The following is a 72,089-nucleotide window of genomic DNA, read 5'->3' on the forward strand; positions in this document are numbered from 1 at the left end:
GCTGGAAAGACTAACACTAACATTGGCTCCAATGGGGATGGTAGCTCCTTGGAGGTGCCAAGAACCGCAGATCTCTGTAAGAGCTAGACAGTGCCTTCATCCATCGGGCAATGGAGTCATTATTTTGAACGGAAAACACAAAACCTTTGACACATTTATTGAATGAAACTTGACTAAAAACTGACTGAAACTTAACTGAAATTTGACTCAAACCGACTCGATGACAAATTGAAATGATGGAAAAAACTTGATTCTAACAAATTAACTCAAGACCTAAACTTAAAACTTAAAACTTGATGGCAGTACATAACCGCCTAGGTTACAAGACAACATATCATCAAACTATATCATAATGCCAATGTAACCAATCAAGCAGATGCCTTCTTGACTGATTCTCCCAATCAGATCTCATGATCAACAATAGATACTGGTAACTGGGCATCCAAAAACATAGCTGACCATGATCTCCTTCATCACTGAACACAACAATAATTACTTTCACTGCTGACTGTAACAAATCTGCCATTGGATCCTGGAAAACATGAAGACTTGACATTGCCACCTCCTGCTGAAAGAACAAGGTATCCTTTGTTTCAAATTCTGATCTGCCTTCATCATGTGCTTCAGAAAGAGTATGTTCCTGCTCCTCAAAAAATTCTGAACAAGTAGATGAGCAGATCTCCTCTTGAAAAAACATTTCAAAACATGAGACATATGAGGAAGAATCTGAAATGGAATCCTGAATGGTCTGATCTTTTGCAGCTTGAATATATGGTAGGTCATTCTCATATGATATGACAGCCAGATTCTCATTACATTCATCAATCATGAGAAAAGAAATTTCAGGTGTTTCGTGAAACCCAACACTAACATTTCTATCAGCTATCATAGATTCATCCAGAGAAACCTTTTCACTTACTTGAACGAAGATCTTGTCTTGTTTTTCACAGAGGCAATGAACTACCTCCTCATGAAGATCTAGTGTTGGTGAAATGAGAGCATTTAGTTCTGCTACTCCATTTTCTTCATTTGAGGCAGCCGTGACAATACAACTCTCTTTTATGAGATCCGGAACAACATGTTTTGCCTCATCACAATTTATCTCCCGATCTGATTTATCATCATCACTTTCTGAGATTGGAACATCTGAAACAGCATTTGATCTTTCCTCATTTTCAACCATATGGAAATCTTCAGCCTGCTGATCTTGACAAGTATCCTCTAAGATTTCTGTGTACTGCTGAAATGGATTCTCATACAGAGCTTCCATAATCTCAACGTCCATAAAATTATCATCTTCGTAATATTTCTCAAGGCTTTCAATAAAAGTTGAAGCATGTTTGCAACAGTCATGAACTAAATCTAATGATGGATAAGATGCTTGATAAATTTCAATAAACAAGGCATGAAAATCCTTTAAACAGTAAATACAGGCCTGCGGCAAATTTTCATACCAGGATTGGGCTTCATCTTCCAGAGTGGCCAGGAATATCTTCATCAAGCAATCTTCAAGAAAATCAACCTTCAACTTGCGAATATGCATGTGAAATCTAACCAGATGTAGAGCAGCGTCCTTCCTACCATCATCTTTAAATGTAGGCAAATTCCTTGACCAATCTACCTTCGGAATTTTATTTGGAAAACCAGGGATGTGCTCTCGGCTCATGGGAGCATATCTTCTTGCAATCCGATCCATCTTGAAAAGCTCAAAGCTACTGATCTCTCTGCAGTGAAGTCACCATGAAGCACAGGTGGCTGGATTCTTCAGTGAAAAGAGTCGCCAGGTGAATGATTTCAGCCTTGTCAGTGTCTGATCGTTTTCCACTATCAACATTCAGATCTGAACTTGATACATGTACTGGGGTAAAATGAAAATGAAGTGCTGTATTCACAAGCTCACGGAGATAGACTGAAGCAGCGTTTATCTACTTCCGCTTATGCAAGGCAAAAGCGTTTCGAAGGCTACCTGGCATAACTTCAGGCTCCGTCTAAGACTTATGAAACAAACACATCAATCAACAGACAAGTTTGTTCTCCCCAGTATGGTCGCCAATATGTTAGCGCTTGAAATTTCACCTCAGGCTGAGAAAGGTAAACTCCAAGGTAACATCAAACCACTTAGCCTCGTAGCTAGCCCTATGGGGCAGGAGAGGGCTCTCTCCGGTCTATCTCGGTAAAGATCTTCAATGAGCGAGATAACCAAATAAGGAAACACTGATTTTAGGCTAGTAAGCTGATAAACATGTTTGAATTGGGAAGTTTTAAGATTTTGGTGGGAAATCGGGGAAAGGCAATTTTGGGTGCGGGGATTGGACACAGTTTTTGCAGGGGGTTCTTTGGGGCAAGGTAGGAGACTGTATTGATGCCTTTGAATTAAATGAATGGATAGAAATGACCGGTGAGGAGCTAAAGAGAGCAAGAAACCTTCAAGAGTTCTCTTTAGACAGATGAAAACATAAATATTAAGCAAACTTAAAAGCAGAGCATGGCAATCATGAATTCTACTTTAACACTTCATTTGCCTAATTTGCAGAAGGAAAGTAAGGAGATGATTCACATAACAAACTTACAAGTACAAAGAGAAACACACCATCAATACATGTAACCACAGGAATCCCAAAAAGGACTGCAAAACCCTGGTCTTTCTTCCTTTGCCAAAACTACAGAGATACAATGAATAATACAATAGTAGCTTCTCCCTCAAGAGTCCAACCCTTCCAACCTCTGAAAATGACTAAGAAAATACATAATATAGGCAAGATAACACCTTTCCTTGCCTCTATGGGTTGAGCTCATCCTTCTAGGAGCTGTTTCAACCAATTCTAAACTGAGCACTAAAATCTAGGCAGTCAAAACAACTTGCCTCTATAAGCTAAGAAACCAATTCATTCATTAAATGTTTGCTATTTCATGAATGAATCTTCTAGAATAGGTAAATAAGTGTCATGTCAACATGAAAATACATTAATTACATCAAAGAAGGTGAAAAAAATCCCATCACAAGTCAAAACTGGTCAAAGCTGGGCGAATTCCTGAGCTGTAGATGAAAAATTGGCAAACTTTCCCAACAGGTCGCGCTACTTTGGAGCTGCTTTTGAGGCACTTCCAGGTGTCCAAATGAGGCAAAAGTGGGCTTGTTGGAAAGGTCTGGATGTATACTTTCCACCCAAGTGGAATTTCTAAATTTGGTGGCCATTTGCCCCACCAAAATTGCAATCTCCCAAGATTGCTTCCTGTGTGTCAAAAAGGTGGCAGAAAGTCATTTTTTGCTTGTTTTTTGACCTTCTGGAGGCTCAAAACTTGATGAAATCTCTTGGTAATTGCTGAGAAGGTGTATCTTTGCATGAAAAATCCAAAGATGCTGAGTTTTCCGAAATGGAGTTGCCCATCGAATAGGTCGCGCGCGGCGCGCGACCTGTTGAGGAGGAAAACCTGTTTTTTGCCCAAAAAATTCACAATTGACAAAATTTTCTCCAAATTTCTTGAAATTTGGGCTGGGAGTCCCCAATCAAGTACCATGCTCAATCAAAGAGGCTTTGGCCAAAATTTGGAGTGGATCGGGCCTTTTCCGTCATTTTAGTGCCTTGGCCAACCTCCTTGGATTTGGCGATTGTAATTTTGACATTTCTCTAAAACCATGAAACCTGTGAAAAAAGTGAAGGAGGTTTTTCTTCTTTGGCATGTTATAGACAAAAACCTCTCTCAGTTTTCCAAAATTCATCTTTGATTGCTCTGAAACGGCTTTTGAGTGAAACTTATCCCGATGTGTGGAACAAGGGATTTTGTCGAAATGAAGCGAAATGAAGGGGATAAGAGGCTTCTAAATTCTTGGGGAAATTTTTGGAAGTAGGGAGGGATGTTAGGAAGTAGGGGAAAGTGGAATCTCAGAGATTGAGTGAGGGGAAGGGGTCCAAAAGGGCAAAACACAAGCCTAACCTAGAAAATTGCCAAGTTGTAGCTAGAAACTAGGGTTTGTGGGAAAATGAGGAATTTGGGGGATCTCAGTGATGGGAAGTGTTTGATAAGGTACATGAAAGATAGGGGAAGGTGTATGAACATTTGGATACAAGTTTTGCTAGTGATTTGACCATCCAAGAGAAATTAGCTTTCAAAACCCTAGAAGAGGAAAATGACCTTACCTAGGCGCAACTGAAGCATGGACAAGGTGTAAAAAGACTCATTAGACACTGAGATGATAATGAAAACCCTATGAATGATGATAGACTCAGCTGAATAGTGACATGGACCGACAATTGGACAACTTTAGAAGGAGTGAAAGCAAACCCTAGACCTAATGCCTAGTGACCAAATTTTGCTTGAAAACTCTTTGAAATGACAAAATTTGACCTTGACACTCTGAGACCACTTTGTAAGAGCATATTTGATCACTGGAGGAAGGCTGGAAAGACTGACACTAACAGAATCCACATAATAACAAGTACAAGTGCTCATAGATCGTAATAGGAAAATAGCTCTTATTAACACATGAAAAAGCCAACCAAGTTAGGGACTTCCATGATCACCTGACCATAGATTGAGCTAAACCAAATATTTCTTTCATCCAATCACCCTTGTGCAATATTCCAAGCACGTATGTGGGATCTCATGGGATAAACGAAGACATAATCAACTAGAGAATCCAGAGGCTAAACCACCTCCAACTTCAAGCTACTATGATCTCATCTAAATCAACCCCGAGCTCACAAAACCAAACCAAGCTTGGATGCCTCATAATTTCTTCACCATACCTTGAGGAATTTTCCTGTCTCCACCCACCTTTTGAGGGCTTCCCGTAGAAAACCATCTCCAACCCCATCCCTTGGGAATTTTCTTGAGACCACCTCACCTAGTTCCAAAACCTTATGGAAGTCCAAAGCTCAACTGAGAATGAATCCCATCACACCATGGTTATTTAGGAAATGCAAAGGAAAGGTTGAAACCACTGTCAAACTAGGACAAACACATGCCAATGACAACAAATAAACTAGATAAACAAATGCATGTACCATGCATTCACACCTAGGAAATCACACATGCAACCTATTACCTACAAAATCCTGTTGTTTAATTTGTTGATTCAACCTTCTCCTTGCTTTCCTTCGCTTTCATTTTCCTTCCTTTTCTTTCCTTTGCTTTCATGTTTCCAAATCCAAGTGAATGCCAAAAAGCTCCAAGAATACTCTAAGTGTGCAAGAGTGTATGAGAGAGAGAATGAAAGGAGAGAGCCAAACTGAACTGACAAAATCTCAACTGAAAAAAGTTGTGAATTGATCCTCTGTTCCTTTTTATCATCGTTGCCTCATTTTCCTTCATTTTTTCTCTAATTTCCTTAGCATGAAAATCTGTATCCCTTCACCTTCCTTTTCTCCTATTTTCCTTTATTTTCATAATTAAATTTCAATTATTGCCTCTTTGCCTTTTCCATGTAGGTTTTAACCATGTTTAGAAATTACTTGGAAATTAATTCTTAAAAACAAAAAATAAACAATGGTGAGAGCAACATAAAACATATATACACAAAGATTTTTCCCTAGATCCCAAAACCAGGACTACCAGATTGATTTTTTATTATATTCCTTTCAATGTTACAATACATATATATATATACATGTCGAAGCATCCATAAACCCCAATCCATTAACCTTGGATTAGAACATAACCATAGTTCCCTTGACCAGATCTACAAGATACCATGGGTAGAAAACCATCATGCCCAAAACCATGTGCAAAACCCATGCACAAAACCATAAGTAGGTCCACCCACCTAATATAGGGTCCGAAATAAAATTATGCACATATATTTTAAGCAATGAAATATGGAAAACATCATGGAATTTCGTTGTTGGCAGCAGTTCAATTATGTAGGCCACTAGTCTAATCCTCTCAAGGATCTCGAAAGGCCCACAATACCAAGATGCCAGCTTGGCACATGATCCAATCCTCAGGGAGCTCCTCTTACACTTGATGTGCAAGTACACATGCTCCAAAACCTAAAACTCCTTAAATGACATGAGCTGATCTACATAACTCTTCTTCATGTCCTGTATTTTCTTCAAATTCCTTTAATAACCTGCATTTCCTTCAAATTCCTTTTAATAACCTGCATTTCCTGTTCCATCTCTACCAACATATCCGGTCCAATCAACACCCTGTTCACTAAATCACTCCAATTGATAGGAGTATTACAACCCCACCCGTAAAGAGCCTCAAATGGACTCATCCCCAAGGATTCATGATACCTATTATTATAATAAAACTCCACCAGTGGAAGATATTCCTCCCACTTCCGTTATTGATGCATGACATACATCCTCAATAAGTCCTCAAGAATCCTGTTGACCCTCTCTGTCTGTCCATCTATCTGTAGATCATAAGTTGTAATGAAATCCAAATCTGTCCCCAAACCTCCAAACAATACCTTCCAAAACCTAGAAGTAAACTTGTCGTGTCTATCTAATATAATATTCTTTGGAACACCATGCAATCTCACTTTCCCTAATGAAACTCTGAGTTACCTCACTAGCTGAATTAGTAGAATTGATTGTAATGAAGTGAGCTACCTTACTCAACCTGTCAACCACAACCATTATGGAATCATGTTTTCTATTTGTCCTCGACAAACCTGTAATGAAGTCCATAGAAATGACCTCCAATTTCCACTCTGGAATCAGAATAGGCTACAATAAACCAAGTGGATGCTTACACTCTACTTTTACCTGTTGACAGTCCAAACATCTCGCAACAAACTCAACCACCTTTTTCTTCAAGTTCGGCTAATGGTAGAACTTCTTAATTGTTGTTAATGTCTTCTAATGTCCCGGGTGACCTGAATACAACTTAACATGAAACTCCCTCAAGATAAGCTTCTTGAGCTCACTATTATCTAACACATAAATATTGTTCCTGAATCTGACCAAGCCATCTGTTGTGAGGTGATACTCCTCATCCTTATCATCTTCACCCTATTGATGCAACCTGTGCTTCAATGTATGGTACTTGTCATCATGTTATCCTTCTTTCAAGATCAATTCTTATAAATATATCTCATAAGAACTCACAACTAAAATATGATTCACCTGCACTCTCCTACTAAGAGCATATGAAACCCTAGTCTCCTTTCCCTTGATGTATCTAATATCGAAGTCAAACTCACTGAGGGTAGCCAACCATCTAGCTTTCCTGATATTTAGATTAGGTTGTTCAATCAAATACCTTAGTCCGCTATGATCACTCATAAGAACAAACCTCCTGCCAATAAGATAATTCCTCCACGTCTTCAAGGTATGAATGATAGCTTCCAACTTAAGATCATGAGTCATATATTTCTACTCATTCTCATTCAACTTCCTTGTCACATATCATACCATATGGTGTTCCTACATTAGGACCCCACCAAGTCCTCTCTTGCAAGCATCTGTACATACCACAAACTCCTTATCGAGATCTGTAATCTTCAAGGCTAAATAATTTGTACGAAAATGTTTTAACTCCTCAAAACTAGTTGCACTCCTTTGTCCATTCAAATTTATTTCTTGTTAATAAACCAACTCACAAAAAGATAGAAAAGATAGATCAATGACTTCAGAATCAGCCTCTTCGAGGGGGCAACCTCCTTTACATTTCACAAATGAACAATTCTTGGATGATAGAAATGACAAAACCTCATTTCTATATATAGGAGTCTAAGGGGTCACAATATAATCAAAGCCGACATAACAATAATAATATAAGGGCACAACAATAACAATAGTGGGATTTTATGGGGCACAATAATAACAATATTGGGACAATAGGGGCACAACAATAACAATAAGGGATACAATGAAAATATTAATGGGGGAATCACTAGTATTATAGGGACCTAACATGCCCCTCTCCTTCGAAAAAGTGTTGTCCTCAACGCTTGAGTAGTTCTGGATGATTTTGTACAAAATTCTCATCCTCCCATGTGGAATTTTCAGTGGGTAAGTTCTTCCACTTTACAAGATACTCTAGAATTGATCGATTTCATAACTGTCGAGTTCTTGTTTCTGTGACTGCTTCAGGTTCCAATATGATTTTTCCTTCCTCGTCAAGTTCTAGCAATATTGTTTGAACTGGGAGCTTGTCACCAATAAACTTCTTTAAGCATGAAACATGGAAAACTGGGTGCACTCGGGAAGTTGTAGGAAGCTCCAATTTGTATGCCATAGTACCAATCTTTTGCAACACCTTGTATGAACCATAATACTTTGATGATAATTTATCCTTATTAGCTTGCTTGAGGGACAATTGTTTATATGGTTATAGCCATAGAAATACTTAGTCACCTACATCAAAACTTCTTTCGTTGCGATGTTGATCTACCTGTTGTTTCATTCTATTATGTGCCAAAGTTAGGTTATCCTTTAAGAGTTGGAGAACTTGTTGTTGATGCTTGATGTGATCTTCCACTTCTTGAACCTTAGAATTTTCTCTTAAATATGATGTGATGGACAATGGGTGATATCCATAAAGTGCCATAAATGGGGTCATTTTTGCTGCAGTATGGAAGGAAGTGTTATACTACCATTCAGCCAGAGGCAACCATTTGACCCATTGTGTTTGTTATCAGATACAAAGCAATGAATATATCTTTCCAAACATTTGTGTAGTATCTCAGTTTTCCCATCAAATTGAGGATGATAAGATGAACTATGAGCTAACTGAGTACCACAACAAGAAAATAATTCTGTCCAAAAATTTCCAGTGAAAATGGGATATCTATTGCTTACAACAATCTTTGGGTATCCATGCAGCTTTTGAATTGTTTCCATAAATGCAGTAGAAATTGTATTGGCTTTAAATGGATGAGGTAATGCACAAAAGTGTGCATACTTGGTTAAAGTATGTCAACTACCATCATGATGACACTCTTTCCTTCAGACTTGGGTAAACATGTGATAAAATCCATTGAAACCTCCTCCCAATGTTGCCTTGGAATGGATAAAGGTTGTAATAGACCCGGGGTCTTAATTGTTTCAACTTTATTTTGTTGGCAAACAAAACATTCCGCCACAAACTTTTGAATATCAGATTTAAGGCCATCCCAAAAAAAATCCTTCTTAACCCTATTGTAAGTTTTTAAAAATCTCGAGTGCCTTCCTAAGGGAGAGGCATGCAATTCCATAAGAATATTTTGTTTGACTTGGGAATTCTGACATAGGTATAAGTGATCTTTGTACCATAATGAATCATTTTTCCAGCTAAATGTATCAGATATATTGGGATCTTGTTGTATCTTTTGAATGAGTACCCACACTTCTTCACCATTCTTCCATTCATCCCTTGCTTCATTTATCCAATCTGGTTGGATAATAGAAATGGCACAAAACAATGCTTCCACATCCTCATCCGTTCTTGAGAGTGCATCTACCATAACATTTTTCTTCCCTTTTTTGTAGATGATTTCAAAGTCACAACCCAACATCTTTGCAACCCATTTTTGCTGCTCTTCTAAAGATAATATTTGTTCTAAGAAGTATTTAAGACTATAATGATCCATTTTTACCTTGAAGTGTCTTCCCATTAGGTAGGGTCGCCATTTCTTAAGTGCATGTAGTATTTCCAACTTTTCCTTCTCATAAATAGCTTTGTGTAAATACTTTCCTTTGATTGGACGACTTTCAAAAGCAATGGGTCTTTCTTCTTGCATTAAAACAACACCAATTCCATTTCCTGAGGCATCACATTCCATAATAAAGGTTTTTGTGAAGTCTGACGTAACCAAGACTGGTGCTTGGAATATTGCCTCTTTAAGATGTTCAAAGGCCTTCGTTGCTTTCAGAGTCCATAAAAATGCATCTTTCTTCAATAATGTTGTTAGAGGTGCTGCTATTCTCCCATAATTCTTAACAAACTCGCGATAATACCCTGTCAACCCGAGAAATCCTCAATGAATGAAAAGATCATGACAACCACGATCAGAAAGTTCAAGATGATGGATAGAGGTACCCTCATGATTTGACAAATCATACAGAGGGGATGATGAAAAATGATAAATTTCACCCTCTATGTTTCTGGAAAGGTAAGATGAAAGATGAGAGGATCAGGGAAGACAGATTTGTCCTCTCCACATTTAAATGAAAAACTAGCATTCCATGTGTTCTGCGAAAGATCGGAAATAGAAACACTCAAAAATGAATTTTCACAAGATGGAACAAAAATGACAGAATCATGGAAGATTTCAAAATAAAGTGGATGAGGTGTGGACAAAATGAGTTCATCCTTCACTACAGATTCTTGTTCAGATTCCCACACATACTCATCAAAAATGATATCGCGGGTTGGTTGTTCAACACCAACTCCATCTAGAACTTGATCGTCTTGAACATCACATGTGAGATTCGAGATGGATGAACACAACACACCAAAACTCATAGGATCAAATGTACCGGAGGACGGAGGGTGAGGAGATAAGACTACATGACAACCATCAGAGTTACAGTCCAAACCTGCGCATAAATCCTGAGTAGGTGGGGTAGGAGGAGATGGTGACATATCCACAGGTGGATTATCAACTTCTCCTGCCTCGACCTGCGAAGCTAGAGTTGTTTGATGGGAATGGGACAGAGGGTCACTTGGGAAAATAATCTTGCCCGTCTCAGATTTAGAAGCTCTAACACTGAGGTATGTTGGGAGAGGTTCGAAATATTCTAACTCATGTGGATTTTCAGAAACGTGAACAAGATATTGAAACATTTCATCCAAGAATTCCCAGTCAAATTCATCTTCATGAAATTCAAAACAGTAGTGAAGAAAACGATCGTGAAAATCTTGAAGGGATTCCTGAGGTGATTTTCACAATTTTAAGATATTTATATTAAGGGATTTACGTCATAAAGAATGAAAGCACAACATGATTCTCTAAAAAAATGATCAAAATAGTGAATAGAGGCTACTAACAATGTGTGAGTACACCATTTCTTTGCATGCCCTTTGAACATGAAGGTAAACAATCCACAAGCAATATCATCAGACGGGACATCATGGCTGTCATAGAAGCCAGAAAAAGAAATTGTGTGTGCGAACAATGTTGTTCTACCCTCGCCATTAAACTTATATTTGGAAAAGTCATCTAGAATGCTTGCCGACACTTCAAAATGAGTAGAGTTAGGAAAACATGTCAGGGTTTTGATTTGGACAGAAGTCATGAAATATGTGCTGAAATTCAAAACAGAATTCAAGGGCTCAACTTGTCATTTGGCCCTCCTTCTAGCGCAAAAAATGTTGACGGTGCTGGACCCACCAACATTCACGGGATATCCCCGATATGAAGTCCCAACTAGACCTCACACCATTTGGAGTAGGAGTCCTAGTAGTGGGTGGTAGTGTAATGTCTTGATCGCAGTAACCCACAAAGGGAAGTATGATAAATTTGGGTGAGAGTAAGTGTGTTACCCTGCAGAGAGTCAAGTGTGATGCATGAAGGTTCTAACACATGGAGGGGAAAACAAAATGTGCCCCTTATAAGCCTGTAATAGTACACAACTTGAAAGGAACACACGAGCGAAATGACATCACAAGCTAAAATGCAGAATAGTCCACAAATTAAAGTGATGAGTTAATCCAACAACACACATTCAACAAGATTCGTACAAATGCATACAAAGTAGTTCATAAGGATATGTGTAAGTTAAATAACATACATTTCTAACGCAACAAGAGTAGTCCTAATACATTAACAACATATGCATGAAAACGTGTTGGCTATGATATTATTATTACAAGTGAAAGTTCTATCCATACATACACCATTTATGACCACTAGCCCCAATAATGGAACATTACAATCAAGAACACTTGCTCCTCCAAAGAAGTATACTCGCTCTACGCTATGGAGAAGCCAAGGGTCTTCACAATACTCCCAAGCCTTTTCTAAGCCTAAGCCTAGCCAAAATCTTGGCTCCCAAAAGCCCCTTCTATGAGTTATGAGGTTCTATTTATAACAAAGGGTGGGGTAACCCTTGACATTCCCCTTTATGACTCATTGGATTCCCTCATGATTCATCAACTTCTTCACTAATTGATAAATCACATTACGTAATGACTTTTCATATTCCAATATTGACACTTGGAATTTCACTTACAATATATTTACAAATAATATTACATTTTCCACATGTACCCATGTAAGACAAAATATGCTAGAGAAAACCTGACAAGACAAAACACTATGATTCTAAAGTTTGGGGAAATACCAACTTGACAACCTCCACTGGGTGCTTCTCGGTCACATATCGATGCCAAGCTTGGTACTTCATGATGGTGTCCCCAAACTATTTGATGGTGTCTTTCTTAAAGCAGACTCTTGCCTCCATGGCATTTGGGTAGGTGGTCTTGGAACCTGTATCCAACTCGTTCTTAAGCATGAGAAACATTGTCTTGACTATGGTAGGACCACTGATGTACTTCCGCATGTTGTGTTCACTCAACTCCAAGTCTTCTTTGGTGGCCTCACATCTTAGCTGCTCTAAGTACTCATCGATCTCCAACCGAACTTAGTTCCTGGGTTTAGCAATGGTGAGGGAACCAATTGATGGGATCCTGTGCATTCTCACCATGACATCCAAACTATTCTACAACTTTACATATGAGGCCTGTATGCTGCCGATGAATGAGGCAAGAACCTCATAGTTATGGATCAACATTCACCTACACTTTCTCTAGCTCTTCATGTTGCTTCAACTTCTTCTCTAAGTCAAGCGAGGCTCCTTTGTACCATATTGTCCACTCTTGTACATGGGCGATGGAAGAATGTATGTTCTTGAGAGTTTGAAAAAACTCTCCGTTGTTGTAAGCCAAACACATAGACAACTTCTCTATGCATGGTGACAAATCCATCGTAGAGCTTCTGCATGGTATCACCAAGTGTTGATACTTCAGCAAGTATCATTGTCTTCATCTCCCCCAATGTGGAAATTTCATTCTTGCTAATACTCAGAGTTGTTCTGCCTCTTTCCTAACAACCTGCAAGTTCTTTGCTAGTTGCTCGTTCTTGGTCGTCAGGTACTTAACATTTGAGCTTTTTTCTCCTTCATAGGCCAAGTTGGCTTCGACAAAGACAATAGGATGCTTCCCGATGTTTGAAACTATCACCCTTTCCTTGATGAATGTAGGTGATGTATGATCATCTAGAAAGTGCTTCCTCCATGCATGTACAATCTTCTTCTGCAACTCGTCAAATGATAGATTGTACACATCCATGACCGGATCATCATCAAGGAGAACAACATCTCCTTGCTTGCTTAGGGATGGTTCTGACACTATAGGTGTTGGATACTGAGAGATGACCTGTGGTGCTCTCGACATCAGGTCAATGTCTTCATTCTCTGGCTCCTATTCCAACTCCATGTTTGCCACTTCTATCAATTTCTCAATCTACTGAGAATGCTCCCGATCCTTTATCTGTTCACCCTCTTCCTCAGCTACTGGATATTCCTACTCATCAACCTATATCGACATTGTTTTCTCTATCATCATGCCTTGCCTTTGTTCTTGTTCTTGCTTCTACTTCTCTTCTCTTTCTCTCGTCGTCAACTCTTGTTCTTCCTTCAACTTCTTCTTTTTCTCCTGTAGCTTTAGTTCAACTTCTTGCAGCCTCTTCTTTTCTCTCTTCCTTCGCTTTGCTCTCTTCATCTACTGCTCCCTCTTTTCTTCCATTGGAAAAGTTTCCTTCGCAATTGATTAAATTGCAACAATAGATTAAACGGAAGGAAAATGAAGCATGTGAAGGGAGTTGTCGCAACAAAAACCGTTGGTGCAAAAACAGGATAACTCATGCGACAATTGGGAAAGGAAATATAAAACTTGAAACAACACTTATACAAGCTAAAATAAGTTAAAACACTAGAATTCATGCAAAGAAACAAGTGAAACAACAATCTCACAAACTAAACAACAAAAAGCAACAAAAAAGCGGCAAAAGACAAGAAAAGAAAAACTCACCCAGAAATGCGACGACAATCGCACCGAAAGTTCCTTGATCTCCTCTTGAATGCTAGAGATCCAATATCGAGTGTGCAAATGAGCTCTAGCAATGTTGGTTAAATATATTTGGTCAAGTTAGGGTTTATGACGCGCATTCCTAAAATCAAGGAAAAAGAAACACTTGGCGGTAGTTTCTAAAAATAACACAAGTGCCTCCGTTGGGTTACTAAAAATAGATCCCTATTTTTTTAGGTATGCTTTTTATTTTTTTATTTTTCAGGAAAACTGCCATGCATTTCTTGGAAATATTGCGCAGTTCTGGGAAGGACTGGGCAACTCTCCGGTTCATGCACTACGTAGTTTCTGAGCACAGTGAGGTCTGCGCAATTTCTGGGCTTAGTGGCTATAGGTTGCCTCTCTTGTTTGCACAATTTCCTAGCTCAAGGATGGTTGCCATTCAACACTGTGCATTTTCTAAACTTAAGGCTCACTGAAAGTTAGGACTGCACAATTCCCAAGAGTAAGGCCAATTTCTCTCAAGAACCAATTGCTCTTAAGAATTGTGCAATTCTCTGAGGCAAGCCCAGAACTATCAAGGGACCAAGTCAGAAGATCAGATTATGGGTTAGAAAATAAACTATATAAGAAAACACAAGACAATATGAAAATGATAAGGCTCAATCGAAGCACAAGTAACTAGATCAATGTAAGATGGGTTGTTGTGGTTTAGAAGGAAGGATCCAAAATCAAAGTATAGGAAAACATTTGGAGGGTGGTTGTAGCCACTACAACAAGTTGTTACACTTACAATGGTGTTTAAATTTTTTTCAATAAATATATAGGTAACCCTACTAAAAAAAGGTAAAAATTCCCTTTGTGTTTAGGGTTTTTCCCATACACTCTATAACAAGTGGTTCCAATGGGATGTGCAGGTGAATTCATGAAGATGGGATACACTTTTGAGCCAAATGTGGCGATAAAATTTCAATTTTCTCCTCTCTTATTGAATTGTAGCCCTCAAAGGTCATATAAGCATTGTGAATTTTGATTCAGAGTAAAAAGATGATATGTGAAGAATTATGTTGTTGTCCTAATGATATTTTTTGGAAAAAAAATAGTGTCATATAATCTATTAATTTTCCATTAAATGCAATATATGTCCTTGCAAATTTTCACAAAACTTAAGAGGTATGCATGTGTTCACGTAGCATAACTTAGTCTAAAATATATGAGCATGATCTACATGGACAAAACTAAGTTTTTCATATTAAAAAACTATTTTTTCATGCAAAATTATATTTTTAATTATTTTTCGAAGTTGGTGAGTAATATTTCAATTGAGTTTTGGAGACACGTGTTCACGTAATATTTTTTTCAATTATTTAAACAAATTGAAAAACCAAGAGTACCCTTTTGAAGAGGACTCGTAAATGAAGATAGTGATATTTTTTGAAAAAACATCGTTATGTATATTTTATGTTATTGATTTTTTATTTAGCCCCTTTGTAATTGTCCAAAACAATTTCAAGCGTTATGTTTAAAATGAATTAGATGTAAAATATAATATGAATTTGAAAATGTCAAATTCATATGCAATTGGATAGAGAATTCTTTCATGAATCGAATATGATCAACTCCACCACTTGAAGACAAATTCTACCCTAAATCTACTAGGGTACAAAATGGGGTTGCAGAGAAATCTACAGAATGGGTGTTGAAAATGTTATTTTTAGGAATTCTAGAGCTCGATATAGCGCTTAAATTCAAAATTTAAATTGATCGATTGAGCATTAAAGAACCCTCAATTGATCCGTATACGTGGTTAACCAACAACTCGATCGAGCCATTTAAAACCTAACCTTCCAACCTCCTACCAACTTTTATTAATTCTATTAATGGTAAATATAGCTCAATCAAGCCATAACTGTTGATCGAGACTTTAACTCAAGTTAGAAAGTGGCTCGATCAAGGGTTTGATTAAAATCTCGATCGAGCTATTTTTAAGCGCCTCAACAACTCGATCAATCGCTTAAAAATTGCTCGATTGAATATCCTTTTTTCACCAAAACACACCCTCATTTCGCCAAAAGTGTAACCCAACTCCATTTTATCACCCGTCACTACAAGAAAAAAGGACATTGGTGAGGGGCTAAAAATGTCACCATAAGGTCATTGGTGATGGTCAAAAGAGCATTCATCACCAAAAACTAAACATCACCAAAGGTGGCATCGCCAAAAGTATAGGTGTTGTAGTGACATACAAAGTCCGTCACCAATAATGATTTATAATGACGGATAGCGACCGTCACCATTTCATATGAGCAATGGTGATGGACCATAGCCTCCGTCACCAAAAACTGAACGTCACCAAAGGTGGCGTCACCAAAAGTATAGGTGTTGTAGTGACATTCAAAGTTCGTCACCAATAATGATTTATAATGACGGATAGCGACCGTCACCATTTCATATGAGCAATGGTGATGGACCATATCCTCTGTGACCAAAAACTGAACGTCACCAAAAGTATAGGTGTTATGGTGACATTCAAGGTCCGTCACGAATATGGATTATAATGATGGATAGTGACCGTCACCATTTCATATGAAAAACAATGTTTTATTGTGATGGATCTTTAATAGCCGTCACTATTGATGCATATATATATATATATATATATATATATATATATATATATATATATATATATATATATATGGTGATATTCATTAACCGTTACCAAAAGTATATATGGTGATGTTCATTAACCGTTACCAAAAGTCGCATTGCCAGAAGTATAGGTGTTGTGGTGACATTCAAGGTCCGTCATGAATAATGACTATAATGACGAACAACGACCATCACCGTTTCATATCAACAACAATGATTTATGGTTACGGACCTTTGAGGGTCATCACTATTGATGTGTATATATGGTGGCATTCGTTGACCATCACCATTTCATATTTTTGGTGAGGGTCGAAAAATGTCACCAAAGCTCATTGGTGATGGTCAAAAGAGCCTCCGCCACCAAAAATTGATCATTGCCATTCCATATGGATGTCAAGGCACGATGGAATTGAACCAACAACCACCTGCTTATAAAGCAGGTGCTCTTCCATTGAGCTAGCACCCTTTAAAGAATTATACTTTTAAAAATTAGACCTTGAAACTTCATAAATTGTAAATTCTACAACTTTCACTAAATTAAAGTCTCGACAATATTTTAATAAACAAGCAAAGCAACATCAAAGCTGCAATTCCCTACCTAATGGTTATTGAAGTTATGAAAAGTGGGTGAGGGAAAAATAGTTATGTATAAGAGAATCAATATTTTCAGTTGAATACTCAATTAGAAGTGAAACTTTGAAGATATTTATAACCTATAAATGACCTATAACTAACAAATTCACCAAATATTGCAAAGGAAATGTCATAAGTGGATAGCATATGGAAGAAGATGAGGCGGGGACTTGGAACCCTTGTACATCTTGGCATGCCTTAGCACTTGGCACATCTTAGCTTGTTTGGCATGTCTTCGTACTATCTAGCACAGGTTAGCATGCCCTAGCATTCCCTAACACACCTTAGCAGTCATGACCTCACAGATAGCATTACGTTTTTCCATGACTTAGGAACCTTACATTCACTAGAACAACTTGGCCCTTTCTCATTGTCATGCCCTCACAAGGGTGACTTAGACTTGGGAATAACTCATGAAGATTCAACATAAAACTCAACAAATGAAAAATACTCACAATGTACTCAAATTTCAAAAATGTAAAACAAATCATTCCATGATAAATCCACTTCATAAACATCAAAATAAATAATAATGTAAATAATTAGTATTAAATAGACAAATGTGGAATTTTAGATTTACTTTAAGGTTTAGATACATTATTGTACAAAGTTTCAAAATTTATATGTAGAGTCCAAACACCATGGACTGTGAACTATAGTATGAATTAAGAAAGAAATGTAAACCAACTAACCAACATATTAACCTTTTAGATCTTCACCAGATTCTTGAAAGTTCTTTGAATATTGATGTAAAAAGGAATTATATTATTATACAACTGTAACTCTGATGAAAAGCCTCCTCCACATGAAATCAGATTTTTGGATGATACTAATGACTTTTTATACTTGGTTCTTATCTCTAGGCTAGCTATCGCATCAAACTTGAAAAGAAGTTTAAGACTCGCCTAGTACTTGCAAGTCTAATAAAATTGATCGAGTATTAGCAAATAATGAAGACAACTTCCTCCAACCATCTGGTATTTTTTCTTTTTCTTGTCTCCCTCTGCAATCATTGGCTTTATGATGTTTGATGAAGAGGTTAATCGAGCTCCAACTCTTCTTTTACTCTTTCCCTGGCCCATCATAATTGATGTTGGTTCTTTATAATCAGCATTCATCTTTTGACTTTATGGTTCTTTGACAACACTCAATCGATGTATTGTATTGTAAAAGATAAACATGGAGCACTGATAAAACTTCCCACATAGACCAAACTATGCCCTTAAAACCTTCCTCCTTACAAGCTCTGCAGCTTTGTGACATACCTCCCAAGAGGTTAGTTCTCTCTCGATATGTTTTACAAAGGTCTTGAAGTCTCCTACATGGAGGCATTCAAACAAGCAGATGCCATTAGCCTTATGAAGAAGGAAAATTTCAAGAACGACAAAGCCTAATGGTCCAGATTCATGAAACCCTCTGAAATCTTAGAAAACATCTCTTACTATGTATCTGTCTCACCTTGCATATCAAAAGCATCTCCCAAAGCATGCAAACATGGAGTCTATTCACAAAATGCACAAGGTCGGTGTATTTACAATGTATAAGCCCTATCTTTTCTGGAAAACATTTGGCATCGATTTTAGGATTTGGGAGTTTCTCTTCATCCTTTTTTCCACTTTAAAATTTAAAATAATGGTTGATCATGGGATCCATCATTAATGATAAAAAGCATTTTGATTTTGCAGAAAATGCCTGCCAAAATCATGAAATGGCCAGAAAATATTTCTGAGGCATTTCTAGCCCGTATTCTAGACTTTCCTCTCCCATAAACATTTCGCAGAAGTTTTTCTTGTACAAATACTGGACTATTAAAATAAACTTGTATCTTTAAATTAGCTTTATTGGATGCCTTAAGATAGGATCTCTGTTTAAAATATCAATGTTTTTTTTTAATGGTTGGTTTCTATTTCAATTTCTTTGTGTGTTTCCTTAATGATAAGCTTCCCATCTGCCTTGCTTCACTTACCAAGTTGTAGATGTGATAGGAATAATATTTTATGCCACTTGTTGTCAATCCAACTACTAATAAAATGGATAATTCTAACACTAAAGAAGGACAGAACACGTTAACTCAAAGACACCATTACCCAAAAAAGAGATAGCACAGACAAAAGAAAGAAGAGTCAGGTGTACCAAAGGAGTCTCTACTGAAGAAGAGGAAGAAGAATAATGTAACTCAAGTTTGACTCAATCCAAGGAGAACCAACATGAAGAATAGATTCCCACAGAGTTGAGTGGAGGTGGGGTATCTCCTCCATCTTCTTCAAGAAATTCTCCAGAGAGTCTAGATTCCAAAATGAAATCCAACGGCAAGGCAAGCACTTTAAGATGTCAATTTGTTGAAGGAGAGACCTATTTTATGCCTACACAAACTAGAGCCTCCATTATCCTCATACAATTGATATCTTTTGGTTCAATTTCTATCAAAGGTCACAATTTTGTTATGGTTTCTCACTCCAAGTAATAGGTTTCTTGTGATGAATCTTGATCACAATTTGGTGTAGTTCTGTCTAGGCCAGCTAGTGTCAAGGGGGTTACAGTTGGAAATGAGCTAGAATGTATGCTTGATGATCCATACTTTGCACAATTTATACTTGAAGATAAAGAGAATTTTAGTGGTAGCATTGTTGAGACTAAAACTAAAAAAGAAGCCGAAGGAGGAGAACCCACTTTAAAGAGATGTGCTTCCTACAATGCAAATAGAAGCTCCAAGTCAGATTTCCATGAGAGATCAAATAAAGAGGAAAGTGGTGGAATTCGAGCCAAATGCATCCCCACAAAGATCAAGCCTTTAAAGAAGCAATGACCCAGGAATAATGCCAAGAAACCTTCATCCAAAGGGTTAAAAGAGACCAGCACACTCAGAAGGTTATACAATGGCATTTCTACTAGCACAGAACATTATATCATGGCATTAATGCCAGTAAAGTCTCAAACACTTGTTGACAGAGGATCTCAAAGATCAAACTCGTTCAAAGAAGAGACAAATATCATTAAGGGAGATGAAAGGCAACCTTTAATAGACACTGTGGTAGTTGAATCACAAGTAACTCGCAAGAATGTGGAGGAGGGCACCCAGCTAAAAATTAATCTAAGGAAACATTTGCAAGAATATAGGACTTCTGAGATCACAACCAAAACTAAGCAAAGGGCCAAGTATTCTAGATAGCCCATGCTATAAGTTCAAATTGCTAAACTCGATGTAGCAGATCTATATTAGGGCAAGGTTAATGCCCAAAACTAACTCAATCCACTTCCTTAGAGTGACTTACAACTGAAATATCCGTACCAAGAGAAAGGTATAGCACTACAGAGAAAAACAGTGTCCAAGTCCAGAGGAAAATATTTCATGTGCATAGAATGATTCAATAAAGTTTCAACTACCAAAATAGAATAACCAGTGGTGACAGGAGGGGTCTAAGATGCAGAATTTGTCGCATGAGGAGGAAATCCTATCTGACTTCTAGGAGAAAATTTGCTCTATTCTCATCCACAGTTTGGCATGAAAAACAGACGAAGAGAAAGGTCATAGGACTCACTCGAACATGAAAATCCAATGTGAACCTTGGGTAAAATGAAAGAGGAGAATAAGAGAGCACATGATTACATGCTCTTCTCATAGTTTCAGGATTTTCCTAGAACAATATGTTAGTAAGGCCATTTACTAGCCACAAGTCCGATATGGGACAGACTTTTTGATGAAATGGAGGACACATACAAGTAGAAGCAGACAATTAGTATGACCATGAACCTTGATGACACATCAATCTGCTTCAGCTAAACATCCAAGAGTTGGCATTCAACTTGGCAACATATCAATAAGCTCAAGCATAGAGCTCTAAAGGCCAGACGACCCATCGGATAAGAGTCTTTGTATCTAACTATGCAATCTTATGACTTATGGACAAGACCATTTTACTAGGACAACATGAAACTATACCACCAAGCTGAGTGGATAATTTTAAGATATAAATGCACTCCCTGACTTAAATCATCGAATAAGATGAGTGTCATACAAGATGACATTATTTTTCTAAGAGTTCAGAATCTCAAACATAAGTCAAAGCTGTGGGAATCTAGTAAGCTGAGATTCTAACTCTAACAACCAAAAATTTGTCTCATTGTCACTAATCCAAGCATCTAATGTAGAGCCAAAGATGTACAAACATGTATGAGCACCATCAATCAAACTCTACTTAGCTGGATTTTCCCAGAACAGTATGTTAGTAAGGCCATTTAGCAGATCTGTATTAGGGAAAGGTTAATGCCCAAAACTAACTCAATCCACTTCCTTAGAGTGACTTACAACTGAAATATCCGTACCAAGAGAAAGGAGTAGCACTACAGAGCAAAACAGTCTCCAAGTCCAGAGGCAAATATTGTGTGTGCATAGAATGATTCAATAAAGTTTCAACTACCAAAATAGAATAACCAGTGGCGACAAGAGGGGTCTAAGATGCATAATTTGTCGCATGAGGAGGAAATCCTATCTGACTTCTAGGAGAAAATTTTCTCTATTCTCATCCACAGTTTGGCATGAAAAACAGAGGAAGAGAAAGGTCATAGGACTCACTTGAACATGAAAATCCAATGTGAACCTTGGGTAAAATGAAAGAGGAGAAGAAGAGAGCACATGATTACATGCTCTTCTCACAGTTTCAGGATTTTCCCAGAACAGTATGTTAGTAAGGCCATTTACTAGCCACAAGTCCAATATGGGACAAACTTTTTGATGAAATGAATCTTTGATGAAATGGAGGACACATACAAGTAGAAGCAGACAATTAGTATGACCATGAACCTTGATGACACATCAATCTGCTTCAGCTAAACATCTAAGAGTTGGCATTCAACTTGGAAACATATCAATAAGCTCAAGCGTAGAGCTCTAAAGGCCAGATGACCCATCGGATAAGAGTCTTTGTATCTAACTATGAAATCTTATGACTTATGGACAAGACCATTTTACTAGGACAACATGAAACTATACCACCAAGCTGAGTGGATATTTTATGATATAAATGCACTCCCTGACTTAAATTCAAATAAGATGAGTGTCATACAAGATGACATTATTTTTCTAAGAGTTCAGAATCTCAAACATAAGTCAAAGCTGTGGGAATCTACTAAGCTGAGATTCTAACTCTAACAACCAAAAAATTGTCTCGTTGTCACTAATCCAAGCATCTAACGTAGAGCCAAAGATGTACAAACATGTTTGAGCACCATTAACCAAACTCTGCTTAGCTGGATTTTCCCAGAACAGTATGTTAGTAAGGCCATTTAGTAGATCTGTATTAGGGCAAGGTTAATTCCCAAAACTAACTCAATCCACTTCCTTAGAGTGACTTACAACTGAAATATCTGTACCAAGAGAAAGGAATAGCACTACAGAGCAAAACAGTGTCCAAGTCTAGAGGAAAATATTGCGTGTGCATAGAATGATTCAATAAAGTTTCAACTACCAAAATAGAATAACCAGTGGTGACAGGAGGGGTCTAAGATGCAGAATTTGTCGCATGAGGAGGAAATCCTATCTGACTTCCAGGAGAAAATTTGCTCTATTCTCATCCACAGTTTGGCATGAAAAACAGAGGAAGAGAAAGGTCATAGGACTCGAACATGAAAATCCAATGTGAACCTTGGGTAAAATGAAAGAGGAGAATAAGAGAGCACATGATTACATGCTCTTCTCATAGTTTCAGGATTTTCCTAGAACAATATGTTAGTAAGGCCATTTACTAGCCACAAGTCCGATATGGGAAAGACTTTTTGATGAAATGGAGGACACATACAAGTAGAAGCAGACAATTAGTATGACCATGAACCTTGATGACACATCAATATTCTTCGGCTAAACATCGAAGAGTTGGCATTCAACTTGCCAACATATCAATAAGCTTAAGTATAGAGCTCTAAATGCTAGATGACCCATCGGATAAGAGTCTTTGTATCTAACTATGCAATCTTATGACTTATGGACAAGACCATTTTACTAGGACAACATGAAACTATACCACCAAGCTGAGTGGATAATTTTAAGATATAAATGCACTCCCTGACTTAAATCATCGAATAAGCTGAGTGTCATACAAGATGACATTATTTTTCTAAGGGTTCAGAATCTCAAACATAAGTCAAAGTTGTGGGAATCTAGTAAGCTGAGATTCTAACTCTAACAACCAAAAATTTGTCTCGTTGTCACTAATCCAAGCATCTAACGTAGAGCCAAAGATGTACAAACATGTATGAGCACCATCAACCAAACTCTGCTTAGCTGGATTTTCCCAGAACAGTATGTTAGTAAGGCCATTTAGTAGATCTGTATTAGGGCAAGGTTAATGCCCAAAACTAACTCAATCCACTTCCTTAGAGTGACTTACAACTGAAATATTCGTACCAAGAGAAAGGAGTAGCACTACAGAGAAAAGCAATGTCCAAGTCCAGAGGAAAATATTGTGTGTGCATAGAATGATTCAATAAAGTTTCAACTACCAAAATAGAATAACCAGTGGCGACAGGAGGGGTCTAAGATGCATAATTTGTTGCATGAGGAGGAAATCCTATCTGACTTCCAGGAGAAAATTTTCTCTATTCTCATCCATAGTTTGGCATGAAAAACAGAGGAAGAGAAAGGTCATAGGACTCACTTGAACATGAAAATCCAATGTGAACATTGGTTAAAGTGAAAGAGGAGAAGAAGAGAGCACATGTTTACATGCTCTTCTCACGGTTTCGGGATTTTCCTAGAACAGTATGTTAGTAAGGCCATTTACTAGCCACAAGTCCGATATGGGACAAACCTTTTGATGAAATGAATCTTTGATGACATGGAGGACACATACAAGTAGAAGCAGACAATTAGTATGACCATGAACCTTGATGAAACATCAATCTGCTTCGTCTAAACATCCAAGAGTTGGCATTCAACTTGGCAACATATCAATAAGCTCAAGAATAGATCTCTAAAGCCCATATGACTCATCGGATAAGAGTCTTTGTATCTAACTATGCAATCTTATGACCTTATGGACAAGAACCATTTTAGTAGGACAACATGAAACTAAACCACCAAGTTGAGTGGATAATTTTGAGATATAAATGCACTCCTTGACTTAAATCATCAAATAAGATGAGTGTCATACAAGATGACATTATTTTTCTAAGAGTTCAGAATCTCAAACATAAGTCAAAGCTGTGGGAATATAGTAAGCTGAGATTCTAACTCTAACAACCAAAAATTTGTCTCATTGTCACTAATCCAAGCATCTAACGTAGAGCCAAAGATGTACATACATGTATGAGAACCATCAACCTAACTCTGCTTAGTTGGATTTTCCCAGAACAGTATGTTAGTAAGGCCATTTAGTAGCCACAAGTCCAATATGGGACAAAATCTTTGATGAAATGGAGGACACATACAAGTAGAAGCAGACAACTAGTATGACCATGAACCTTGATGACACATCAATCTGCTTCGGCTAAACATCCAAGAGTTGGCATTCAACTTGGAAACATATCAATAAGCTCAATCATAGAGCTCTAAAGGCCAGACAACCCATCGGATAAGAGTCCTTGTATCTAACTATGCAATCTTATGACTTGTGGACAAGACCATTTTACTAGGACAACATGAAATTGTACCACCAAGCTGAGTGGGTAATTTTAAGATATAAATGCACTTCCTGACTTAAATCATCCAATAAGTTGAGTGTCATACAAGATGACATTATTTTGCTAAGAGTTCAGAATCTCAAACATAAGTCAGAGTTGTGGGAATCTAGTAAGCTGAGATTCTAACTCTAACAACCAAAAATTTGTCTCGTGGTCACTAATCAGTTCTAAATCATTGTTTTGGCTTAATTAGTTTTGCATGCACAAATATATTGCACAGTTCCTTGAGATAGAAGGGGCACACATGCATGAGTTTTCCCAACTTAATGAAAGTCACAAATCTCTAGGAGAGCACACTCCCCTTTTGACTCGATTATCTCTACAGCCAAGTTCACTAGGATTAGGAGTTCTTACAGCCAGTAGAGGTGATGTTGTGCATGCATCCAAATTGATTGTACCTCTTTTATTCCTAGTTTACAAAAGAAAAGCAGGTGCACAATTTTGAGGTTAAAGAATGAGTTTGGAGCTGTTGCTTTCGATTTCTATTTTCAGATTTAATAGAAAAGTAAAGATGCTATTTTTCATGTTCAGAAGTCCATGTTTGCTATTTTATTTTAGTAGCAGTATGTGTTTGTTGGTTAGGGCACCCCTAACAGAAATTATGATTGGTGTTTTTCAACTTTAATGATCTATAGTTATTAGATGAGTTTACAGTACAGAATCTGCTCATCATGGTCTGATTTTTGACATTTTATTCAAGTATGGTAGTTTATTTAAGTATTTCATGATACCTTTATCTAAGGGAAAGGATAATGGGTTGTAGAGTACATAGAAAGTGCATCGTTCCAGTCTACACAAGTGCTTATTATCCCATAACCTTGTCCTCTAACAACTACACCATCACTTGGAAATTGCCAAAAAATAGGTAACAGATAGAAAATCAAATCAGAGGGCTCTTGCAGAAGAGAGAATAATATTAGAAACAAATAGGCATACAAACTTATTAAATATGCAGAGTACTTTTGAATTGTTCTGAAGATGGGATACTAATTTCCCATCCATTATTTTGACAAATAAATATAACTAGAACGTCCATAACTGTTGTAAAGTTGAAGGTAGCATGACAATCTCCCTGAGACAAAAAGGAAAAAATGCATCAGTTAGAAGCAATAGATGTTTCGAATTGACATTAGGAACCATGCTGGTAAAAAATGTGATCATTGTGAGCTGAGTCTAAAAATCAGTTTGAACTAGTGTCAAAAAGGTTCCAGGTGGATCCTCGTGTTTTTCAATAATCCTACTAAAACACATGTATCAAGAATTTCTCTATGAAGAAAAATAACATTATCTGAGTGAGATTTTAAAAAATGAACCTAAGGTTGAGAGTTTTTCCTTTAAAACCAAATGAACCTTAGATGAATATTTTTGTCATTAAAACAATCTCAAAAATTAGTCTAACTTTCTAATTACTTACATGTTTGGAAAGGATTCAATATACCAAACTTTCCTTTCACCAAGCTTCTCTCAATGCCCTTTGCCTCGAAGGATAATGATGGAGAATTTTTTGATGACTTAAACTTTAGCTAACATAGTTGATCACACCTACATCAAACAATGAAATATTCATTCATGGGAAAGTACACTTAGTAATATGTGCAACATAAATGCAATTATTAGTAGGAAATAAATGTGGATAAGGTCAAGTTAGACATCGCCCTTTTTAGACAAAACTAGTGGTATTATAAAGTAGTTTCAACACTCAAAAAAATCCAAAATAGTTTTCCATATACATGTGTCAACATATGAACTTTTACTTTTTGAGTAGTCACTCCATTATCCACTAACCATATTTCCTTATGAAACATGTTGACCACCATCCATTCTCATAAAACAACCATTGTTGGATCTTCCAGAATGTGAGGGATCTGAAAAAGTTTGATCACTTTGTTATCTGAAATGTGTTTATCATTGTCTTATCACACCAAATGTCTTGGAGCTCAAGGACTCCAAAATTTTTTAGTCAAAACAGTCATATTTCACCTCCTCACCAGGTCGGCCCTGCCTTGATGAAGTCTGCCTTCTTTGGGGCAATTTGACCTTGTGGAAGCAATATAAATAGAAGGATAATTCAACCTATTTGGAATATATACATCCACAAGTTTTATCTATAGTGAAGTAACAAGAAAAAGAAGTGTGAAGTCAAGGACAACAAGGAAAAATCAAAGGAAGAACAAAAATCGAAGTTTTGGGCATCTCTCTTTCACACAAGCGAATTTTCTATGGATTCTAGGCAAGTTGCAGGGGCCAAAATTTCTGCAATGACTACAGGTCTGAAATTTTGAGTTGTAGGAGGCAAAAATTCTAGTTGGAGCAAATATGAAGGGTGTTGACTCTTGTTGAATTTGGCATAGTTTATCTATTTGAAAAGAGGGTTGACTTGGTGATTGGAGGAGGTATTTGTCTTGGTCAAAAGGTATTGGATTGTATCACTTTTACTTGGTTCTATTAGAGAAGAAAGGTTTGACTGGGTTTTGCCTTAGGAGAGGGGCTTTTCCCTAGCTAAGTGCCTACATCTTGTGTCTCTTGTTTTTGTGATCTTCATGTATTTTTGATTTGGTAATTGCTTGATGAACGACAACATAATAAAGAAGTAGATGAAACCATCACATATCACAGGTAATTATCAAAAAAGAGGAATAAAAACCCTAATATCTACATACATTGATTTCTCAACATGGTATCAGAGCTAAGGTCAGTCATAAGGCAGCTGAAGATTACCATACCATTGAAGGACGAGAGGAAGTTTCCAAGGAAGTCGAGCTAGAAAAATACCTACTCTAAATCATTTTTGTGCAAATTACATTGAACACAATCAGCTAAACATGAGATCGAAGTCCTATACATGAGAATCTGAGATCAAAGACTTATGCATAAATTTAAGAGTTTTTGAGAGGTTCGAAGTACATAAATCTCAGGAGCCATCAAACAAAGAATCTGAGAATCTGGGAATTGTTTAAGGGCTTGGTCTAGAGCTAAATCAATAGGGAAATAAGACCACAATACCATACGAGAGGACCAAGGTTCTAAAACATTGAAAGAATTATGAGAAGCACACATCAGGTAGTATTCTTAGCATTGTAGAAACTGAGAGATTGGATTAAAAAAAAATGGGAAAGAAAAAAACATCGGAAAATGTATATACATATTTTGTGATTAATTAATGATTCTAATATGGTGCACTAAGCTGGGTATATCTACATGGAGTGTTAGTGCATATAGTTGGGACGTTAATCTATGATTACCTTTTGTAAGGTTTTAGTATATTGTATTCTGATTTAAAATACTTACACACACAGTTTAAAGTTTTATTAAAGTTCTATCATTTGAATGATTTTGGGCATTGTTACAAGAAGCCCTAAACCAACAATCACAATGTGAAGGAGAACTCAGAACTGAAAGAGTAGTAAATTCTATTCCTAAACATACTCAACAAACCACAGGTCAAAGGTATAGAGATATTTCAAAGAGTCGAAAATTGCAATAAGAGAAGTTCACAAGTCTAAGAAAATTGTACTAATAGTCCAAATTTTAAGTCACATCTTGAAGAAGGTTTGTGGATCCTGTGATGGACTGTTTGAAGGAATTGAAATACCTTTGAACTCATTCAGCTCAGGAGTTTTAAGCTAGCAAAGAAGTGTCCCTAAAGAAAGAGAAGGATCATAGTTAGAGGACCTGTTGAAGCATCTACAACATACACTAACAAGAATTCAAAAAGAGCAGTAGTCAACCATCTTGACAAAATTCTTATCTTGACACCTTTTGAAGATAGGAAACCATGAAAATAATAACTTATCCTTGGGAAGAAAATAAAGTCATCTAGAAAACAATTCTTTGCAAGGAAGGATAAGTACCTTTGAAGGTAGAAAAAGGAATGTCCAAAAACTGTCAATTCAAGAAAACAAACTGAAATCTCAGGAGCCATCAAACAAAGAATCTGAGAATCTGGGAATTGTTTAAGGGCTTGGTCTAGAGCTAAATCAATAGGGAAACAAGACCACAATACCATACAAGAGGACCAAGGTTCTAAAACATTGAAAGAATTCTGAGAAGCACACATCAGGTAGTCTTCTTAGCATTGTAGAAACTAAGAGATTGGATTAAAAAAAAATGGGAAAGCAAAAAACATCAGAAAATGTATATACGTATTTTGTGATTAATTAATGATTCTAATCTGGTGCACTAAGCCGGGTATATCTGCATGGAGTGTTAGTACATATAGTTGGGACGTTAATCTATGATTACCTTTTGTAAGGTTTTAGTATATTGTATTCTGATTTAAAATACTTACACACACAGTTTAAAGTTTTATTAAGGTTCTATCATTTGAATGATTTTGGGCATTGTTACAAGAAGCCCTAAACCAACAGTCACAATGTGAAGGAGAACTCAGAACTGAAAGAGTAGTAAATTCTATTCCTAAGCATACTCAACAAACCACAGGTCGAAGGTACATAGATATTTCAAAGAGTCAAAAATTGCAATAAGAGAAGTTCACAAGTCGAAGAAAATTGTACTAATAGTTCAAAGTTTAAGTCACATCTTGAAGAAGGTTTGTGGATCCTGTGATGTACTGTTTGAAGGAATTGAAAGACCTTTGAACTCATTCAGCTCAGGGGTTTTAAGCTAGCAAAGAAGTGTCCCTAAAGAAAGAGAAGGATCATAGTTAGAGGACCTGTTGAAGCATATACAACATACACTAACAAGAATTCAAAAAGAGCAGTAGTCAACCATCTTGACAAAATTCTTATCTTGACACCTTTTGAAGATAGCAAACCATGAAAATAATAACCTATCCTTGGGAAGAAAATAAAGTCATCTACAAAACAATTCTTTGCAAGGAAGGATAATTACCTATGAAGGTAGAAAAAGGAATGTCCAAAAACTGTCAATTCAAGAAAACAAACTGAAATCTCAGGAGCCATCTAACAAAGAATCTGAGAATCTGGGAATTGTTTATGGGCTTGGTATAGAGCTAAATCAATAGGGAAGCAAGACCACAATACCATACGAGAGGACCAAGGTTCTAAAACATTGAAATAATTCTGAGAAGCACACATTAGGTAGTCTTCTTAGCATTGTAGAAACTAAGAGATTGGATTAAAAAAAATGGGAAAGCAACAAACGTCGGAAAATGTATATATGTATTTGTGATTAGTTAATGATTCTAATATGGTGCACTAAGTCGAGTATATTTGCATGGAGTGTTAGTACATATAGTTGGGATGTTAATCTATGATTACCTTTTGTAAGGTTTTAGTATACTGTATTCTGATTTAAAATACTTACACACACAGTTTAAAGTTTTATTAAGGTTCTATCATTTGAATGATTTTGGGCATTGTTACAAGAAGACCTAAACCAACAGTCACAATGTGAAGGAGAACCCAGAACTGAAAGAGTAGTAAATTCTATTCCTAAGCATACTCAACAAACCAAAGGTCGAAGGTACAAAGATATTTCAAAGAGTCGAAAATTGCAATAAGAGAAGTTCACAAGTCCAAGAAAATTGTACTAATAGTTCAAAGTTTAAGTGACATCTTGAAGAAGGTTTGTGGACCCTGTGATGGAATGTTTGATGGAATTGAAAGACCTTTGAACTCATTCAGCTCAGGAGTTTTAAGCTAGCAAAGAAGTGTCCCTAAAGAAAGAGAAGGATCATAGTTAGAGGACCTGTTGAAGCATATACAACATACACTAACAAGAATTCAAAAAGAGCAGTAGTCAACCATCTTGACAAAATTATTATCTTGACACCTTTTGAAGATAGGAAACCATGAAAATAATAACTTATCCTTGGGAAGAAAATAAAGTCATCTACAAAACAATTCTTTGCAAGGAAGGATAAGTACCTTTGAAGGTAGAAAAAGGAATGTCCAAAAACTGTCAATTCAAGAAAACAAACTGAAATCTTAGGAGCCATCAAACAAAGAATTTAAGAATCTGGGAATTGTTTAAGGGCTTGGTCTAGAGCTAAATCAATAGGGAAACAAGACCACAATACCATACGAGAGGACCAAGTTTCTAAAACATTGGAAGAATTCTGAGAAGCACACATTAGGTAGTCTTCTTAGCATTGTATAAACTGAGGGATTGGATTAAAAAAAAATGGGAAAGCAACAAACATCGAAAAATGTATATACGCATTTTGTGATTAATTAATGATTCTAATATGGTGCACTAAGCCGGGTATGTCTGCATGGAGTGTTAGTACATATAGTTGCGACGTTAATCTATGATTACCTTTTGTAAGGTTTTAGTATATTGTATTTTGATTTAAAATACTTACACACATAGTTTAAAGTTTTATTAAGGTTCTATCATTTGAATGATCTTGGGCATTCTTACAAGAAGCCCTAAACCAACAGTCACAATGTGAAGGAGAACTCAGAACTAAAAGAGTAGTAAATTATATTCCTAAGCATACTCAACAAACCATAGGTCAAAGGTACAGAGATATTTCAAAGAGTCGAAATTTGCAATAAGAGAAGTTCACAAGTCCAAGAAAATTGTACTAATAGTTCAAAGTTTAAGTCACATATTGAAGAAGGTTTGTGGATCCTGTGATGGACTGTTTGAAGGAATTGGAAGATCTTTGAACTCATTCAGCTCAGGAGTTTTAAGCTAGCAAAGAAGTGTCCCTAAAGAAAGAGAAGGATCATAATTAGAGGACCTGTTGAAGCGTCTACAACATACACTAACAAGAATTCAAAAAGAGCAGTAGTCAACCATCTTGACAAAATTCTTATCTTGACACCTTTTGAAGATAGGAAACCATGAAAATAATAACTTATCCTTGGGAAGAAAATAAAGTCATCTAGAAAAAAATTCTTTGCAAGGAAGGATAATTACCTTTGAAGGTAGAAAAAGGAATGTCCAAAAACTGTCAATTCAAGAAAACAAACTGAAATCTCAGGAGCCATCAAACAAAGAATCTGAGAATCTAGGAATTGTTTAAGGGCTTGGTATAGAGCTAAATCAATAGGGAAACAAGACCACAATACCATACGAGAGGACCAAGGTTCTAAAACATTGAAAGAATTCTGAGAAGCACACATCAAGTAGTCTTCTTAGCATTGTAGAAACTGAGAGATTTGATTAAAAAAAAATGGGAAAGCAACAAACATCGAAAAATGTATATATGTATTTGTGATTAATTAATGTTTCTAATTTGGTGCACTAAGCCAAGAATATCTGCATGGATTGTTAGTACATATAGTTGGGACACTAATCTATGATTACCTTTTGTAAGGTTTTAGTATAATGTATTCTAATTTAAAATACTTACACACACAGTTTAAAGTTTTATTAAGGTTCTATCATTTGAATGATTTTGGGCATTGTTACAAGAAGCCCTAAACCAACAGTCACAATGTGAAAGAGAACTCAAAACTGAAAGAGTAGTAAACTATATTCCTAAGCATACTCAACAAACCACAAGTCGAAGGTACAAAGATATTTCAAAGAGTTGAAAATTGCAATAAGAAAAGTTCACAAGTCCAAGATAATTGCACTAATAGTTCAAAGTTTAAGTCACATCTTGAAGAAGGTTTGTGGATCCTGTGATGGACCGTTTGAAGGAATTGAAAGACCTTTGAACTCATCCAGCTCAGGAGTTTTAAGCTAGAAAATAAGTGTCCCTAAATAAAGAGAAGGATCATAGTTAGAGGACCTGTTGAAGCATCTACAACATACACTAACAAGAATTCAAAAAGAGCAGTAGTCAACCATCTTGACAAAATTCTTATCTTGACACCTTTTGAAGATAGGAAACCATGAAAATAATAACTTATCCTTGGGAAGAAAATAAAGTCATCTACAAAACAATTCTTTGCAATGAAGGATAAGTACCTTTGAAGGTAGAAAAAGGAATGTCCAAAAACTGTCAATTCAAGAAAACAAATTGAAATCTGAGGAGCCATCAAACAAAGAATCTAAGAATCTGGGAATTGTTTAAGGGCTTGGTCTAGAGCTAAATCAATAGGGAAACAAGACCACAATACCATACGAGAGGACCAAGTTTCTAAAACATTGGAAGAATTCTGAGAAGCACACATTAGGTAGTCTTCTTAGCATTGTATAAACTGAGGGATTGGATTAAAAAAAAATGGGAAAGCAACAAACATCGAAAAATGTATATACGCATTTTGTGATTAATTAATGATTCTAATATGGTGCACTAAGCCGAGTATGTCTGCATGGAGTGTTAGTACATATAGTTGGGATGTTAATCCATGATTACCTTTTGTAAGGTTTTAGTATATTGTATTCTGATTTAAAATACTTACACACACAGTTTAAAGTTTTATTAAGGTTCTATCATTTGAATGAATTTGGGCATTGTTACAAGAAGCCCTAAACCAACAATCACGATGTGAAGGAGAACTCAGAATTGAAAGAGGAGTAAATTCTAATCCTAAGAATACTCAACAAACCACAGGTCGAAGGTACAGAGATATTTCAAAGAGTCAAAAATTCCAATAAGAGAAGTTCACAAGTCCAAGAAAATTGTACTAATAGTTCAAAGTTTAAGTCACATCTTGAAGAAGGTTTGTGGATCCTGTGATGGACTGTTTGAAGGAATTGAAAGACCTTTGAACTCATTCAGCTCAGGAGTTTTAAGCTAGCAAAGAAGTGTCCCTAAAGAAAGAGAAGGATCATAGTTAGAGGACCTGTTGAAGCATCTACAACATACACTAACAAGAATTCAAAAAGAGCAGTAGTCAACCATCTTGACAAAATTTTTATCTTGACACCTTTTGAAGATAGGAAACCATGAAAATAATAACTTATTCTTGGGAAGAAAATAAAGTCATCTATAAAACAATTCTTTGCAAGGAAGGATAAGTACCTTTGAAGGTAGAAAAAGGAATGTCCAAAAACTATCAATTCAAGAAAACAAACTGAAATCAAAATTGTAATAGTAATCATTCTTTTTCTAGAATTTAAATCAATAGTTCAGAATAACAATCTACATGGCTTTGATTCTCCCTAATTTTCAAACATGTCTTGACTATGTTGAATTAATGACTAATTTTGAATAAATTGGTTGGACATTCAGCTTTCTAAATGCATTTTTGAAGTCTGAGGAACTTTCGAAATGAATTTTTGAAGTCTGAGTTAAACTGCAATAGGGGCATCATAGGGAAGAGTTTATACAAAACTACTTTCAAATGAAAATATGCTCAGGCTCAGCAATAGATAATAGAAGTGTTGATTCTAAATAAGGTTCTCTACAACCAATCCTCAATTTGAATGAGAATCAACAACCATCATGAGGAGATTCAACTGTAAATGAATTGTCTATAAATGAAAATTTAACAACATCACTGGACGTAGGCTGAGGGATGAGGTGCAGCCAAATACGCAAGGTAATGCACCACAGGGAGGAAAGTAGAGATTCTATTGATAAAGAGAGAGAGGTCTTCTACAACATTCAGCCAACAACATTCCTTCCTTTGGCAGGAGTCAAAGAGGGTCAATCACTTAAGTTCTCCTAACAATTTTTTCACACAATCTTGTAGTTAAAGGTTCTTTCTGCAACCAAGTAACAAAATGATGCTCTCTCCAAAAGTTGTTTAATGGATTCCCTGAGTGTATATTTTATAGATTTTGGGGCTTGGGAGGCCCCACCATCCTCCATGCAACCTTCTAAGCTGCCTCCTGCCAAAAAGCTTGAAAGAAAGGTAGCCTTGTGTGTGATTTGCTACTTTGGTTGGACTCTACACACTGCCATGTCAGTTTTGATGCTTGTCTAGTTTGGGTCACACTATTTTGGAAGAAAAACTAGTGACCTTGGTGGCAGTTGGTGGTAGGTGAAATTTTTTGAGGCTTTCCAAGTGTGGGCCACAGTGCTTTGGATGCAAAACCAGTGACCTTGTTGGCAGTTGGTGGCAAGTGAAACTTAGGATATTGACACTAAAGGGACTGAACTTACTGATTTTGGCTATTTTTTTAAGTTCTAAGTTGCTACATAGGTTCTGCATCTTCACTGGAAGCAAAACTAGTGATTTTGGTGGCAACTAGTTGTAGGTGAAACTTAGGGAATTTACATTGAGGGGGATGAATTCACTGATTTTGGCCCTTTTTTAAAGGTCAAAGCTCCTGCATAGGTCCTGCATCTTCAATGTTTGAGTGATAAGGGACCCGATGGTCTCCTTAATTTCATGTAATGGTTGAAACATTAAAATATGGTATAGGCTAGCTGATTCGGTGTTAAGACTACACTGTATTACTGAAGAAGGGATATGATATGTTTCCAACTCACCCACATTATTGGAGGGTATATGAGCAAAGGAAGATAATTATTAGCAAAAGGCTAAATTGTGGGAATGTGACTTTTTTCCTCCTGATGTGGAAAAGTTGCCCAATAAGCCCTGTTAAAGTGCTTTATTTGGTTGGTTTTCTTCTCTATTTTGCAAGGGCACGAGTCTGCCCTCCCTTTTGTGATAGTTTTTAACCATCAAGGCTTTTGTTTTGATATGTTAGGGTTAGTGGGAAATTTTTGGGACATTTTTAAAATATTTCTTTTTGAATGTAAAAGGTACACAACATCCTAGAAACGTTTCCAGGGTGGTTTCTGGTTTCCAGAAATGCTCTCTAGACCCACCAGAAACCAATTTCAGGGATGCATAGAATAAAACACTACTAAATTAAAAAGTGTTTCATTTTGCATCAAATATTTGGAATTAGAACTTTGATTGATACAATGTTGAGCTATATAGGTGGAGCTTTATAAGTGGCAAGGACACATTAGATGTTTCACTACCTGATCAAGGTAATAACTCTACTGTAAATAAATGAAGAAACATATATGTACACACATTTGTGTTTTCGACATGTGAATGCTTAAGAAAAATATCATTGTTGTTGATTGGTTATAAACTCTCATAATTTTGAGTAATCTGACTTAAAATGACAAACATTGGTACTATTTTAGAGAAACTTGTTGATTAACTATTTGGGAATAAATACCCTTGAGTGTTCTCTGCGCAAAGAATTTAGATTTGAGTGGGTGTATCCTATGCACTGTTTCAGTCATTCTGGGTTTGAATCTGGTTGCATTAGGTGATATGTGGAGGCACAAGGTGCCATAATGAGCATTCTTTATGTTCTTCCTTTCATGGTAAACCTTTCTTTCCAGGTAATTGGGACTTAAAATCACAGAATGTAGGCTGAGGGATGAGGTACAGAAAAATACCCAAGGTAATGCACCGCAGGTGCCGGAGATAGATATATTCCTTAGCATGTCAAGGAAGAGGCCTGCAGATGTTGCTTGTCACAGCCTAATGAAAGCTTGTAATAAGAGGTGCATTCACTTTAATGACTTAGCCAATACTAGCCAAGGCCCAATACTAGCCAATTACAGTGATGTTTTTGGTTTTAAATTTGAAATAAAATATGCAATAATATGACAAGTGGACTTTTAAAGCCTCCTTACCAATTGGTTTTCTGGAACAGGTGCTGCTCTGAAACATGTTCATTACATGAAAACCCTTGGAAGGCTCGAGGAAAGCCATGGCCATGACTAGAATTCCTCTTTGATTGTGGATGTTGGTGTGATTTATTAGCATAAATCAAGTCCATGAAATCAACATTGAATTGCTTTGATGTTGAGACAAGAAAGCCTATGCACTAAGGACAACAGTCCCATATCTGTGCACCTTCTCTAAACTGAATGAAACAAAGGTAAGATCTGAGGAGGCAAAAGCTTAAAGAACAATGTGTAGAACCAAAGATAGGCTAACATCCAACGGATAACACATCAGACCATGCAAAAGTGTTGACACATATGCACCAATGTTGATGAAAGATAACTAGTTGGGTTGCAATTATAGGGATCATACAAAACTACATTGGGAGGAAAAATTATAGAAAGGAAGCAAAATAGAGGGAATTCTTACCAATATTCAGAATTTATTGTTGAGTAGAAATGAAAAGTCATGGAGGAGTGGATGGGTCAAAGTTTTGAATAGAATCCACAAGCCAGGGAGGAGTGGATGTGTGGGAGTATTGAAAACAATCCACAAATCAAGGAGGAGTGGAACAATGGGAGTTTTGAACAAAAACCACAAATCAAGGAGTGGAGAGGTGGGAGTTTTCCTTTTACCTAGAAATTTGGTTCAGTAAATCTTGATGAGGAAGTGATTGAGAAACCTAACCTGAATGATATTACATACTAGAATAATGATTTAGATACGAAAGACAACCCTGATTACTACAATACAAGAAGGCACTTTCCTTCTATTATAGGTTGTGCAAGATCCTTAAATGCAGTTGATCCACATGTGCCATCCTGGCCAAAGGATGATGAAGCAGTGACATTCAGAGCAGTATTGCAGTACCAAGATTTGGCATCAGTAGAAGCTACTCTTAATGATGATCTTTTGTTTTGTTTTTCTTTTTCTTTTTTTTCTGTCTGTAGGAACTCAGTGGGCCTCGCAGGCCTCGCACTGTGTGAGAAAGAGTGAGCATATCATAGAATATTTGGTTATTTCACTCCTTGCAAAATATCTACAGAATTTTTTAAAGTAATTTTTATTTATAAATCATACGTTTTTGAAGTAAAGTCTACTTATTTTCATAATTTAATGTGTTTCACGGATCCAAAAATAGAGAACAATTAAGTGGAACGGGAGCTTACTAATGGTGACATCATTGTCGGGTTCTGGAGCATCTTTCCAATTCCCTTAGAGCCGAGTAAGGTGCAGAGGATTCTCGGGATGGCTCTGGAAGCCACAATGTTGGCCTTATGAGCATTTAAGTTTTTCATTCGGGTTTTCTTCTCGGTTTTTCTGCTCTTTCTCCTTTATTATGATAAATGGCCTCTCAAACCATCAAATGCCAACACCATGTTGCAAACAGTAACAAAATGCAACACAACATTCAACGCCTAAACATAAAAGTGTGATGCAAAAAAACAGTGACAAAATGCAACACAAAGATCAATGCCTAAACATACAAGTGTGATGCAAAAAACAGTGGATATTGAACTAGAGACACGAGCTGTGTGTACTGCACTCTGTGTAGAAGACTGAGAATGAGGGAAAACGCGATGAAGTTAAAAATAAAACATACATTGGCATCGTCAATGGATTGAAGATCAAAGGGGGGTTTGATACTGTGTTTGCTACTTGTAAAACCCTCATTCGCAACTCTCTAAAATCACATTTTCGCTCCCACCTGTGAAAAGTGAACAGAGACTACATGTTCTAAAAAATGAGGATGGGGTTTGGAGGGCTTTTGTAAAACAAAATTAATGCTTAATTTTTTTTAAATATGTCAAAATTTTCCTCCCTAATAAATATTCATTTAAATACATTATTTTATTTTCACTTTCATACTAAGTTTAAATATTCATTTAAATACATTATTTTATTTCCACTTTCATACTAAGTTTTTAGCTTCATTTGAGAAACTAGCACCCTCATGCATGTTTTTGGTGGGGTTTGAAAGCATTTATGGTATATTTGGTGTATTTATCATCAAAATTTTAATCTAATTTTAAGATTAGTATTTTTATGTAATAATTTTGTTGTTAAAGTTTATGGAGGCAGATATATTATATTTTTGGAATGTAATTTTAAGATTAGCATTTTTATGTAATAATTTTGTTGTTAAATTTTATAGAGGTAGATATATTATATTTTTGGAATTTGAATGTTATTTTGTTGTTAAAGTTTATGAAGGTAGATATATTGTATTTATGGAATTTGAATGTTATTAGAAGGAATCACATTTTTTGTATTGAAAACATTTAAGTGTAAGAAGGAAACATATGTTTTCAACTTGTTTGTATTGAAAATATTTAAGTGTTCTTGCGTATTAGGTGGGTGCCAACAAAAGAGAGTCTATAGTAAGGATTTAATAATTAAAAACAAGTGTTAGTTTCTTCAAAATTATATGACAAATTTGGAAGGAGTAGGGTAGTACCCTTCTTTAGGTTAAATATATTCAAATTTTTGTGTGAATGGGTTTGTAAGACCCTACGTTTTTATCTTGAGAAAATGGAGTCCTTTCAAAGTCACTCGCATAGTTTAGGTTGTCATAAGAAAAGTAGGTGTTTTTCCTTAAGATGTAAAAATTTCATTTTAAGCAGTGTGATAATGTGGTTTTAGCGAGGCATTAAAATATGGAATGAGCATGCACATTTGGGATTCTAGTGTTATGTTCTACTTGAGGCATGGGTGCACATCCAAAAAGTCTCTAACAAGGGTTGAAGAAGTGTAATAGTTAGAGGGGTTGGGGGGTTGTGGTCTCACTTAGAGGTGTAGACAAGCAAGTTATGCACCATGAGAAGTTATGAAGCTAACTTAAGACATTTGACAAGTTGCAGGAAGGAAACTTGGAAGTGGTACTAAGTGAACATTCCTTGATTGAAGTTGATACCCTCTCCTTGCACTACCACTTTGCAAGGTAAAGAAGAAATGTGAAATATATGTGCAACCCGCTAAAGAAGTTGACAAGGTTGTTGCAACATATATAGGTGGTTTTTCGTGTTGCAAAAGGTGTTGGAACTTTGAAGGTGACCATTAGAGTAGATTTCTCATGGAGTGTTAAGGAGGTGCAAGGATTTGATAAGGAGTGAAGTACACAAATCTAAAAAATAGGCCATATTGGGTTAGGATATTACTATTTTTGGACATCCAAAGTTGAAGGTGCATTTTATGGAGGTGTAGTCTAAGTGCCTTGGGTGTGGGCCACATCTTACGAGTATCTTGGACTTTTCTTGTGTGTTATTGGTGTCAGTGAATTATGTTTGATGAGCATTGGCTATAATATGTTCCATGAAGGCAAATATCCCACACAAGTTTTAGATGGCTTGACCATGTTGCATTATAAGGTGTCTTGTGCCATAGTTTTGAGGAGACAATTAAAACCATCTTAGAGTGTGATGGGTTGTACCATGGACTTTGGTCCACTTGCATGGGTTGAGGTGTAAAGGTACCCCATGAGTTGAGGGAAATGATTCCAATTCTTATCTATATAGAGTGTTTATGATATAAGATTAATGATTTTTTGTTGGGGAATGGAAGAGGGAGATAAGAAAGAAGAGGCATTGAAGTTTGTTGTAAATCAATCAAAAGAAAGGAAAAATGTCTCCTATTAGCAAAAAATTTCAAGTTTCCTCTTCAATAGGACTAAATTTTAGTTGGAGCTAGGGATTTTGCCTCTCAAAAGCATTGATTGGGTACTCTAGAATTCCAAGACCTAACATATCCAGAATAGTCCATTAGATAGATTTGTCATCGGCAAAGGTTGCAAAGGCTAAGGTGAAAATATCCCCTTTTTAATGTGGGTTTTAAACCTTCCTTTTGAGAATGCTAAAAGCAAGGTCATGATCTTGAAAGGAGGTCCTTGATTTTACCAAAACCAAATGCCAATTCTTAATCCATGGTGTGATTCTTTATATTTGAGTTTGGCCTTGAATGCTGAGATCTATATTTGGGTCCAGTTATCACTATGTTGTTTCACTTATGCGTTGAGAAGGTATTAAGGGCTATAGAGGATAAGACACTTATTTTCCAATACCCTTCCCTTGAAACCTTGTAAAGAGATGATGTGCCCCATTTTTTGTCATAATATTTCTACCACAATCTCTTTCTATGAGGATGCCCTTGAAGGGAGGGTTTGTAAAGGAAGTGGAAAAAAAAGTCATGTTGAGTCAAAGGAGGGGCATAGATTGCAGGTGTCTCTAGAGGTCTTGACAAAGGTGAAGGGGGATGGAGTTTACCTCCTATCACAATGCCTTCTATTCCATCATTCGAGGTGCTAAAGGGCACTAAATTTAAGGTTCATAGGTGAAAGCTCACGAAGATCTTAAAAATGAGAAGGTAGGTGTGATTTAGTGTAGGATTGATTCCATAGGCTGTTGTATTATTCAGATTGGTTTAATATAATGAATATTGGGTTGTATATATTTGTACAATATTTTTGTTAAAACATTGTCTATACTTGTGCATGTGTAATTTACTGCTATTTACTTTTGACTGTGCAAAATAGATTTTGTTGAGATTCTTGGTTTGGTAGCGTCAGAGATTCTAAGATTCTATCCTAGACCCAAGATCATGGAAATTCAAAATGGTATCATAGGGTGTCTAAGCTACTTTGGAAGACAATGAATTAGAGTGTGCACAACGAAGTATAACTTTAGAGGGAGTTGGTCACATTGTAAGTGACAATGTCGAAATTGCAGGCTAGTCTCCAGCATGAGGACAAGTTGGAGGGTTTGTCCAACTATATTCCATGGAAGGAAAGGATCAATTTGGTCTTGTAGGTCAACAAGATCTGGGAGTTCACCGAGAAATCCATCAAGAAGCCAACTAATCTAAAGGAGTTGGAAGTGTCCAAGAAGAACACTGCACATGAGATGTGGATGGATCTTTAGAATTTGTTCCAGATTAAGAACGAGAAACGGGTACTGGTATTGGCGGATAAGTTGAAGTACACCAAGATGATACAGGGTGAAGGAGTGACTTCATATCTGATGAGATTGTCTAAGGTCAAAGATGAGTTTGTTGTCATCGGTATTAAGAAGAGGAAGGTCATTATGATTAGTTTCAACTCGACGCGAAAGTAAACCCACTTTGAACACACCAAGGGGGATTTGAAGGGCAGAATTTGGTGCTCTTGTGCATATGTGGTTAAACAAAAAGGCCCCCTTTCATTTGCATGAAGTGTTCTTGGTACAAATCCATGTTAGAGTCGAGGCCCTGAAAATATGAAGTCTAAGTACATTAAATGTATTGTCTATAAATAACCTCTCTAACAATCTAACACAAACATATAATGATGTCATTTACATTAGAGGTGTAAATTACTTGAATTGTGTTACAACTTTAATCACTCCCCACAATATAGAGTCCAAAGCAACATGCCAAGATCTGTCAGGTGCTATGGTGTGCCAATGCATATCAAGGAGTATTATGGAGTGTCAGGGAAACACAAGGGAGTGTTAGTTTCAAATGCATGGAAATGAATGAATAAGAGTGTGTGATAGGGAGTGCCAGTGAGTTATAGGTGTGCTAAGGAGGGAGTGAAAAGGTATGTTAGGTAGTGCTAAGGAATGCTAGAGTGCCAGGAAAACATGGCAAGATTGTGCCAAATGAGAGAGTGTGGCAATGTGTGCCAGGGAGTGTTAGGGAGTGTCCCCTTGGATTTCTTTGAGGTCGAGCGAGCCGAAGATTTTTTGTATGGTTGTTTGGATAACCAAATTTTTTGTTCCCCATGAAGTTAGTGAGGTTCAACAAAACAAATAGGAGAGGCTTTTAGTAACTGCATAGTTGATGAGGTGGTTAAACTGAACTATCCACCATGAAAGGGCACCACCATGAGAGCAGTTATGGTTGAGAGTTATGGTTGAGAGCTATGCAAACACCAATTCCTTCCTGCCTACTGTTATGGTTCGTTATGCGAACCCCTCCTTCCTTGTAAATAGTTAGCATGATAGTTACTCCAACAAATCCCTCTCATTTCACATTTTGCCATAGTGTCAAAATCTAATTTTGAGTGGTTCAATGAGGAAATCCCACATTGGCGATATCAAATGGGAAAACTGGCATTTCCGAGGGTTTCCATAATAGTGGTAGGATGCCTTCGATTGAGAGACTCGACAAAACTTGCATCGAGACATTGAACTTTCCCCATCCAACTATGATGGTCTGCAACAAAAATGCGAACCCATCCTTCCTTCCTTACTTCCTGATGTAGGGTTCAACCCGTCAAGTGTTATATGGAGGGAGGTTGGCGGCTTTTCAGAGCCATTAAGTGTGTCTTATTGATTTATGAGGGTTTCACCGCTTGTTAAGGTGTGTATATATGCAAGAGGAGGGTTTCAAACCGGTTCAGTGTGTCTAATGTGCCATATGATATTATTCTTTTTCATAGTCTCCACATCAAAGCCAATTTACATCACTGATAAGTATCTCCTTGGCCTATGCATAAGAAACCCATACCATATATGTTAGGGATGATTTTACTCCTCCTATGTGTGTGTGGATGTTGGCCTAAACTTTTGCGATAGGCAGAGATAGAGCTTGCCTGATATCTATGTTTTACTTGTCTTCCATTAAGGGACAACAATAAGATGCTATGGCATAAAAGAAGGCATAAAAGAAGATAAGCACCAACAAGGGGTGCAAACAAGTTCATCCAACATATAGGATTAGGTAATTGGGATGATGTTACCACTACTAGATGATTAGATTCAACCAAGAATTCCTTCCTGCTAGCTAAGGTTCGTAGTGCAAACCTCTTCCCATCCTTACAACTATGATGAAAAGAATCCATAAATGGGACTAGATCATCTTATCGTAAATCAAAACCCTTATCATTTGGCATTTTTCAATAGCCAAAATCTATTTTTGATGTATCCAATGACCATTATTTTTCTTCATCGAGGATAAAAAAAGAAGATTCTTTTTATTTAGTTAGAATGGAATTTCCTAAAATTGATCTCTAGGGATATCTCGTAATAAAAAAGAGAAATTCCAAATATATGTGATATAGATGACCTATTTGAGGTGTCCTTGATGAGATGAGTAAGCGCCATCCCATAATAGAGTTGCTAGTAGTGTCCCAAGATGAGCCCTACTATATTATAGCAACTTTTCTCCTCATGAAATAAAAATATGTTGTTGTTGGGCGTTACACATCCAACATGCATAAGTCATGTGCAATCAAGAGGTAGGTGATCTCCTTAGCACACCCACATTGTTCCCAAGACCTACCTCTGTTTATTTGAATGTGAAGAACCAACAGCCGTAGAAGAAGGCTAAACAAATGGCATGTGCCCAATAAATTTATATTTTCTGAGTTCTTTTAAATGAGTAAATTTTAGGGCTTTGGTTGAATAATAATATAGAAAATTCTCATTTCAATCTTAAAAAATATAAAAATATAAAAATTCTCATTTCTATAACTTTTTGAAATTTGACTTGGTGGACCTCCAACTTGGCATCGTTGACCTCAAGTTGGAGAAAGGGAGACTTTGGGTTGGGCACAATATTGTTTTGCTAATGAATTGGTTGGGTTCCCAAGTCGCAAAAAAAGTAAGGTTATATGTGAGGGTGTTAGTGTCAATCAATTCAGCCTGTCACCAGTGATCAAATATGCTCTTACAAGGTGTTGTTAGGGTGTCAAGTCAAATTTTTGTCATTTCAGTGAGTCTTCAAATAAAAATTTGGTCATTGGCTAGTGTGTCTAGGGTTATTTCCACTCTCTCAAGAATTTCATATGTCGGTCACTTTCATCACTCAGTTGAGTCTACCATCATGAAAACATCATTAATATCACTTCAGTCACGTCATCATGGTATCCATTTAGCTCAGTGTCACCATTACATCATTAGGGTTAAGGTCACAAAATTAGTCATTTCACGTATAAATCCGGCAAATAAGGAGTAGCAATATGTAAATTTGTTCAATAACACTTGATTTCAAATGTAATTTATGTTTTTATATGTAATCATGTTCCTAAGGTTCTAAAGTTACAAGAAGAGGTCCTGAGGCTACAAAACACAAAAAGAAAGTGAATTGGTGAGGTGGGCGATTCTACCTCATTAATCACTTAGACACCAAAAGAAAATTATAAAAGCACATGGAGGAGATCATTCACACTCATTTGCACTTATCTACCATCCTAGAATCGAGCTCCCCCCTCTCCTTTGCAAAAAATTGTGATTCCATAGCCCTCACTGGCAAAAATTGACTCTCGCTGCGCATAGAGAGCCTTCGATGTGCACCTACACAACACATTGTGCACAGGAAGCTTTCATTGCGCATGGGGTAGAGTTGTCCAAAATTGTTGTTTGACCACCAAAATTCATTTTTCAAAGCTCCTCTTTAGTCATTTCATCCTCCAAGCTCTATAGCAAGTAAGTTTAATCATTTTCATGCCCTCCTTTGCCTCATATGTCAAGAAAATGATCAAATACTTATTCTTCTAGGGTTTACATGATTTTCATGGTTTTGATCCTCAAATGATGAGTTGCTGCCCTAAACCCTAGATTCCTTGTCCCTACACCTCTATTTGCAACTAATACATAATTTCCATCCATCAAAAAGCCTTATCCCCTCATTTTCCATCATTTTCCTCTAAAACCTAATCTACCCTATCTCTCTCTGGGATAGGTCTGTGTTTTGGCCTTTTCCACCCCCTCCCCTCACTCATTTCCCAAAATTCCTTTTTCCCCTACTCACTGACATCATCCCCTACCCTCCTAAATTTCCTTACAAATTTAGGCAACTCCTAAGTCCATCATACCACCTCATTCCCTCACAACAACAAATTTCATTGTTTTTGCTTGCCTTTCACCTAGGGTTTGAAGTATGGAGCCTGACTCATCACCATCAGAGAAGAGGAAGTACAACAAGGGGGGAAAGATATTGAGGTTTGAGCCCTCTAATTGCAATGAAATCACCTCCTCCCCATTTTTCATGAAATTCTTTGAAGATGTCAATTGTTTAGGGTTTTGTCAAAGAGTGCAGGAAGTAGGTTACCATGAGCATCTCATAGGTATATTTTCCCTCACCTTGAAGGAAGACAAGATCACCATTGTAGGGACTGATTTCATGTTTTCAGTGGATGCCATCTCTCAAGCTACATGCATACCAAACCATGGTGAAAACTGGTTCAAAGGCATGAACCTAGACCTAGAAGAGTAAAAACCCTACTTGAAATCACAATACAAAAGAGCTCACTCACATGTTTTCCCATTCAGATACTTGTTGGAGAGATATGCACCATTGATGAAGGTTGTCATGAATTTCTTCACATGTGAGGGAAGATTTTCTAGGCTATATCAATACCACATAAGACTGCTCATGCACTTTATAGCTGCCAAGTCTCTAAATTTGTCCAGCTACTTGTATAGGAGCCTAACCAAAATGTTTGAAAGGGTGAAATTGAAAGGAAAAGTGCATTATCTTGGCCTCTTTCACCATAGAATGATAAAGGTTATAGTACTCCATCAGTTGATAGAGAAGAACGTGACATGGGACACCTTCATTGAGGCAGCCTTGAAAACACATATAACCACTTCACCAAGCCAACACCAAACCATGTCAGTACATCCCATGGAGGTGGGGTCATCAAGCAAACATGATGAGGTTTCCAAGGCACCTAGGCCTGAGGTGACCAAGAAATATCATAGAGGCAAAAGGCTTGTGTTTGCTCCTCAAATTGAGGAAGGGGCCAAGCCTACTACATCAATAGAACAAGGATCACCATCACATCATGAGGCTTCTTTTCATGATGAGTAGCCCATTGAGCATGACTTTGACCTAGTTGATTTGGAGGGACATGACAAACATAAAACCCTACAACAAGTCATCAAAGAGAAGGATTCTCAGATCATGGAGCTCAAGGACAATTTGGAAAGGGCCAAATTCATCATTTCATTCCTTGAGCAAGAAAACAATCAACTTAAGGCAAAATAGCTAGTCATGGAGAAAGAGCAATTCAAAGCCAGGAAATAAGAGATGAAAGGAAACGAAGTGGTGGAGCATGAGGACACTTAGAAGCATTAAGGACATGTGGCAAGGAAGAGACCAAGGAAAATGGGTCTTAGGAAGGCACTTCAGAGGGAAAGAGAACAAAAGCCACCAATGGAAGAATTGACCTTTAAAGATAAGATTTCCATGGAAATAAATGAGGACAAGGATTTTTGGCTTGACAAAGTCAATTTCCACCTTGAGAATCTACTTGACAAGGCCAATGGGGATAACAAGTTGCAAAAGAAAATGGCCATCCATTATTACACAAGGAATCAAGTTGCTAAGGTCAAAATCAAGCAGTTGAAGGAAAAACTCAAGGAAACCCTACTTAGCCAAGAGGAGAAGGGTAAGGAATCAGGTTGCCAAGGTCAAAATCAAGCAGTTGAAGGAAAAACTCAAGGAAACCCTAATCAGCCAAGAGGAGAAGGGTAAGTTAGATTTGTTTTCTGATGCATCCATGATTGCATAACATACCTCATTAGACATATCTGGACAAATTTTGGGAGGATTTGGAGAAAAATTTGTGTTTTGGTGCAGACTTGAAATTTTTTGGCAATTTTCTGTCTAGGAGCGCAGCGAGCTCACGCTGTGCTTCTTCCTCAGGGCTCCAAATGATGTAAAATCAGCATTTTTGGAAATATTATGACCCCCTCTCAAAACCCATTTTCCCACTTTCCTAGTCTGGGGCTCAGTTTTTGAGAAATTTGCAAAAATGAGGCCAAAAATCACCTTTTTGCCCCTCTTTTTCCATTTCGTTGCGCACCTGGGGACACCTTGGGAGAATGGCCATATCTCAGCCAAAAAATGGGTCCTTTTGAGTGAAACAATACTCTAAAGACATCTACACTCTCCCATATTTCCAGAAAAGGCTTCAAATCTAGATTTGGACTTCAGAAAGGCACTCAAAAATGGCCTCCAACAGCTCGCTACACACTTGGAAATTTCTGAGATTTTTGTAAAATTTTCACTGTGTAATTTTTTGTAATTCCTAGTTTGACTTTGGTAAAAGTAAAAAGGGTGAAGTAGATGAATGTGAGGGGTAAAATTAAATGTAAATAATGGGTGGTTATTCTTTGTAAGCTTTTTTGATGTAAATTTGACCTCATTTATGAGAGAGGTTGGAGTCAAAGTTAATTGTAGAAGTTGTTTTTAACTTCCCTAGACATTAGGGTTTGGTTAGAACAACTCATGGAATAGTTCCTAGAGTCATGGATTCGACCCCTGAGAATGGGGAGATGTTTTTTTTCTTCTTTATGTATCATTTTCTTAGTGATAGAATGGGTTTGATTTCAGAGGAGAGAACTATTGTAGCTTGTACTTGGACATTTTCTGGAAATCAAAGGACACAGTTTGCAACTATTATCTAGGAATTCATGTGCAGTAAGTTTGTGATGTTTTTTTTTTCTTTGTTATAGCTTTATATGAAAGATATTCATCTTCTCTTTCCATTCATCAATTCTTCAATGGTTTTCCTTACAAATTATAAACATAATTCTTTGCATAAAGCTCTGTTTTGATGGAAAAATCATTATGTGTTACTTTCTTTCTTGCTTAATGAATTCATGTTTCATGCTCATTAAGACCTTTTGCTTCTTCTAAACACTACACTACATCAAAAAACCCTAAGATCCATCACAAAAGTATTGCTACCTTGCTCCTTTATATCTTTTCTAATGTAACCCTTTGATCCTTTGACCTAGCTACTTGGTTTTCTCCCTTATCTAGTAACAAAACCCTAAATTTTCCAAAATCCACCTGAGCCTAGCTATCTAGCCTAAAATCGTTTACATTCCAGTCATCTCTTGCATGTGATTTCATGGAGATATCCCTCTCTGGTTTGGTATGGCTAGCTACCAAACCAAAATCTTGGTCTGTGGTTACCTCTGTCGATCTCCTCATCAGCCTGGGACATTGTGGCAGATAACAGAGGGCATGACAACTAGGGAGTGCCAAGGTTTTCTAGTGAATGTAAGGTTCCCAAGTCATTGAAAAATGTAATGCTAGTTGTGAGGTAATGACTGCCAAGGTGTGTTAGGAATGCTAGGGCATGCTAACATGTGCTTGATAGTACGAAGACATGTCAAACAAGCTAAGATGTGCCAAGTGCTAAGGCATGCCAAGATATACAAGGGTGTGACAATGCATGCTAGGGACTGTCAAGGCAACAAAAGGGAGGAACAAGTTAAACTACAAGGAAATGAGCACATAATAGGGTTAGTAAGTCATCAATTTACCTTTTCCTTGAGGACATGCTAGGCACACCAACACTAGGTGCCAATGCATTCTAAGTGCCAAATCTTCCTCCGTTTCTTCTCATCTAGTTTCCAATAATTGATCTCAAATAACTTTAATATTAAACCATGCCAAAGCATACCAAGTCATCTCAACACATGCCAACATGCTAAGACTTGCCGAGTGCCAATGTGTGTCAGGGAGTGTGATGCATGCTATGAAGTGGCAGAGCATATCGAAGAGTGCTAAGGTGTGCTAGAGAGTGCCAATGCATTCTTAGGAGTGTTAGGGAGTACTAGGAAAACACAAGGGAGAACTAGGTAAAAATGCATGTAAGTGAATGAATATGAGGGTGTGTTGGGGAGTGCCAATGAGTGCTAGTTGTCATGCCAAGGAGGGAGTGACAAGGTATGCTAGGTACAAGTAAGACATGCCAGGGAAAATCAAGGCATGTCAAGAAGAGCTAGAGTGTGCTAGGTAGTTCCAGGGTGTGCTAACATGTGCCATATAGTTCCAAGGTGTGCCAGGTGCTAAGACATGCTAGGATGTGCAGGGTGCCAGAGTATGCCAATATGCGTCAAGGAGTTTCAAGGCAACAAAAAAAATAACCAAGCTAAAATGTAGGGAGATGAACACATAAGAGCGTTAATAATTCAAGACTTTATATTTTTAAAAAGGGGCATGCTAGGCACACTAATAATATGTTCCAATACATGCAAAGTGTCAATGTGTGCCATGTGCTAATGTTTGTCAATGCAATATTATGCCAAGGTGTTCCAGGGCATGCTAGGGACTATAGGGCATGCCAACACATGATAGGGGAGTGCTATGCTATGCTAGGGCATGCCAACATGTGCTTGGGCGTCCTACTCATGGCAAGATGTTCTAGGTACAAAGATGTTTGAGGACATGTGAGGTGTTGCAAGGAATGTTAGTGTACTGTTCCAAAGCATGTTAAGGTGTGACATGAGTGTTGAGGAGTGCTAGGTCTCTCTCATTAATAGAATTGACAGAGCTTGATTATGTATTAAATAATATAGTTTCTACACACACTAGTGGAACTTTATTTAAAGGAAATTTGATAGATAACAAACCTAATAGAGATGAATCATGTGTTGACTCATAGGAAAACTATATTCTTATGACTTGAGGGAAATGATACACACTAATTACTTCTTAACAAATTGACTGACTATATCCACTATGACCTTGGACACATAATGAAAAAGACTCCAGAACAATGGTCTTAAATCGTTATCTTTTAAAAAAATATAGTAATAGGTACATAACGTCATCAAAAATTCATTGGAATGACTAATGATGAAGAACACTTTTTAACCGTCACCAAAAGTAACCAAAAAGAACATTGGTGAGGGTCAATAAAAGATCTTCACTAGAAGTGTCACCAAAGAGAGAATTAGTGATGGGCCTTTAACGACCCTCACCAAAAGTGTCACCAAAGAGAGAATTAGTGACGGGCCTTTAACGACCCTCACCAAAAGTGTCATTGAAAATGGCTTTGGTGACAAACCTTAAAGGACCATCACTATATACACTTACAACAACGTTTTTTTAAAGACCGTCACCATATGCGACATTGGTGACGAACCTTAAAGGTCTGTCACAGGCATGAAGCGTCATCAAAAAATCATTGGAATGATCAATGATGATGAACATTTTTTGACCGTCACCAAAAGTAACCAAAAAGAGCATTGGTGAGGGTCAATAAAAGATCATCACTAGAAGTGTCACCAAAGAGAGAACTAGTGATGGGCCTTTAACGACCCTCACCAAAAGTGTCACCAAAGAGAGAATTAGTGATGGGCCTTTAACGATCCTCACCAAAAGTGTCATTGAAAATGGCTTTGGTGACAAACCTTAGAGGACCATCACTATATACACTTACAACAACGCTTTAAATTTAAAGACCGTCACCATATGCAACATTGGTGACAGACCTTAAAGGTCTATTAGAGGCATGAACCTCACCAATGACCTTTTTTCCTGTAGTGTGTGAATGGAAGAAGTTAATAGAATAGTGGATTTTGATGCATGCACCATTGTGGATCAAGTTCAAGTTTCCAATGAGACAAGTTTGGTAAGTTTGGTACTCTCACCACCTAAATTGTAGTCTCCAATGAGACATTTGGCTTATTGTAATGAGGCTAGAAGGGTAGGAATTTGACAAGTGCTTCTCTCAGCCCTTGATATGTCACCAGTTACCTAGCTAGTCCTATTTTGCAGGTCGTTGGTGCTAGCAAGGGTTTATAGTGGTAGCAACTTTAGTGATTCCTAAACTAAATCATTTTTTTTATGGGGACATCCTTTAGAATTCTTCATCATAGAACAAGTTTCTTTGGATTCAATTTTTTTCACTGAATGTATTTGGTCCACATAGTAAAGAAACATCTACACTATTTTTTAATCGTTAAATAGAAAGATCCTGTGACATCACAAAAGTTATCATTTGTCAAAGAGGTCACGAGTAGGGAAAATTTATAGGGCTTTCCTTTTACCCATTTAATTTTTGTAAGCACATATGCACATGAGAATTAGCATGTTATTGCAGAGATCTGAATGCTAGTGGAAGCTACGAAATATCTGACTTTCACCACCCAATAAGTCAACCATTGGCATTTCCCTAGGCACAAATTTAGAAAGTGAAGAAATGGAGCTCAAATCACTCATAACACGATCAACAAGACTGGTCCTTCCCAAAATGCTAAAAGTTTGTGTTTTGCAAAGAAAGCTTCAAGGATTCTAAAACTAAAATTCTCTACCTCATCACCTAGAGGCAAGGCCCTTCGTTTTACAAAAAATGCATTGATTTTTAAGTTTGTGGGACAAATATTGGCACCTATTGATAAAAGGATACATGAACTTATTCCTATTTGGGTGAGAAGGCATCTCCTTACTCTTCCAGCTCAAGGAAGGTTTGATTTAATATTTTGAAGTGACTCATCTTCATTATAGCCAAAATGGATTTATCTTAATCATTAGATAATTGATCTCAATCTGAAGGACATCCCCAAGATAGTCATACTCTAGTTTTATCCTACATCCAATATTTATTTTTAGGTATGGCTTGACCTTCAAGGGCATTGGTGCAACAACATGGGGAAGTCTCTAGATAGAGAAGTTCCCAAAGCATGCCAATATTCATGTGCGACAATGTATATGGAAGTTTACCTTGCAAATGGGGTTTTGGAAGAAATCCCACCAAACTCAAAGTTTAGTGTCACATCCAATGGTTGGACTATAATCAACTCCCCTTCAAGTGCAACATTTGTCATGATTATTGCCTCTTTAATAGAGATTACAAAAGGGACTTTCTACTGCTCCCTATATAGAGCAAACACTACAAATGTCCACAAGGTGAAAATTGTTGATAATGAGTGCCATAACGTCCCAAGACTAAATTACCTAATTTCCCTCATCTTGAGCCTCAAGCAATCAATATGAGGTTTCAAATGAGGATAAAGTTCACGAATAACTAGTGGAGGAGGAATGGATCAAAGAAGAAGAAGTAACTAATAAGGAAAAGAAAGAAATAAATGGGAAAGATATCCTAAGAGGATCAGAAGAATATCCAACCTCAAGGGGAGCCAAACACTAATCCCCAAACCCTCAAACCCCCAAACCCCCACTTATGTTGGAGTTCTTAAACAAAGTTTTAGTGCCCCACCCATAACTTGAGGTAGGAAGTCACAACAAAGTGATGGGAATGGTAGTGTTCACTTGCTATATTTAGCTACTACCTATGATGTTCATTTCAAATTTAAATTGGTTTTAATTATATCTCACTCAAAACTCTGTATATTAAGCAATATATTACTATCATGGAAATCATAGTAATAAATTGGGGAATAGAAAATTTTGCTTCCCATATCATGCTTGAAGAATGGAAATTCTTTAAGATAAAAACCTTTCCCTACCATTTCCATATATCTAGGGACAATTGCAACCCCTCCCTTTTTCTTAATATAATACAACCATTACATTAAAAATAACAAAATTTAAGTGAATAGAAAGTTATTCTCCTTTATAATAATTATAATGCTAACTATACAATTACAAAGATGGTATGGATGAAAAAGAGAACTTATCCCCAAGGGATAACTCAATTGGTCGAGTTCTCATTGCTAAGTACCTTGCCAATTGGGAGGTCACGGGGTCAAATCTCCTTGAAGCCCTCGGGGTTAAGCCCGAACAGATAAGTTGGCGGGTAGATCCCTTCGGGTGGATCTACTTGAATTATGAACTGTGGATGTAGCAGCCACTCAGTGACCGTGAACCATAGTAGAAGAAAAAAGAGAACTTTCAATAATTCATTTTAAAATCAAAATTTGACCACACACCAATTTATGTTGTATCCCACAAACAAGGAGGTCTCATACACCAATATGGTGTATGGCTTGGCCCTAAGTTTAAAATTATAGTATTATAACTATTATTATTATATAAAATTCATCTTTTTTACTCAACATTAATAATAATAATGTAATTGCTTAATTATTCATTAATTTAAAAATATTTTAATTGGAAGCATACCCGGTGGTCTAATTACTTACTTAATCTTTATTAATTTAAATGTGGTTTTCACATGTTTCACAAGGGCATATACAACTTAATTACCTTTAAGATTTTTATAAAGGAGAGACAACTTTATTTTTTATTCTATGGAGAGGTGCATTTTATAGTTCAATATGAAAGCGATGTGTAATTCCTTCTATACTCAACCTAGAGTTGATACATGTCTATTTTAAAGTTAAAAAAAATATTCATTAAAGTAAAAAAAAAAATGATGTCAAACTATCTTGAGAAATAAAAATGTATATACATATTTCGTGAGTTTTAATTACAAACATTATAAAGCACTAATAATCTCACCCTCACTTGTTCATTTCATTGTTGATGTTATAACACTATGAAGGAGATTTTAATTCCTTTGTGATTAGAATAGAGTTGAGATATAATATTTAAAAAGAAAATATTTCACTCTCAATCATAACTAAAATATTTATATGTCCATATTAATTAACGTAATTTTATATCAACTTTATATAAAGACATAAATTGGTGTGTAAATAATGGATTTCACATATATTTCTATGATTTTGCTATTCGACTTAGTTGCTCGATGACTGCTGCTAGCTCTAGGTTGGCTTCTTTTGCTGGAGATGAGCCAAACATTGGAAAGAGATTGTTCTACTTTCTCGACGGAGGTGTCAAATAGGGGAATCAAGGAATGTATGAGGAGGACATGCTTCTTTTCTGGTGTGGTGGGAACACAGTTTGGATTAAAAAGATAGAGACAACAAGTCTACTTTGGGTCTAGTCGACTTGTCCTCTGATGGTTTTATTGGTTTGCGACTCCTTATTCCTCATCTCTAAAAACAAAGTTCTCGCCACTCCCAATTCTCTTTCACCTTGGGAAGGCGATGATACAATTGGATTTACTCCACTCGTAGACTGCTTTAAGTTGGCATTCTTGCATACTGTAGTGAAAACATATTTTTATTATGTCACTCATTCACGGAGGGAAGAAGAAAATTGTTGTAATATTTGGTATATTTGTCTAGTTTGATATATGGCTCATTGGTTTATTTTGCTCTGTTTTATTTTAATTCAAAACAAAGGGCACTATCTTCAGTAGTATTCTCACTTGCCCATACTCCCTTTTTCTATATATCATCTTCAAGCTATGTATCGACTGTTATAGAGAAAGGGGTTTCTCTCGCAGTAGTGGATCCTCTGGAGGGTAGTAGAGTAGGTTTTTGTCTTGTGATTTTGATTAAAATTTCATAAGAAATTGGAAATATACAACATAATTTCTACATGGTATCAGAGCAGGATTTACATTAGAGTAGAAATTTCGAAGTTTTTTCTGAGCAGGCTCAAATTTGGAGTTCAATGTAGCAGGATCTTTTCAGAGCTGAGAAGATGGCCTTCAATGGACTAAGGATAGAATAAGACTTGGAAGGAACCTCTAATTTTGTTGCAAGGAAGGATCACATGGAGGGGGTATTGGATGACAATTGATTACTAGAAGACATCAAGACATATTTTGCAAAACCACCATAATCTGATTCCCAGAACCTTTCTTAGTGGAAGAAAGATGTAAACAAGGTGAAGAGAATAATCTTGGAGGGAGTAAGGGATCATATTATCTCAAATATCCACTAAAAAGAAACTTCGTTCATAGTGTGGAAGCACTGAAAGAATTTTTTGATAATAAAAGTGACCACCGTAAGTTGGCACTCAAGGATAAACTTCAATGTATCAAGATGCAAAAGAATGACACTATTCCACAATATCTAAGAAAGTTCACACAATGTCATGATGAACTTAGTGAGCTTGGTGTAAATGTTCTTGAAGAAGACTAGGTAAGCCTAGCCCTTTTGGGCCTTCCCAAGAGCTCACATAACTATCAAGATTTTGTGAACGGGAGGGAGAAACTACTAAATTGGTAGCACTTATGGTTTTATTTGGTATAGGAGGAAATAAGGCAGAGTACCTGAGATGGGATTTCATCCAAGGGGGAGGATGAAGAAAAATTTGCATTGGATGGAAATGCAAAGAAGGGAAAAGGGAAGAAATCTCAATCCAAACCAAAATCCAGCTAAAGGGGCAAGAAGAAATATTTTTCCAAAATTAAATGCTTCCATTTTCATGAATTCAGGAACTATGCCACAAAGTGTCCACACAAAAAAGCAAGCAAGAAGACCTCATGAGGAGAAGTAGGCGAATCTTTGGCTTCACAGTTCAAGCTTGAATTTACCCTCATTACATGCATGTCCAACATAATGATGGGGAGCGTATGATACTTGGACTTAGGTTCATAGTTCCACATGACAGGGTGTAGAGATTTTTTTAATGACCTGGAAGAAAAATATTTGCAGATGCACGTCGATATGGGGGACGACGAAAGGTATAGCGTGACCAGGGTTGGTACAATCTCCTTTCATAGGGAGTCGAGATCCCCCCTCAGGCTCAAGGATGTTATGTTCGTTCCAGGACTAAAGAAAAATCTCATCTTTGTTACAATTTTGGAAGACCATGGTTATGATGTGATCTTCAACAAAGGAAAATCATTCCTGAGACACATAGACATGGGACATGTGAAGCAGATCAAGGTTCGTGTGAAGAACCTATATAAGATAGATGTGGGAGACTGTGATATGTTAAGAACTAAGGTGGAGAAAGCGTAGAGCCACGATGCTAGTGAAATTTGGCACAAAAATACTTGGCCATTTGCATCATGGCTCCTTGAAGATTATAAAACAAATAACCATTGGCCTCCCCAAAGGAGCACTTGAGCAACAAGATGTATGAAAAGGATGTCCCTTGGGGAAGTACAATAAATCCACATTCCATGATCGGGAAAACAAAGCACATGCAGTCCTAGAAAGGATCCACTTTGATATTTGTGGACCTTTCTCGACAACCTCCACTACTAGACACAAATATTTTGTCATTTTATCAATGACTTCTCACGAAAGTGTTGTAGATTCTTCATACGGAAGAAAGATGAGACATTCTCCAAGTTCATGGAATTCAAGGCACTGGTGGAGAAAGAAACTGACAAGAAGGTGAAGACTCTCATGAGAGATAATGGAGGTGAGTAAGTGTCAAATGAATTCAAAAGTTTCTACGTGAAACAAGGCATTCGGCAAGAATTTAGAACACCCCACAACCCACAACAGAATGGGGTGGCTAAGAGAAAGAACCATAGCATTGTGGGAGAAGCAAGGGCAATGTTGCATGACCAAGGCCTACCTTTGCACTTGTGGATTGAGGCATGCAACACAACAATATATTTGTAGAACTGGAGTCCTCATCAGATTCTGGGCATGATTACACTGGAGGAGGATTTCTTGGGGAGAAAGTTGGATGTGTCGCACTTCAGGATTTTCGGAGCCTCTGTTTAGTACCATGTCTCCAAGGAATCAAGGAAAACTCTAGAGTCAAAAAATAGAATTGGGGGTATTTGTGGGTTACACAAAAACTCCCCACAAGTACCGTGTGTACTTACCATCCCTCAGAATGATAGTTGTGCGAAGGGATGTAAAATTTGATGAGGAGAAAGTGATGTGGTGCTCTCTTGAGAGGGAGCTAGGAGCTTTTAGTTCCAAAGGAGGAGCCTCAAGAAGTTGTGGAGTAGCTACAAATTGAGGAGCATATATTGGAGACATGCACTCAAGCATAATCATCCAAAGAAGGTGGGAAAGGACCAAATCAGTTGAGAGACTTGTACAGAATGTGAGGGATAATGTGGGTTCTCCTTCAAATTTGCACAGGCATAGAAGGTCACCAAATTGGTACACTGGCTACATGGCTTTAATGACTAAGCTTGTAGATACTGAGCCATACTCTTTTGAGGAAGCAGTAGAGAAACTGTATAGGTTGATGCAATGGTGGAGGAGTGCAAACCCATTGTAAAGAACAATGTTTGGGAAGTGATCCCAAGTCCAGTAGATAAATTAGTTGTGGGTTCGAGATGTATCTTCAAGGTTAAGTAGGTAGTAGACGGAAGCATAAATAAGTATAAGGTTAGATTTGTGGCCAAGGGGTATTCTCAAGTTGAAGGGATCGTCTATGAGGAGAAATTTTCTCCTATAGAAAGGTACCCATCCATTAGATCAATTCTTTCTCTAGTTGTACAAATGGGGTGGAATATCCACCAGATAGATGTAAAAACAACATTCCTCAATGGAGTTATTGAGGAGGATGTGTACATAGAGAAACCATAAGGATTTGAGTCTTTTGGTCGAGAGTATATGTGTGCATACTCAAGCGAGCATTGTATGGTATCAAACAAGCACCCCGTGCATGGTACATCAGGATCAAAAGTTATCTCACTAGTTTGGGCTTCACGAAAAGTGAAGTAAATGAAAACTTCTAGCATATCTTGGTTGAAGGTAAATTGTTGATTATTATCTTATATGTTGATGACTTGATTTTAACTGGTGATGAACAATTGATAAGATATTGCAAGGAATATCTTGCAAGAGAATTTGAAATGAAGGACATGGGTCTCATGCACTACTTCCTCGGATTGGAAGTATGGAAAGGAGATGGGGAAATTTTTGTATCTCAAGGAAAGTATGCAAATGAGATACTTCAGAGATTTTTCATGGAGAGTTGAAAACCCATGGAGACTCCTCTAGTGACCAACTGGAGGAAGGAGGATGCCACTTCAGGTGAGGAAGTGGATGCTACCATTTATCAACAGCTAGTGGGTTCACTGATGTATCTAGTGAATGTACGACTAGATATGTGATATGCAATCAACCAGTTGAGCCATGCTATGGTTAGGCCAACCGAATTATATTGGAAGGCAATTATGCATGTTTTACAGTACCTCAGAGGCACTACCCATTTTAGACTTTGGTACAGACAAACAAAGGGAGTGAAGTTGTGTGGTTTCACAGATGCAGATTAGGCGGGAAGTCCATCTGGTTGAAAGAGTACATCAGGTGGAATTTTCATTGTTGGGTCTGCAGTTGTTTCCTACTACAACATGAAGAAATATCTATGGCGCTCAGCTCAACAGAAGAAGAATACATGGCTGCAAGTCAAGCAACATGTGAGGTGATATGGATGATAAATATACTTGTTGGATTGTTTGGTCAGATGATGGATCCAGTTTTGATCTTCTATAATAATCAGAGTTGCATTAATCTCTCTAAGAATATTATTTTTCACTATCAATCCAAGCATATAGATATCTGCTATCACCATTTACGGGACTGTGTGCAGAGGTGGATAATGTTGTTGCAGTACATTCCAATAGAGGAGCAAGATGCTGAAATTTTGACAAAGGCCTTGTAAAGAGGGCAATTTGAATTCCACAGGGGCAGGATAGGGGTGGTTGATAGTCCATTTCTTGTTGAGAGGGAGTGTTGAAAAATGCAGTGAGAAATTCTCAATTTGAGTTTTCCTCGACAAAATTCAAAAAATTGAATTTCCACATCAATAGACAACTTGGATGCAGTTAACTTGTGTGACATGACTTGTGTCACCCAGTTTACTTAGTAAATTTGAGTTGGAGGAGTTAGAGTTTAGTTAAGCATGTGTGACTGTTAATTTGTAGCAATCAAGGTCAGTTATCCCAGGTTGTTTTTAGTTAAACTAGTTCTAACTGTTGAAGGAACTAATGGAAGGTCAGTTAGCAGTGGGACTTTAGTCAAAGTTAATGATCATCCATTTAACTAATCAATCAACCCAAAATAGCTAGTGCATGCAAAGAATTCGAGTTCCCTAGGCTTGGTGGAGATTCCAAGGTAGAGTAAAATCACTTGTAGACTAGTCTTGAGTGTACAGGTGTTGCATGCATTCAGATGATCAGCCTAAGGAATTGCACAATCCATTTCGGAGAAATTCCTAAATAATAGGGGCCTAATTTCTCAAGGAACAACGCAAGGAAATAGGAGCTCAAGCAGAGAAAAATTAAGTAAGTTTGGGTCAGGGCTTCTCAGTGAGAAAAGAGATAGGTTATGCACTTGCAAGTTGTTGTTAGTTGAGCAAAGAAATTGTAATACATCTCTATTCATCATATTAATGTAAGTAGGCATTGGGGATTTTAGCATATTTCTTTCCCAGGACAAATACTATTTGCATGTGTGTGATTTCTTATTGCATGTTTGAGTTTTTTGTTCTAAATTGTGAATTAATGTCCCCAGAGCAATAGAGTAGGTTTGTGTCTCGTGATTTTGATTAAAACTTCATAAGAAGTTGTAAATCTACAACATAATTTCTACACATTTATTGTTTCATCTCTCAAACTGATTATTCAAGGTAGACATGGATTTCCTATAAATATCCACTGTCTACAAGTTGCAGGGAAGGTTTTGTTAGATCCTTTGCAACTCAAAGACCATAGTATTGTTAAGAACTCATCAATAATCTTGAACCTCGGGCTGTTAAGGGGAGAAAGTGGAGCCATGGCTTCAAATGGTCCCTCTGTATCCTTCAAGGATGTTGTTCATGGGAAGAACTCCACATTGAAAGGGAAAGTTTTGACCCCTACAGAACAATGTCAAAACATTCCTCTATGGCCATATATTGTGGACCAAATGGAGCAAGCTCCATCCATGGAGGTAAAAAAACCCATAGGTTTCCTATTTATTCTCTGCACTAGAGCCTAAAGCCATTATATGAATATTTAATGGCTTCTAGCCAAAACTTGAAGTGTTATATCAGTGGGTGTTCACTTCTTGGACATATAATTGTGATATTACCTATACTCTAAAGTATTTTTCGTTTTCCAAATTGACACTAAAAAAGAAATGGATTTTGTTCTGAATGAAGGGCCATGGTTTTAGGGTAGTGTTGGTCTATCAATTACTCCATGGTTCCCTAGTTTTGATACAACATCCATAGTGTTCACTTCCATGTCAGTCTAGGTTAGGCTTCCAAAACTACCTCTCCCTTTCTGACACCACCAAGTTCTTGAAGACAATGGGAACAAACCAGGCAATTTAAAAAAATGGATATGGAGAGAACATATAAAAGAATATTCACCTTTTCTAGGATTTGTGTGCAGATAGACCTAAACAAAGTATTACCAGATCACATCACCTTGAAACATAATAATTTTCAGTGGAAACAAATTCTGGATTATGAGAATACAACCATCATATGTTGTGTGTGCTTTAAAATAGGGCATCTTCAAAACACGTGCCCTCTTTCGAAGAATATCCAAAAAAAGAAAAAGAAGCATCCAAATAAATCAAAAGGATGGAAGTTTATTGAATATCCGCATTCACAAGATGAGGATGAGGAAAACCAAGAGACACAGCCTGGACAAAGCGAAGACAATATGGAGGAGGAGGCTACGGTTTGGGATGGATCAGTCGCTCCACTTCCAGGAGGTATGGAATTAGAAAATCAATGGCCTCCAGTAGGACAAGAAGGCACTAAACGAGCACACATCTTAGAGTCCTTAGATTCAGACAAAGACTATCCACATCTAGATGGGGGCCGAGAACTTCCTCTAGTTTTGATTGATCCAAATCCTGAAACATGAAAAAAGGTGCAAAGAAGGAAGGGTACAAAGGAAAAAATCAGCTCAAATTGTCATCCATAATCTTATATTTTTTGTGTTTTTTGTTTTTTCATATACTTGGTGGTTTTTGGTCATTCATAACACCATATATGCTCATATTTTTGCTCTCTATTTTAAAGTCATGTCCTCTTCAGGTCTCTTACAACATACACACTATGCGTGTCTACAAAATGTAATTTTTATTTCCTTTAATAAAAATTACGAATTTTTTCATGTAAGAAAAATAACAAACTTTATATAAAAATATAAAGTAATTAAAATTATGTATGATTCTTTTATTTTTCAAAAATATTTTAATTAAGGCTTAAAATCAAATATTTGAATATACATGTTAACTAATATATTTTAATAACAACTTCATATATATTTTTATATACAGAGAAAGTAGCAGGTACATCTATTTTAATGCTGACCATTAATAAAATATTTGAATGCCTAAAGAGAGGACTTGAAAATAAAAAATTTCAATTAATTATGGAAGATAAAAATGTGTAATTCATTCAATTCTTAATGTAAAGCCGATATGTAGCATTAAAAAAAAAAATCAATGTGGGCCATAAATAAAATATTTCAATATCCATGCTAGTGTTGTGTAATATACATACATACATACATACATACATACATACATACATATATACATACATATATATATATATATATATATATATATATATATACATACATATATATATATATATATATATATATATATATATATATATATATATATATATATATATATAAAATTAAAAGGAAAAAGAGGCAGTACATTCATCAAAGACAGGAGAATCTCTTACACCTCTCTAAGGTAGCTCCTAAGAAATTTTGGAGGCAGATTCTGACTAGGAAGACTAAGGATAATAATAAAATTGCTCTTCACGATTGGAATTCTTATCTTAAAAAGCTTTATGAATCTCCTAATGTCACGGATAATTTGGAAACCCTGCTCACAACGAAAGAAGTCTTCTCTTTAGAAGACATTAAGTTTGGGGTTAATCGCCTCGCGAATGGGAAAGCTAAGGACATTGAAGGTTACCAGGAAGAAATCTTAAAAATTGGAGGCCCGGTCCTCATCCCCCACATCCACAAGCTTTTCAATCAAGCTGTTAAGCAAGGGTTCCCTAAACCTTGGACTGAGAGCCTCATTATCCCTATTTTTAAAAGTGGAGATACAAATAACCCCTCTAATTATCGAACAATTATGATCAGCCCTCTCTTAGCCAAATTATATGGTAGTATTCTGGAAAAAAAGTTAAGCATATGGCTTGAAAGTGAAGGTAAGCGGGCTAAAGGCCAAGCAGGTTTCAGAAGGCATCACTCAACAACAGACCACCTTGTTACGCTAAGGATCATTGCGGAGGAATGTTGTAATGATAAATCCAATTTATTCTGCTGCTTTGTAGACTTTAGAAAGGCTTTCGATACGGTTCCTAGATACAACCTTTGGAATAGGTTAGAAGAGCTAAAGGTTCCTCTTGAGTTAAGAGCTGTTGCTATAAGACTATACGAGAATGTAATTGCCAAGCTAAAGAACAATGAGGGGTGGTCAAAAGATATTAAGTGTAACATCGGAGTTAAACAAGGTTGCCCCCTCTCCCCTACCCTATTTGGCATTTACATCGATAAGCTCGAAGGTTATTTAGAAGAAGCAGGATGTGGTGGCACAATCTTAGCTGGGATAGTCATTATCCTTCTTCTCTATGCTGACGATATTGTTCTTTTGGCAAGGTGCCCTTCTGATCTTGATAAGCAACTCAAGCTTCTTAAGGATTTCTGCTCTACCATGGGTATGACTGTTAATACAGACAAAACAAAAGTTATGATTATCAAATCTAAGAAGGACACTTGCGCTAATTTTACGTATGACAATAATAACTTGGAGGAAGTGTATTCTTACAAGTACCTAGGAATTGATATCCATCACAAGCTCAACTGGAACCATAGCATTGAGAAAAGGATCAATGGGGGATGGAAAGCTTATTTTGGTCTTGAAAATAATTGTAAAACAACAAACCTCGTAATGTGGGATAAAAAGAAGTTCCTCTTTGAAACTTTAGTCACTCCTGTTATCTTATATGGCTGTGAAGTTTGGGGCTGCAGCATCTCCAGAGAATCATGGAGGAAGATTGAGCAAATCCAGAAGCGTTTTATAACTTATAACCTGAAAATTAAAAGTAATACACCCTATCCTATTCTCCTTATAGAAGCAGGTCTTTCTTCTATTGAGAGCCTAGCTATGCTCAGGTTTCTGATGTACAAGCACAAGCTCAATAACATAGACAATCATAGACTTCCTAAGCTAGCTTTAAATTCCAGCCAAAATCACCTAAGGCTTAACCGAGGATGGCATAAGGACACAAGGGCCTGGTTAAACTATTGGGAGATCAATGAGAATGATGCTTTGCAAAACATAAATAACATTAAAGATATTGTTACTTCTAAGTTCAAAGAAAAATTGTGGTGTGAGAAAGATTTAGCGTCTAAAAGAAAATTAAGTTATTATAAGAAGGTCATCAACCCAACCCTTGAAGATAAAAAGTATCTCTCTATTCTAACTAGCTCAAAAAAGAAAATTAATATAGCAAAGATTAGAACGAATTCTCATGAGCTCCATAGCGAAACTGGCCGCTGGGTAGTTCCTAAAACGCCATGGATGGAAAGGATCTGCCATATTTGTGAGAATGGGAGCATCGAGGATGAAAACCACTTCCTCTTAGAGTGCCCTGCATACAACCACATTAGATCTCAATTTCACAACCTTTGTTACAATACTGACCTTCCTAGCCTTTTACAATGCCAAAATTATAGTGAACTCGGGAGGCTTCTCTCCAAGCTTTTTGAGCATAGGAATAAAATCTTAAATCAAAATACATAATTTGTCTTTTTAGGTCCGATAGATCATTATTTGGTCTCAGCGGACGTTACCATCATCATCATCATCATCATCATCAAAAAATAAAAATAAATCTTATGGTTTAAACTAGGGAAAATTTTAAGGATGGAAAATGATCTTGAAGTTTAGAAACATGGGCGAATATCACTTGTGCTTAATATGAAAACTATAAAATGTTTATCGATGTATTTGTAAAATTATTCAAATTTATAATGCTTTTATATATACTCTCTATATAATGTTGGTGATTTTTAAGGTAAAATAATTTTATATTGTAAAATTTGGGCAAATCATATTTATAAAAAATGGAAATTGACGAATCTATTTTTTGGAAAAATCATGGAAAATTAGCCCACCTACGAATATTAGCCCCTAAAATTTTCCATGGTTAAAACATGTCACCTAGTTTTATTATCTAAATTTTGGCACCTTTTAAGTATATTTTTTAGTCATTTTATTTAAAATATAACAAAGGTTTGTTGAAATTGCAAGTTTAAATTTTGTAGTCTATACAATCCAAGTGTCTAAGGGGATTTTTAAGGTGTTGAATCCATCTATGCATTCAAAATCCAATTTATACATGAAAAATTATATCTTTTAATGTAAAAATAATTTCATTAAAAACATAAGAGGTAGTCTAATTACTCAATCTTTATTACTTTAAATGTGTTTCACTAGGGCATACACAACTTAATTATTTTCAAACAATTTGTGAATGAGACACAACTATTTTTTTATTGAGTCAAGAGGTGCATTTTATAACTCAATATGAAGGATATGTGTAATTCCTTCCATATTCAACCTGAAGTTTACACATGTCCATTTTAAAATAAAAATAAAATATTTACTAAATTAAAACGTGATGACGGGTATAGTAAAAAACAAAAATGAATATACATATTTGGTTAGTTTTAATAGAAAGAATTATAAAACATTAATAATTTCATTCTCACTCTCACTTTCATTATGCTTGTTCACTTCATTATTAATATTTTTTTATGTAGTTCATGGACCTTGGAGATTGGTGACCACTACATCCATGGAATATTTGTACTAGGCAGATCGACCCAAAGGGATCACTCCTATCGGCTCAACCACAAATCCTTACCCCAACAGTGTCGAGAGAATTGAACCCGCAATCTTTCAATAGAAAATGTTCTTTAACGATGAGGACTTAACCAATTGAGCTAATCCTCGGGGCTTGTTAATTGTTAATATTATAAGACTATGGAGGAGATATTAATTTCTTTTGTGATTAATATAGAGTTGACATATGATATTTAAAAAGAAAATATTTCTCTTAGTCATAAATACAATATTTCGATGCCTATATTGATGAACATAATTTTATATCCCTCTATTAGGGTGCCAACACAATAGAGTAAGGTGGTGGCTAGATGTCTAGCCTAACTTACGTGCCAAGGCTACCACCAATACATCCCCCTCCATGTCACTCATTAAAAGATTCTATCAAAGATCTATCCCACCACCTTGAATTTCTTATCATATTAAATGTGTTCATGTGGGAGATGTCTCCAGAATCACCACACCGGTTTTCTCAGCTAGGTTCCTTGGTAGGCTTACCATTTACATTTTGGAAACTATTTGTTTGATGTTTCCTTGGAATACCATGGTATTTTCTAGCATATTCATATAACTTGATGGTGGAGGACTTTCCTTAGGCCTTTCTCCTGCCCTCACCTATAATAGATATGGGGGAGGAGAATTTTGTTTCTCTTTCTAGCTCGCATAGTACCTCGTTGAATTGTATCTTCTTAGTCTCTTCTTGAAATTAATTTTAGGGTTAAATGGTCAACTATTTCTTTGTTCTAATCCCTCCATTCCATATTTATTACCCTTCAACCTTGCTCTTCTCTGTGGATTTGTCCTGAGTATGAGTTTTTTTATAGACTTGAAACGTTGACACAAAAATGGCTACTGTGGATCATATTTCGAATTCTCAAAACACTCAAGATTCTCACCATAAAAATATTCAAACACTCATATTTGGGTTTCTTGGCCTACATTTTCTTCATCCCTCAGCCTTGGTTCATTTTTTTTATGGCTTGAGTGTTTCTCCCTCCTACTATGATGACTCACTAGAAATCCCACTTGTTATAGGCCATTTTGTCGCATCTGGTAAATAAGCTTGCAAACCAAATCAATCCACATCCATGAACATGTTGTCATCATCCCTACATAAATCCCTAACCATGACCATTCCAAAAAGTTTGAGTGTCTGGGTTTAACTGCTCAACAAGATTTTAATACCCAACACACCCTGCCCCTTTAGAGACCTACATTCAGCGCTCATTTCTTCCTTCTACACCAACGTTGGCCAACAACAACTTTCTCCTTGCTGGGGGTGCAATGGTTCTAGAAGATTAGGAAAATTAAAAATATTTCCAAAGCTTCCTCTTCCAGAAGATTTTAGTGGTTGTTTTAACAATTTACCTGGGATAAGAAGCTTGATTCCTGTCTGATCCTACCTTGGAGACTTCACTTCTTATCCATTAGTGGTTTACTTGAACTTAGCACTTGTTTCACCTCTTGAACCGACCTTCATTGCCTCACTCATATCTTGATTTACCCTAGGAATACCCTTCTCTAAGCTTGATTTAATTTTTTGTGTCGTAATTTAGTCGAATTTGTATCATCACTCCCCCTGGTCTACAGAAAGAACATTTCAACGCACCCTAGACTTATTTGCACCTACGCTATCGAGCAATGGTGCTCTTTTTTCACTTGTGCTGACCCCTGTTAGATGCAAAAATTTTCCTCTTGTACCTTTCTCTCTAATCTACTTTGTTCTAGCTAGTTTTCATTATGTCTCTGAGTGTGTCTTGGTCTCCGAAAAGCCTTCACTTGGTTTGCTTTTGGTTTTATTAGCCTTTGATAAGGATTTGTTTGGATTTTTCTTTGTTCTTGTCAATTAGGTCATTAGAAAATTGTTACTTGACCATTGATTGTTTAAAAGGATTGATATTACAATCATCATCCTGTATGGTTTATTTTATCAGTGATTTAGCAAGCATCTTAGTTTTCATTTCATTTGGAAATTAAGTGGATTGAAAATAAATTTTTCATCATTTTGCAATTTTGCATTACATTTAGGGTTTTGTGTGTGAATTTGGAAATTGGAACAATTGCATTAAGGGAATTGACTTAAAAAAAAAAAATTGTTGCTTTTTGTATGCTGCATTACTCTTTGTTCCCTTCCCTCTCATACATAGATTTTCATTGAAAAGAAAATTTCATTTTGTCATGCTAGATTGCATCTTTAGGATATTTAGGTGAATTTCATGGCAAGCCTTGAAATTTGAAACATAACTCAAGATAAACTCTAAAATTCACTCAATTAACCTAAAGAGCATTTGAAACTTAACGACACACATAGAGGTCTAGTTTAGAGACGTTTTATGACGTCATTAAACGTAGGAGTTGTCATTTTTTGTGAGTGTTACAATATAGGGGAATATCCCATTCCATGCACGTAAGTGTATCGAATCATTCTCCACATACCTTTGGGTATATCAGATGGCACTCCATGCATGATAAGTATACGTGAACACTCTCATCGAGAAATTATGCATTAGACAATGATACTATGGACTGCGCTTCCATGTACCTTCGGGTATATTTTGGAAGTCCCCACTAGGTTGCTATCTCACCATAGGTAACCGAGTTGGTTGCCTTGTACACTGTGATATATTGCACACAATATTTGGGGATATTTCCTGCCCGTACGTAAATACTTGGTTCACCAAGGTAATATATTGCAGTTCACAGTTACTTGGTAAACCCTTTTTACTAGTTACCCATGTTTTGTTTTGTTTTGAGTCTTTAATTTCTAAAATAAATTAATTGACCACAAAATAACATCCTCATCGTGGAACAACTCCTTAGTGGATATTAGGTTGAGACTAAGGGCAACAGTTCCTGAGTCTACCAATCAAGGAAATCCCTCTAATGGGAATCCTAGTCCTTTTCCTCCTTTTGGAAATATTGGTGCTCCTTATATGGAAATGTTGTCCCTTCTTAGATTTACCATTGGTTTACCATTTTGGTTATTTTCAACCCCTATGGTTCTGAATGTCCAAACTGCTCCTCAACCAAGCTATTCTCCACCTAAACAAGTTGATCCTGACGTTGACCCTTTGCCTTCTTCGTCTCTTTGATCTTCTTCCTCTTCGTCTGGTGAAAGCCTCAAAGTTAGTAACCAGGTGGATAGGCAGAAGAGGAAAAGGAATATTAATATGAAGCAAACTAAGCAAAGGGGAAACCAAGAAACCATTGCTACCAATGCAACTGATGTTGAGAAACCTTCAAAGCCCCACAAAATTAAACTCCCTTGCATGGTTTGTAAGGGTTATCACCTTCTTAGAGATTGTCCTAGTATTCCCAAGATGTTAGAAGAGTGATCCATAGGCTCACATCATCCTTTGTCATCAGCCTCTGGAGATCATGCTGGTGATAAACCATCAACTGGTAATAGTAAGGTCCATGGAAAAAAGGGTAAAGTCAAGTTTCCATGTAAGTTATGAAGGGAATCATCCTATTCACCTTTTTCCTTATATGGATAAAGCCTCAAAAATATTTCTCCCAATCCTCCGCTAGTTGATGAAGTAATTGATCAAAATATTAATCCAGTCAATCCCACTCTCTCTGAATGTGAATCCCATGACTTTGTTCCCAACCAACCATTGGTTGAGAAAATGGACGAATCAGTTCCACCTTCATTTGATCGTACCTTTCCAGTAGAGAGTGAGTCCCATACCATTCAGGTTCTTCTCGTTTTGTTCAGGTTCCAATTAACTGGGAGGAAATCCTCCTATTCCAAAGACATAGGGGAACGATCCTCCCATTCCCATAGTACAGGGGAGAAATTATCCCATTCCCATAACACAAGGGGGCAGTTCTCTCATTCCCACAACACCCTCTCCAAGTAGTATGGCCGCCTCCTTTGATTGGAGTCGATTAGTAGGATATATGCTTCTTACCTACATGCCCTTCCAGATCATAGTATGAGCTTATAATATTGCCATATATGGCACAGTCATAGACGAAGGCGCGTCTATTATTATTTTATCCTCAACTACTTGGAAAGATTTTGGTTCTCTGTAGCTTGTGCCCGTTACCCATAATTTGTTGGATTTTAATAGAGGAACCAGTCAACCATTAGGGATCCTTATTCAATTTCCTATTACTTTTAGAGGAAAGACTGTCTATATTAATGTGATGGTAGTCAAGGTCCTTTGGATTTTAATTTATTCCTTGGGCATGACTATGTTTATGACATGGGAGCTCTTGTCTCCTCACTCTTTCGTGTGATGTGTTTCTCGCATTAAGGAAGAATCGTTACCATTGACCAACTTTCATTCGTTAGTCCTAATCTGACTCCCAATCAACCAACTTCCCTAAATTGTCCTTATATGCAAGTGGTATCCGCCCCGCCACAAGTTAATTAAGTGGCAACCTGTTCCATGCCCGCGTCTACTGATGATCTAGTAGGTGATGTAGCACATCATGTAATGGGAGCACTTGAACCTAATTTTTCCCTTGGATCCTTTGATATGTATCCCTTCTAGAGCATTTTTCTCCCATCTAATGAGAACCACTTGGAAGCCATGTCCTCCTGGAGGTCATGATCAAGGTTCCTAGAGCAAAGCTCATTTTATTTTGTTAAGCTCGTTAAAAAATGAAACAAGTTCTCGGAGCATAATTCATTTTCTTGTGTTAAGATCGTTAAAAAATGAAACAAGGTGTCATGAGCATAGTTCTTTTCATCTGTCAAGCTTGCTAAAATTTGAAATAGATCCCCTTTAAACTTGAGTCTTTGATTAGATCTCATAAATTCCCAGTCGATCCTTTCACATGATCTCGTAAATGAATATTCATTCCATTCGCCTATTAGTAACCAGTAGTTTACTTAGGTGAATGAAATGAATCTTGGGAGGCATGTACCTAGAACTGAGTCATTATGTTGGGGGCATGCAAGCTTATTTCAATCATATTTTTTCTTCGTTTCAAGTTTGTGTAAAAATGAAACCAATTTAAAGCATAGTTTCCCATATTTCAAGCTTGTGTAAAAATGAAACCATTCTCATTTTACCCTGGAGAGTGTCATTTTTATCAGCCTATTTCTTCCATATGAGCCTTAGTTTTCTCATTCCATTGTCACCATCTACTTGGCCGATTCTCTGCTTTCACTTGGTTTTTACCCTTCCTTGAGGAACCACTGCGATGAGTGGTATTATCAGCCTACTACTTGACCTCTACGTGTTTTGAGTAGTTCCATCATGATCAGAACTCATTGCTACTCTTTAAACCACTCGTTCCTCTAGGTGGCATCCTCTATCAACTCTTTTCAAACTCCCTAAACATGAAAAGATCACTGAGCACTTCTATTTTTGAACTTGTTAAAGTAAATAAAAAGATTTCTCATCAGTATACGTTTAACCATTCTCCAGACTGAGATAGATTATTTATGAAAAAGTAATATCTTAGTCAAACATGGTGTAAAACCCTCCTCCCACATTTTCCCATGATAAATGTTACACTAGGGTAAACATGTGATGAGAGGCTACTATGATGTGATTCAAATCCCAATGTACAGTTAAGGAAGTGGGACCGACGAAACAAAATCATTCTGACCTTCCACACATGCTAGAAAACCTTTAGGAGCCAACCAACCCTTCCATGTGACCAACCCCTGGAGAAACTTAACGTTTAACTAATCTAGACCCCCATATGCTCCCATAACAAGCCGTGCATGTGACTGAGGTCTTCTAGTCACTCCCACAACATGGGCATGCCAGTGACCCAGGATTCGATGCCACATTTTCAGGGCCAAGACTCAAGCCACTACCCAAAACTTCATGAAACTTTCAGAAATGATAAATAACAATGGAACAAAGGTACTAATGCAAACACTTGATCAATGAATTGAATGGACCCCTACTATACACGACAGGAATTTCATCAAACATCTCACAAATATGTAATCTATAGGTCATAACAACATATATGACCATAGGGGTCTCATACTTATCTGAAATTCGTAGATAATCATTATTTCCTTATCACAATAGCTACATTAGCATCTATTAGGTCATATATTCATTCTACTTTGAACCAATAATCAAAACATGATGGAAACCATACATCAAGTTTGTCAAAAATATACTCATAACTAGCATATAACCAACAAAAATACAAGGATATGACAACCATAAAAATCCACATATAAGATAGTACATTTACACAAGATATACCAATTAGAAAGATCTCTTATTAATGAATGCAAAGGCCAACCAAGTATGGGACTTCCATGAACCACCCGACCATAGATTAGTTGAACCAAATCTTTCTTTAAGCCAATCAACCCTGTTCCATATTCCAAGTATGAATGTGGGACTCAAAACCAAACCAAACCAGGTTTCCTAAGGCTTTACCACAATTCCCACTAGATCACTAGGCCCTAAACAAGAATGGATTCCCCCAGATTTCTCCACCTAGACTGTGAGGAATTTTCCTATCTCCTAGTCTCTAGTATTTACCATATATCCCGCCATACAATGATCAAGGATTCCTAGACCTAATCAAGACTCCACCCTCCAGGATTTACCATATATCCTACCATTCACCAACCAAGGATTCCTATACCTAATTGAGGACTCACACCTCTAGAATTTACCATATATCTTTCCATTCACTGGTCAAGAATTCCTAGGCCCACTAAGGCACACAAAATCTAGCTTTACCGCAATCCCAGTCTAGTTCAGGGATGTTAGGTCCCTATACTACTAGTGTAACCCCTTATTTTTATTAGTGCAATCCCCTTATTATATTATTGTTCCCATATAGTCCCCATATTGTTATTATTATGCCCCATAGAAGCCCACTATTTTTATTGTTGTGCCCCTACAATATTATTGTTATGTAGGCTCTGATTGTATTGGGACCCCTCTGTAATATTCCTAACCAAGAATATTCCTCAAACCCCAGCAAAAACTCCAACCAAATATGTCCAAATGATATAATAACCTAGAAGTGATAAAATAACATTGGAACAACATATAATAATGTAAACCAGAAATATACGCAGATACACAAGAAATGCAGTGAGAAATGCTAAGCCATTTTATTATATTGAGCAATAAATGAGTACAAGAGGTGATTAGACAAATGGCACCTCGACTTGCACAAAGCAAGTGAAGAAATACTCTCAGAATGACAAGAATGGCCTCTCTGCGTGGATGCTGTTGTTGCTACTAGAAAAAAATGATGATTTGGGGCTGCTCCCCTCCTCGGAAAAAGTTGAAACTCTGGATTCAGGCTCTACTCAAGAAACCCAGAAAAACCCAAAAAGCTTTCCTGGAATGGCCTCACACTAAACTGTGTCCCAGCTGCTGGGAAACCGCTGTGTTGTTGCTACTGGAAATTGAATGAGGATTTGGGCCTACTCCCCTCCTCAGAA

The sequence above is a fragment of the Pinus tabuliformis genome, chromosome 6 (assembly GCF_031772625.1).
Source record: "Pinus tabuliformis cultivar Carrire ecotype Pingquan chromosome 6, CPIR1, whole genome shotgun sequence".
In the NCBI taxonomy this organism is placed as follows: domain Eukaryota; kingdom Viridiplantae; phylum Streptophyta; class Pinopsida; order Pinales; family Pinaceae; genus Pinus; species Pinus tabuliformis.